At 44.5% G+C, this 61316-nt stretch overlaps 2 protein-coding genes across 6 annotated transcripts in view; one reads left to right on the plus strand and one right to left on the minus strand.

Moving 5' to 3' along the window:
* The window catches only part of RNF214 (ring finger protein 214), a 48170-nt gene extending 38394 nt beyond the window's left edge, over nucleotides 1-9776 (plus strand). For both annotated transcript variants that reach the window (XM_006890814.1, XM_006890815.1), the window contains 9 exons: nucleotides 3824-3920; nucleotides 4078-4166; nucleotides 5761-5851; nucleotides 6021-6119; nucleotides 6308-6684; nucleotides 6820-6952; nucleotides 7145-7249; nucleotides 8258-8353; nucleotides 9182-9776. In XM_006890814.1, the coding sequence (XP_006890876.1) occupies nucleotides 3824-3920; nucleotides 4078-4166; nucleotides 5761-5851; nucleotides 6021-6119; nucleotides 6308-6684; nucleotides 6820-6952; nucleotides 7145-7249; nucleotides 8258-8353; nucleotides 9182-9247 (1153 nt within the window). In that variant the 3' untranslated portion in view covers nucleotides 9248-9776. The remainder of the gene's footprint in view (nucleotides 1-3823; nucleotides 3921-4077; nucleotides 4167-5760; nucleotides 5852-6020; nucleotides 6120-6307; nucleotides 6685-6819; nucleotides 6953-7144; nucleotides 7250-8257; nucleotides 8354-9181) is intronic.
* A 3256-nt stretch (nucleotides 9777-13032) lies between these two features.
* BACE1 (beta-site APP-cleaving enzyme 1) lies at nucleotides 13033-49097 on the minus strand. 4 transcript variants are annotated; one of them, XM_006890816.1, is made up of 9 exons: nucleotides 48373-49097; nucleotides 19572-19660; nucleotides 17935-18151; nucleotides 17333-17470; nucleotides 16576-16710; nucleotides 15449-15550; nucleotides 14812-14961; nucleotides 14389-14560; nucleotides 13033-13805 (listed from the first exon to the last, which is right to left on the minus strand). In XM_006890816.1, the coding sequence occupies exons 1-9, from the start codon at nucleotides 48631-48633 to the stop codon at nucleotides 13564-13566; spliced, it is 1506 nt and encodes a 501-aa protein (XP_006890878.1). In that variant the 5' UTR covers nucleotides 48634-49097; the 3' UTR covers nucleotides 13033-13563. The 4 variants fall into 4 exon arrangements, with proteins under 4 accessions (XP_006890878.1, XP_006890881.1, XP_006890880.1 ...); XM_006890819.1 differs by having other exon boundaries at nucleotides 13535-13805; nucleotides 17333-17395; nucleotides 18067-18151; nucleotides 48373-48636; XM_006890818.1 differs by having other exon boundaries at nucleotides 13535-13805; nucleotides 18067-18151; nucleotides 48373-48636.
* Nucleotides 49098-61316: the final 12219 nt, after the last annotated feature.

Below are 61316 nucleotides of genomic sequence, written 5' to 3' on the forward strand. Positions count from 1 at the left end.
CATTTTGAATAATATTGCATGAGTTCCTTGGTTTTCAATATAGCGTATTATTCCATTTTGTAAATATATCACAGCTTCTCTATCCATTCATTTGTTGATCGGAACTTAGGTTGTTTCCAACTCTTTGCTATTGTGAAAAAAGCCACAGTAAACGTGGGTGTGCATATGTCTGCTTGAGTGGTGGTTATGGTTTCTTCGGGGTATATTCCCAGTAGTGGAATTGCTGGGTCAAATGGTATTTCTATTTGCAACTTTTTGATAAAGTACCATACTGCCTTCCATAGAGGTTGCACCAAATTATTAATTTTAATGAAAGTTTACAGGGGCTTTGGATTTCCATTCATTCATTATTCCACTTTTCACCCTTTCCCACCTTGGCCCCCTCCCCCGCTCCAGTTCGCTCTTCTCTTTGAAAAAGAAAAATTCTTTCATTTTATAAAATCCCTCCCCTCAAGTCCACTCCACTATGCAGCCTTTGTTTTGAAAAGTAAAAGAAAAATTCTTTCATTGTTATACAGTCCCTCCTCCTAGGTCAATTCCACTTATGCAGCCTTCATTCTGGACTCCTGTCATGACAATAATACCTAATCATGTATCCCTTTTAAACAGTTCTCTCCCTCATCTCTTTCAGTGCAGTATACATAATTTATCCCATCTTTCTCAGTCTCCCCCAACCCCGATGTCAGTCCCATTTTACAACAGTGGCACTATGCCGTATTTGTCCTTTTGTGACTGAGATATTTCACTCAGCATAATGTCCTCCAAGGTCACCCATTTTGAATAATGCATGAGTTCCTTGTTTTTCAATGCAGCATAGTATTCCATTTTGTGAATATACCACAGCTTCTCTATCCATTTGTTGATGGACACTTATGTTTCCAGCTCCTTCCTATGGTGAACAAAGCCATGATAAACATGGGTGTGCATATATCTGCTTGGGTGGCAGTTTTGGTCTCTTTGGGGTGTATTTCCAATAGTGGAATTGCTGGATCAAATGGTATTTCTATTTGCAACTTTTTGAGAAAGTGCCACACCACCTTCCAAAGTGGTGGTTTTACACTTCCACCAGCAGTGAATAAGGGTTCCAGTTTCTCCACAACCTCGCCAGCATTTGTTGCTTGCTGTTCTGTTAAATTTTGCTGTTCTTACTGGAGTGAGATGATAGAGTTTCAATTTGTATCTTTCTTAGAGCTAGGAATTTCGAATGTTCTTCATGTGTTTGTTTGCCATCTGAATGCCTTCTTTGGTGAAGTGTCTGTTCATATTCTGTGCCCATTTTTCCAATTAGGTTGATTACCTTTATCTTGTTGTGGTACTCGAGTATTCTGTAAATTCTAGATATAAGTCTCTTGTCTGACATATCATTGCCAAATATTTTCTCCCAGTCTGTGGCATCCCGTTTTACCCCGTTGGAGAAGTTTTTGGCTGTGCATAGGGATTTGATTCTTAGAAGGTCCCATTCATCTATTTTATCCTCTCCTGGTTATTGATTTTTTCAGCATTCTTGGAAGACTGTTTGTGTTGTGGATTAGGATTTCTAGAGTTCTTCCAAGCTTTTGTTTAATGAAGTTTATAGTCCTTGATTTTAGTCCTAGGTCCATGATCCACTTTGCCTTGGTTTTGTTTATGGAGTAGGGGTGGATCTTGCTTGAGTTTTCTGCAGATAGTTTTCCAATTTTGCCAGCACCATTTGTTAAAAAGGCTGTCGTTTCCCCACTTAACTGATTTCATCTCCTTGTCAAAAATCAGTTGACCATAGGTAGATAGGCTGGTTTCTGGATTCTCAGTTCTGTTCCATTGATCTATATGTCTGTCATTGTACCAGTACCACTGCCAGGGACTGATTGTGTGTGTGTGTGTGTGTGTGTGTGTAACGATTGGAGGGAGAGTCACATTTTGAAGAATATTTCATGATATGGAAAAATTAAAATTAGTGAATATTAAAAAACTAAAACAAAAATTTCTATTTTTGTTTGAAAAGCTTTTGCAGTATAGTCACACAGGGACAGTCATGTGCACCAGAACATCCATTTAAGCAATGTCTGACCACATATACATCCGTGGTCCCATAAGGCTGTAGAAAAATACAGTTCACACCACAGCAAGGTAAAAGTAAACAATCCAATTGAAAAATGGGCACAGAATATGAACAGACACTTCACCATAGAAGACATTAGGATGGCCAACAAGCACATGAAGAGATGTTCAAAATCCCTAGCTCTAAGAGAGATGCACATCAAAATAACTATAAGATACCACCTCACCCCAGTAAGAATAGCAGTATTTAACAGAACAGCCTGCAACAAATGCTGGCGAGGTTGTGGAGAAACTGGAACCCTTATTCACTGTTGATGGAAGTATAAAACCACCACTTTGGAAGGCGATGTGGCGCATTCTCAAAAAGTTGCATGTAGAAATTCCATTTGATCCAGTAATTCCACTACTGGAAATATACCCCAAAGAGACCATAACTGCCACCCAAGCAGATATATGCATACCCATGTTTATCACGGCTTTGTTCATGATAGCAAGGAGCTGGAAACAACCTAAGTGCCCATCAACAAATGAATGGATAGAGAAGCTGTAGTACATTCACAAAATGGAATACCATGCTGCATTGAAAAACAAGGAACTCATGCAATATTATGCTGAATGAAATATCTCAGTCACAAAAGGACAAATACAGCATAGTGCCACTGTTGTAAAACGGGACTGACATTGGGGAGGGGGGCTGAGAAAGATGGCATACATTATATATATATGCATTGAAACAGATGAGGGAGAAAACTGTTTAAAAGGGATATATGATTAGATGTTCTTGTCATGACAGGAGTCCAGAATGAAGGCTGCATAGTCTAGTGGACCTAGGAGGAGGGGTTGTATAACAGTGAAAGAATTTTTCTTTTACTTTTCAAAGAGAAGAGTGTACTGGAGGGAGGGGTGGGCAGGAAGAAAAGGGCAACAGTGAATGAATGGAAATCCAAAGTCTCTGTAAATTTTCATTAAAATTAATAAAAAAATGATTATTTAAAAAAATAGAAATAGAGTTCAGAACGACCGATTGCAGAATATGGAACTTAATGAATGCATACCTGTGTTTTGTCATGACTTGTATGTAAAGTGATTGTGCTACCAGTTGTTTAATAGCACAGTACATACGTAACTGTAATATATGTCTTGATAGTCCAGCACACACCTGTGTTGTTGGCTTATGTATGTACTGTGCTGTACTTGGCTAGCTCTGGTGGCACAATGGTTAAAATATTTCAATGCTAATAAAAATATAGCGTGTCATGTGACAGACTGCTAACTGAAAGTTTGGCAGTTTGAATCCATGAGCCATTCTGCTGGAGAAGGATGTGCAGTCTCCTCCTGTAAAGCTTCACAGCATTGGAAACCTGATGGAGGGTTTTTCTGAGTTGACATTGACTCAACAGCAGTGGGCATTGGGGCAGTAGAGATGAGTGTTGGATGGACTCTGCATTCTTCAGTAATAAGAGATAAGGTAGAAGAGAGAGGGGTGCCATAATGATTCTGAGCTCTGTTTAACATTGAAGGACATTTTCCTCTCAGTAGAGGCCTTTGCATGGAAAGTAAACTCTTGTTCTTGCTAATCATATTTTAGCAAAGGAAGATGTGAATATTCTTACTTTCAACTGCAGGCCGTTTATGCAGTGTTTAAATATTATTAACTTTTAGTTAATATTTAAAAGTAAGGCTTACTGTAAAACGTCTGTAAGATCAGTTTTAGTTTTACTTTTGAGTTGGTGTTCCCACGCAAGCCTAATAATTCTGATCTATCTTCTTGGCTTTTAACTTACAGGGAGGTATGGGAAATGGAACTGGATAGACTCAAGAACCAAGATGGTGAAATAAATCGGAACATTATGGAAGAGACAGAACGGGCCTGGAAGGCAGAGGTGTGCACAAGAGCTGATATATTAAAACCTTAGTTTCAGACTTGGGGTGGATATCGTTTTGATAGAGTATTACAAGAGCACTACCATTTAACTATTGCAGAGTAGCTTTGTGTATATAAGTCAATAAAATGTGTCTGTGTGTGTTTGGTTTCTTTAGATCTTATCACTAGAGAGCAGGAAAGAGTTGCTAGTGTTGAAACTAGAAGAAGCAGAAAAAGAGGCAGAACTCCACCTTACTTACGTCAAGTAAGTATATTCCCATTCAAGGATTTTGGTGATCTCATGTGATTGAATTTTTGGTTTTGGTAGATCAGTAAGCCTGTGTCTACTGTCTTTGGGAAGACCGTCTCTGTTTAGTACTAACTCTTTTCTCTACCTGTGGTCTAAACTACCTTATTCCCTAGCTCATCTTACCTATAATTTTATAGTTCTGTAATTTTGACTGTAGTTGATTCGATGGCATATTAGCAATGCATAAATTTGGATAAATGGTTATCCTAGCTGTCAGTACATAGATATTTCCCTCTTATATACAGGTAGATACAGCATCTTATCTTGCTACATGCAGTATTACAGTGCATGATTTGCTGGTGTTAGCATCCTCATACAAGTTCCCAAAGATGAAGATTATCAAATTATTTGTTGTTGTTGTTATGTGCCGTTGAGTCGCTTGCAACTCATAGCAACCCTATGTACAACAGCCCTAAACTCCACTCTGTCCTGTTCCAATTGCACTGTCTCTGACACTCCCATCCCAATTATCCCAGTCACTGAATCAGTCCACCTCATAGAGGGCCTTCCCCTCCTGCGCCATCCCTCCACCCTCCCAAGCATGATGTCCCTCTCTAAGGACCAGTCTTTCCTCACAACATGTCCAAAGTATGTTAGACGGAGCCTCAGAATCCTTGCCTCCAAGGAGCCACCTGGTTTAACCCTTTCCAGGACAAATCTGTTTGTTTTCCTAGCAGTTCATGGTATTCTCAGTACTCTTCTCCAGCACCACAGCTCAAAGGCATCGGTTCTCCTATCCTCCTTGGTCATTGTCCAACTCTCTGATGCATAACAGGTGATTGCGAAGACTATGGCCTGTATCAGATGCATCTCCAGAGAGACACCATTGCTCTTTAGTACTTTGGAGAGGTCCCTAACAGCAGACTTTCCCATGGCAATGCGCCTTTTAATTTCCTGGCTGCTGGTGCCAAGACTGTTGACTATGGAGCCAAGCAAACTAAAGCTGTGTACAATCTCAATCTCTTCACCATCCATCCTGATGCTGCCAATTGGTCCAGTGATTATCGAATTACTGATAATGAAAACCATTAATTCCAAAAAGGAAAATGAAGTATTTTAATTATGGCAGAACTGACTCAACAGAGTCCTGAGGACAGAGTCCTGTCATAAACCAAGGATTATCCACAGTCCTTTCTCACCTTGGAATTTGGAGGGTGCCTGTGCCATCTTCAGGCAGATGAAAGCCCTCTCTTTGTGGATCCTCTTTATTGAGTACTTGGCTTAAAAGATAATAAAGTGAGGTATAAGTCTTAGAATCTTGGCCTAGTGGTAAGGAGCTGCAACTACAATCCCAGAGGCGCACGGTTCGAATCCATCAGATGCTCTGCCGGGGAAGGAGGGACAATCTCCTCCTGTACCAATCAGATCTGATTTGACGGTACACTCACACAAAAACAATAAAAATTTAAAAAAAAAAGACTTAGAATCTTAGAATTCTGGTGCATCTGCTTATACGTTTTCTCTTAAAGCTTATTAGCCAATTATTACCTCAGAGAATTAAGGATAAAGCTTTCTTTAATTCTGTAAATTCCTGTTGGTTTCTTGGAAGGTCAACTCCCCCAACACTGGAGACAATTCGTTCCAAACAGGAGTGGGAGACAAGACTGAATGGAGTTCGGATAATGAAAAAGAATGTTCGGGTAAATATAATAATGGGTGATTATGTAGTCAATGTAATTCTGTAATTAAGTGCTTCCTGTGACAGGGAACAAACCTCTTGCATTGTGAATCTTACCATTCCCTTTATTTACCTGATACATGGTAAATTGTATCTTTTTCTAAAGAGGCTTTGTATTTTCTATTTTCTAGGACCAGTTTAATAGTCATATCCAGTTAGTGAAGAATGGAGCCAAACTGAGCAGCCTTCCCCAAATCCCTACTCCTACCTTGCCTCCACCCCCATCTGAGGTAAGACCTGGCTTTAGCGAGTCTGTCTGTCTTTGTTGGTGGCAGAGCCAGTCTTCACCTACTCTCCTTATAAAGATATCGGGGTCTTTCTTATTTAGCGCAAGAGTTGCTCGTTGATTTCTGCTCCAGTTTCTTAAACTTTCTTTTTCGTCCTTTCTCTCTTGTCTTCTACTTCTTCCCCTCTGCAGACAGACTTCATGCTTCAGATGTTTCAGCCCAGTCCCTCTCTGCCTCCTCGGATACCCTTCTCCATTGGGCAGGTCACCATGCCCATGGTCATGCCCAGTGCAGACCCTCGCTCCTTATCTTTCCCAATCCTGAGCCCTGCCCTTTCCCAACCCAACCAGCCTTCTCCACCCCTTCCCAGCTCCCATGGGAGAAACAGCCCTGGCTTAGGGTCTCTTGTTGGCCCCCATGGTGCACACATGCCCCCTGCTGCCTCCATCCCGCCTCCCCCAGGCTTGGGCGGTGTTAAGGCTTCTACTGAAACTCCCCGGCCCCAGCCAGTAGACAAACTGGAGAAAATCCTGGACAAGCTGCTCACTCGGTTCCCACAGTGCAATAAGTAAGTATCTTTCAAGATTCATTTTAAGAATTTTTGTCAGAGAAATATTTATGGGTTAAAATAAGGAGTTAGAACATGGCTGTGTCACATGGGTATAGTATAGAATCTCTCTGTCTCAACAATTTTCTTCCTTAGAGCCCAAATGACCAACATTCTTCAGCAAATCAAGACAGCACGTACCACCATGGCGGGCCTGACCATGGAGGAGCTCATCCAGTTGGTAGCTGCACGGCTGGCAGAACATGAGCGGGTGGCAGCAAGTACTCAGGTAGGAGCAGCTACTCACAAGAGAGCTCAGTCTTGCTAAGACGGTAGGGGAGAGGCCATTTTCAGAAAAATTTGGGCTCGGAAGAAGCACTGCAACCAAGAGTATCTCATCTGCTCCCTTCCTCTATGACCAGACTTTTTGCCATGTGCTTAGTTAAGACTTTATTCACTTTGATAATGTTTCTGCCTACAGCCACTTGGTCGGATCCGAGCCTTGTTTCCTGCTCCATTGGCCCAAATTGGTACCCCAGTGTTTTTGCCTTCTGCTCAAGTTTCCTATCCCGGAAGGTCTTCACATGTAAGACTGTTTTTCTCTCAAAACTGGGGTGTGGAGAAGCTGGGAATGAAGGGGAGAATAGGGTAACAGGGGAAGTGCAGAAAGAAACTGTCATCCTATCAGCTGAGTTGTTTGATGCTCCAGCTGGGAAATTGCAGATAATTTTGGTAAGAATATACAGATGAACTGTTACTTCTTTTGGTGTCAAGTTTAGGTTTTTTGGTTTTGTGGGTGTTTTAGAAGACTATGGCTAGTTTTTGTAACTATTTTGAATTGTGTAGCTGAGTGACAGAATTCTGTTCCACATGCTGTGGAACGATTATCATTCACTATGATTACAGAACACGTCTGCTTTCAGGGTCCCCCATTCCCTCCTCTCCATAGCTCCTGGGAACTCTTGCCTCTACACGTTTGTCTGTTTTACATGTTTCATATATGTGGGCTCATACAGTGTTTGTCCTTCATTTTTTACTTACTTCACTCAGAAGAAACATTTTCAAGGTTCATCTATATCATAGCATGTGTCAGATTCTATCTTTATAGCTGAATATTACAGCCATAAACCATTGTATGCCTGTACCACATTTTGTTTATCCACTTATATGTTGATGTGTTTACCAGTACTTTTTGGCTGTCAGGCATTAATGCTGCATGAATATTCATATACATATATTTGAGTTGAGTTCCTGTTTTCAAGTCTTTGGGGTATATATTTAGTAGTAGAATTACTAGTTTATATGGTAATTCTGTTCAACTCTTTGAAGAATCACGAGGCTGCTTTCTACAGCAGTTGTACCGTTTTTCATCCCTACCAGCAAGGTATCAGGGCTCTACTTTCTCTACATCTTCGCCAATACATCTTTCTGGTTTTCTGATAATAGCCATTCTGGTGACTAAAAGGGGATATTGTTGTTTGATGGCATAAAATCTTTTTGCTGAACAGAAGTAGCAGATGGAATTGTGAGCATAACAGAAGACAAGGTGACGCAGAGGTTACTTCTTCTTTGGACCATTCCTCCTGTTTTGCAGGCTCCAGCCACCTGTAAGCTGTGTCTAATGTGCCAGAAGCTTGTCCAGCCCAGTGACTTACATCCGATGGCATGTACCCACGTGTTACACAAGGAGGTAGGCACTACACTACCTTCCTCTTTTTCCACTCTGTCAGCTGAGAATTATTCTTGGGCAGTCTACTCTGTTGCTGCTTATCATTAATATCCAGATGTATGGTTTGTGCTGAATTGTGGCTTAAACATAAACAGACTCCATAATATAAGTAGGATCTCCCACCTTCCTTTTTCCCATTCCCTTTAGGGAATGGAACAAGCAGTTTATTCTAGAGCATAGATAGGTCTTTTCCTTGAAAAATGCACATTAAGATAAAATCCCACTTATCTAATCCTTATTTAGCATTATAAAGATAATTTTCTTATATTAAAGAAAATGGGATATTAGAATCTGAATCCAAGATTAGTAACTCCAGTAACAGAGTAACTTCAAAGTCTGCTTACTACAGATTATCTTTACAACCTGACAAGTTATTCCTATTTCTTATTATATCACTAGGCAGAATTAAGTCTCTTAGCAGCAGGGGTAATTCCTTCTTTACTATTTTCTTTCATTTTGTTTTTCTAAGAGGTAAAAACTGAATTTAAACCCTAATTCTTGGTAAGAGAAAATCCTAAATAAGATTAGAAGTATTAGGTGTTTGGTATTGGGAAATGGAAGCTCACCTCGCCTAAATGGGAACAAGTTACACTAATATTCAACAGAAGCACCTTCACACTCTTATTAGCACATTGTTAATGCTCCCTGTAAGAAAAGGGCAGGTTTGTATATTTTAATGATTCTTTGGAGGGGAATGAAATAGCCCTTTAACTTAGTGTATGTTCCTTTTCCCCTTTATTATTTCCAGTTTTTCATATAAACATGAGGAATGTTTTTCCTTCTTTTCAGTGTATCAAATTCTGGGCCCAGACCAACACAAATGACACTTGTCCCTTTTGTCCAACCCTTAAATGATGGCTTTGACTGAGAAGGAAGAAGAGAAACTGATGTGAACAGGAAGCAGCGGGTCAACATTTCTAAAACTCTATATTTATACAGTGACATATACTCAGCCCTGTCCGTTTTTATTATGTAGGTAATACATGTATAGAAAGTCTGTTTTCAAATGTTCATAAATGGAAGTATGTATATAATGCAGAATTGATCTGTTCTCCCTCACCCTGCCACTCTTTTGGGGGATGCAGATTGAATGGAAGATGATGTTGAGTTTGACTTTGAAATTATGATATTCCTGCCTAGGACTGTTTTAAAATACACTATAAAAACCATCTAGGAAGCTGCTGTTGTTGTAAAGCCATCCTGCTTTGATTTGGCTCGGCCTCCAGTCCATTCTCTTAAGGCTCTGATGTGCAGGTTTGAACCCTGGTGCTCACCCGCTGTCCACCCAGATGCCTTGCTTACCGAAAGCCTCAGGAAGCCTCTGCATTTTTCTAGCCACTCTATTGTATTCTATTATTATAAAATAAGACTGAGGGGGGAAAAATGTAACTCTAATGAGTTGACTTTTCATTGAATATTTTACTGTTACCGCTCATTATTTGTACATAGACATTAGATTTACAGAATATTCTGTTTCACATCCGCAAAATTCACAATCCAAGAATAACAACATAACCAGGTCCCATTTCCCCCACACACTCCCACAATCTCCTCTCCACCCTACTTCCTGGAAATAGTCATCGATTAGAAACTGGCACAACCCACAGGTTTTTCCTGGGCCATGCCATCCTTTGCTGCCACTGACTTGGTTTCTACTCAAGCTCTGACAGACCACCTGCCCTTGTGAAGTCCTCACCTCTACCCTCTCATTTCTGGTCTCCTGGTCTACCTAGCCCTCCCCCCGCCCCCTCCCCTGCAAAGGTTAAGGCAGTTGGTTCACAACCAAGTTGTTTGGTGACCTTGGGTGAGCTCTAGACAGGCACTGGCGTGAGGAGATGTCTGTGCAAAATTACTTGCAAAATGATCTTAGAATGTTGGGTTTTAACTTTAGAAACAAGAAAACTATGGGGGACATGTTTCCTATGCTGGGAAAAATGGAGACCAGAATGATAGGAAGAAGGGAGGCTGGATTTCAAGTGTTTGCATCCTTACTCTGTGGATAGCTTCCAAGAACGAGACCACTTTTTCACCAATGTTTACTGAGCCCTTTTGAATTTCAGGTTTGTACCTGGGAAAGCTGGGACTCCGTTACAACTCTGAATCTTTCCTTGTCCTTTTTTAGCTTTACCCCTACCAGAAAAGGCTTCAGCTCTCTTATCTCTGGGAATTAACCAAGTAAAAACCAATTTTTTTTTTTTAAAAAAAGCAAAGAAAAGTGTTCTGGAGAAAGGACATTATATTACTAAAGCTGACTTTCCATTTTGGGGACCTGGAAATGCTTATTGCTCAGGGTAGCAAAGACTTCAAGTCCAACTAAATTCTCTTCTTTCTGCCCTTTTTCTGGCTTTGATCCTTGCTTGTCCATTCATGGACATATTCTTCCTTCTCTGGCCCAGATTTACATCAATTTAATCTAGACTTTTCCAGGTCCTCCTTGGCATTTTACAGAGTGACATGGCCTGAGTGCTTGCTTCACTGCTTTGAAGGCCAGAAACCCCAATTTCAGTGGTTAATGAATATTAGTGTCTCCAGTTTGGTGGCCATCATGAACAAGAAATGGGGCAATATGGAGAGCAATGCCTTTGTTATTTATGTTTGGGGAATTTATTTTTTATACAGTAGTCTAATATTCTTTCCCCTCTCAACTTCACAGATTCTTTAAGCCACTTACAGTATTTTTTAATTATCCTCTGAAAACTTAGAAATTAGAGATGGGTATGAAGAATATTCCATTTCTTTTCCCAAACTCTCTGAAGCCACAGGAATAGACAGAAAAGAAAGTAGGAGGTGCATAGGGTCTTTAGATCCTTCAGAGTAAGTGTCTGGAAAGCCAGCTGTTGTGGGGGACCAGCATTGTAAAGGGTTGTGCATGGGAGCTGGGACCTCATTGTTGCTGTTTTCTTTCTTGTTTAGGAATGATTAGGAAGCAACACTTCAGTTTTGGTTACTCTTACCCTTTTCCCTTTCTCCACTGGCCAGCAATTGTAAAAACTATACAGGCCAGTGGGAAAGGCTTCAAACAAGATGAGGGGAGATGGGACAGACATTTTTGTCAGGACTTGAATTTAAAAATAGAGATATATAATACATATTTTTACAAGCAAGAAGCCATTGTCAGATTTTTCTTTTTTAAATAGCTAGAGCTCACTGTTTCAGGGCAGAAGGGAATAACTAAAAAGATAAATACAAGTTATTTTCTCTTAAAACCAAAACAGGACAGTGGGATTGAAAATGAGTTCTATGCCCTGGAAAAGGCTGGGGAAAAGCCAGTTTTCCCCAACATAGGCAGAAATTATAAAGCAGGACATGGCATTTTTGTTTCATGGTAGCAATTCTGGAAGTTTATTTACACCGTTAAGTTCCAAGCTGGAAATGGACAGTCTCATTTTCCTGTTAGTTTTTGTGGTTATGGGGTGTTCCCAGTCAGCCCACAGCAGCACCAAGTGCAGAGGGAATGAAGAGAACCCAGATAAAAAGCTGTGACTCAGTATTTGTGTTTTATTGGTTTATGGCTTGTGGGCAGCTGGCTGAGGCCAGGGACCCGAGAGGGTCCTTCTTGTGTTTCCCTCTCCCTCATCAGGTACTCCCACATTCACAGGCTTCTTATCTGGAAGCAGCATGTTGGCCACATCGGATGCAGTGGGTATGTCAGAAATATTCAGCTCTTCCCACAAACACTGGTATTGGTCCTACTCTGTTAGAACTAATAGGAAATGAACTTTGCCCCACTGTCTAGCCCAAGAACCAGCCTGGGTACCCAAGTACTAACTGGAGTGAGGAGTAGAGAGAAGGGCAGAGGGAAAGGATGAGGGGATCTTACAGTGAAGGAAATTAGGAAGCCCTGTGGTGGCCATCCCCGTCCAGGCAGCCTTGATACCGAGGATGTTGCTAGAGCCAGAAAACCCTGTTTCTTGCACTCTTGGTATAATACTAGTGCCAGCGTGAAATGCCTTGACCAAATAAGAAGAAGGGACATCAAGATTAGAAGGCAATGAAACAGAGCTGTACTATGTAAAGATCTTACCATTTACAGCTAAAAAGGAATAAATCCAGGTGTAGGGCATCGGTCATCCCTAGACCTGTTGAATGACTTTTCAGGATTCTGCTTTCACAGATTAGGTGGGCTCCAATCTCTTCCTCTTAGCACCTTGACTGCAAAGCTTTAGAAAAATCGGGACTTGAGGGTTAAACCATCCCTCAATATCCCAATCCCTACTATATTCCAATTGGTTTCCCATGGGGCACCTGGGGACTAGGGGCTGGGATATTTTGGTGCTATATATTGTATATAGAATAAAGGGTTTAGGAAAAGACAAGTAGAATTAATACGGTAGAATTCATTCGTTAGATGAAACTTCTTAGTGAGTACTTTTCATTTACGAGCTACAAAGTGCTCTTTGGCCAGATCAACCTTCCTTCCAGCTCCATTTTGGTCAGGTTATAACCACAGAAAAACCCTAACACGCAGTATTCATCTTAGGAGATGAGAGTCTATCTGAGATAAAAATCTAAATCTGGAACCGCCAAGTGGTTGGTTCTGCCTTTTCTCCTGTTGATCCAGCTAGTCCTTGTCTTTGCAATCCCTTGCTTTCTGCTATTCCCAACCTCCCAGTTTGGACAAATAATCTGATTATTTTCTCTTTAATTTAAGAGGCAATCCTTGCACCAATGTTATGCTTATGTATGCAGACTCTAAAGCAAACAGCAAACTGTGTGTTCTCCCCTACTGACTTTGGCCAGCAGAGAAACAAGATTGGCCCTTTCTCTGCCAAAATACACAGAGACACACGCTGGGGTAACCTGGATATGATGCCAGGACCTGGAACTAAGAAAAGAATACTTTGGGCTGGAAACTCTACAGGGATGGTGGGCAAAGATTGAGGGATGACGTTTCAAGCAGCAGAATGTCCCAACTCGCGTTTGAGTGACCAAGAGTATTCTCACCACCAGAGCACGTCTTTCTCCCCTCTCCTGTGTCACCGGTGCAAAGCCTGTAACCCACATCGCCGGCTTTCCCTTTTCCTTTTCTGTCAAGGAAGAGGCGTCTGTTAGGTGGATGAGGGTCCTGAGCTGCCCTGGCCACGGGTGCCAGCAGTGCCTCCCACTTGTGACCAGAGCAAACCACCCAGATGTGGTCCAGTTGAATGTCCATCTTCTGCCCATGGACCCCTTCACTTCAGCAGAGAGATGTCATCAGCAAAGTCATCATGCTGATGGCGCAGGCAGCGGAGGCAGCGCCACTGACATACCATGAGGCACAGTGGCAGCATGAAGAGGGCGCAGATGGCAGCCATAACATAGGCTATGGTCATGAGGGTGGACTCATCTGTCTGTGGAATGTTGTAGCCACAGTCTTCCATATCTGGCGTGACAAAAGGGCCTTCTACTGCAGCTGTCCTGAACTCGTCGTGCACTGGGGAAAGAGCAAAGGTGAAAGACCACTGTTACTGTCAGCAGTTAGGATTAGACAACAGGAAGAATTTCTAGATAATGAGACCTTGGAAGTAGCACCTGAGGAGGTTGTATAATCTTCCTGGGGGATGTTTATGAGTAGGACAGAAAGTCTATGCCATGGAGAGGGTTGGCTCTCCTCCCAGGTCACTGGGAACGGCAGTCGTTCCCTGTATACCTTTATAGTAAAAACGGTACCTAAAAGGCAGTAATTCTGAAGTGACCACATAAAACTCTTCCACCTGTTCATTTTCAGAGTACTCAGCCTTGTCACAGAGCAACTGGCAGGGTCACCAGAGGCTCAGGCTGCTGCCCTTGGGTCTGTGCTCCCAGGGCACATAGGCCTTGGTTTTTCAGCACAGGTAGGCAGGGATCACCGTACCATGAAGCTTGGGACAAAGGCACTGACTAGCTTTTGCGTAACATGTTGACTTCTGCAGGCAATTGTTACTGCCTCCCAAACTGACAAGAGCCCCAGTTGTCCTAACTGCTGGACAGGGAGAACGGGGCTAGGCCAGCCCCACACCCTCTTCCCTAGTTCTTACCATGGCAGGCACTGACAGCAAAGCCAATCCGCTTTCGAGCCCGATCAAAGACGACGTAGAAGCCCTCCATGATGACTGCTCCCATAACAGTGCCCGTGGACGACTGTGAGATGGCAAACTTGTAACAGTCGTCTTGGGATGTGGCCACATCTTCCACTGGCCGCAGGTATTGCTAGGAGTGAGCAGTCACAGGTGAAAGTATGTCTTCCTCATTCTATCCTTTATCCCATGTCTGCCTTTTAGGTACTTGTTTTGCCCTGAGGAGCTCTTCCCCTAAGTTCTGTGGGGTTGAGTTTTTCAACATCCTTTGGACTGCTAGTTTTGGGAAGCCATGCAGCTCACTGTCTCCCCCCCTGCCCCCCACCCCCCGATGTCCTACTTTTGGTCTTCCTGGGTTGACACTGACCCGAGATGGGGACATACCTGGGGAAGGATGGTGATGCGGAAGGACTGATTGGTGGCCTCCCCCATTAGGTAGAGAGAGATGACTGGGAAAATGTTCCAGGGGGTGGTGCCTGCTTGCCAGCACACCAGCTGCTCCCCAAGCCAGAAACCGTCCGGGAACTTCTCTGTCTGTGTTGGCAAGAAAGGCTAACAGTGAGGAAAGAGCCTCTTTCACCATCTCTCATTTCCAGATAACTGACTAGACCCTTGGATTGCTCTTCCAGTGGAATAAGCAACCTGGAGAAAGACTGTAAGCCAAGGATGACAGTAAGATCAGGAGACTGAAGTAAAAAAAATGTACACCAGAGATTAATGCAGTAAATAAACTGAGGCCCCCCAAAGGATGAGCCTGCTGCCGCCGAGTCAGTTTTGACTCGGAGTGACTCTGTCAGGCTTCTGAAGCTGTAAATCTTGATCTTTCTCCTGCAGAGCGGCTGGTCAGTTGGAATAGCTGACCTTTCAGTTTGCGGTCCAACATACGGAGTGCTCTAGAGAGGGGACAGAACAGCCTCTGAGGGGAGGTAACTGCCTCTCGCTGAGAAATGGGACTTCACTGATTTAATTTGATGTTCCCTCTCTGTGTCATCCCTTGAACCCCAGCCTTAGCCCCACTGACCGAGGAGGCTGCCTTGATGGATTTTACTGCAGCTTCAAACACTTTCTTGGGCAGGCGAAGGTTGGTGGTGCCGCTGTCCACGATGCTCTTGTCGTAGTTGTACTAGGAGGAGAAGGGAGGGTTGGAAGAGTCAGAGCTCTGTTTGCAAGCTCTGGCTAAGTTGGAAAGTAGGTCTAGCTCTTTGTTGTCCTAATCTCCATGCCTCAGTTGTTTTGTTTTTTGTTTGTTTGGGTTGTTGTTGTTTTTTGTGTTTTTTTTTTCAGTGGGATTAGTTACAATACCTACTTCAAATTATTGTAAAGATTAAATAATGTGTTGAAGGCACTTAAAAATAGCACCTTGCACATTAGAAGCACTTGGTAAATGTTAATTCCTACTGTCCTGCATCGGAAGACAGTCTCCAAATCCTAAAAATGCTTGAGAGTGTTTTTAACTCTTCATAGCTGACCCTCCAGTGGGCTTTTAGAAGCTGTAAATGGCACAGGAAGAGACTGCCTATCTTTCTCCTGTGGAGTAAGCTAGTGGACTTAAACTGTGTGCCTTTGGGTTAACAGTGCAACTCCTTATCACTGCTAGGCCATCAGGGCTTCCCTTCTTACTCTTCATAGGACTTTTGTATGTATTGTAATTTGACACAGAAGAAAGCAAGGAAAATCCAAACGATTTCCCTACTATTGATTAGGTATCCGTTGTGTTTCAGACAGTGGAATAGACACTTTAAAAATTATCTCTGATCTTTATCATCTTTGGGAAAATTGTTTTTACCTGTTTGGTAAGTAAAAAAGACAACAGAAGCACAGATTAGTAACTTGCCTAAGGGTATATAGCTAATAAACGGCAGTGCTAGACTTAAACCCAGGTCTTTCTGATCCCAAGCCCTTATCACATGGCCTCACAAGTGACTTACCCAACTTCATAAAACAAGATAATGGCTAGAATCAAGAAACTGGAACTCGTTCCTACCATGGTTTTTGTCTTCATTAAACCATAAGCCACTTGGTCTCTGTGTTAAGTGCTTAACCTCAAACCCTTCTGAAGGTCTTGCTCCGTGGCTTCATTCTTCCACTTTTATAACCCAGGGACTTGACTGCCACCCCTCCCTCTTGGGGCACCCCTGGTTGTGGTACCTCCTTGCAGTCCATTTTCAGGTCTTGTCCATTGATTTCCACCTTCACAATGATCACCTCATAATACCACTCCCGCCGGATGGGTGTGTACCAGAGACTGCCGGTGTACAGAGAGTGGTCGATACCTCCAATGATCTAGGGAGGAGAAGCAAAGCGAGCACTAGGCCTGGTGACTGTTAGGATGACAAGGCTCCACAGCCACCTTTCTCATCTTTCTCTTTTCAGTCAAATCATGTCCACAGCGATGGAGTATTTCATGAGTGTGTTCAAGGGAAAAGGCTTTCCAGGACCTTTGTTTAAGAGAATCACACACCTCTTCATATAAAGATATTTAAACCTACCCTGATACAATAAATGTTGAATGAATGGTTATTTGCTTCCGTCATAAATTATTTTTTCTACTTGTTGGAGATGGAGAACCAGTCACCGTTGTTCTAATTAATAAAGACTAAGCCTCCTTATATCTCAGCCTTTTGATTACTAGACTGAAAATCTTAATTTGACTGTGCTGGGGTTCTTTGGGTTTTTTTTTTTCCATTTCCTTTGAATCATCTCTGATACTTTACAACTTAATTGTAGATTCTAAGATCCTTTCTGGAATAATGAAAACGAGAAAAGTGGGGATAGCCAAGATAAAAGAGTTTTCTCTTGACAGTAAATAGTGGGGCTCAAACTGCTGCAGCCACAGAGGGGATGTGATGGTGCCCAATGCCTGATCCCCACTGCCATATTACCTGTCTTCTGAGGACCCACTCACCATGCTCCCTCCAACCGAGGCCAGCGCCTCTGACTGGTTGAGGGGGAAGCCAGCACCACAGAGCTGCAAGGAGAAGAGGTTGGGAACGTGCGTCTGCTTAACCAGGGAGTCAAAGAAGGGCTCCAGGGAGTCATCGGGCTGTGCCAGAAAGAGAGAGTGAATCCTTACACAGGGCCCTAGTGGGAGGGTAGCTTCCTACCTAAACTGGAAGGCAAAACAAAAACTTGGGGGGTGGTCTTTGGGTAAGACTGTCTTACAGTACTGAGACTTGGTAGAGAGAGGGTTAGTAAGAGACATTGGCCATGTAAACAAAGTACTGATGGGTATAGCTCTCTAGGATCTTGATCCCCACAGACCTAACCAGTTTCTGATTTATGGTGCCTCTCAAAGTTCTTAATAGGAACCATATGCAATTCCTGTCCCATCTCCATTTCTCTCACCACAGAGCCCTCTCTACAGATGAAATTCAGACCCTATCTTCCTGTTAAACTTTCTTAAAACTGATTTGTTCCTTTCCTTTAGTTGCTCCCCTTTTTGTCCCCCACTCTTTCCTTGTCACATGCATTGAGGGCATGTGTAGAGTCAGAATTTGTCCCTCTCACCCTGGCAATCTCCGCATAGGCCAGCCCCAGAATGCCTTCCCAGTTGGAACCATTGATGAAGAACTTGTCTGATTCCGTGATGGCAGCAATGTTGGCACGCACGGTGACGTTGGGGCCGTGGGGGATGCTCACCAGGTCGGTGCCCAGTTCCCCTTCCCACTTGCCCTGGGTGTAGGGCACATACACGCCCTTCCGTAGATCTCGGTATGTACTGGATCTGTGGAGAGGAAACATCTGAGGGTGCAACTGATACCAGGATTCAGCATCAACTCAACTTCCAAATACCTAACTTGATCTCACTGGCTGCCTAGACTAATCTGTTCAACAAAACTCTTAAACAAGTCCCCTAGATCAGAATAGTAAAGTGACCTTGCAACACAGATGAGGGGAGCTCTTATTCCCTGCTCTTGAGCTCAGTCCCCGTGAGGAACAAGCGTAGGCTTTGTGTATTGTGCCTGTTGCTGCAGAAGGGACAGCTACCAGGCGTCTCCCCCACTTCCCAGTCCAGTACAATCATACTCCCAGAGAAAAGGAGCTATTGACTCTCTTGCTGCCTTGGGACCTGGTGGTACCATCTTGAGTGCTAGAGAAGTACCAGGCAGGGAATGGAGAACCTCCACAGGAAGTTCTTGCACAAGAGATTTGCATAAGCAGCTTGGCTGAGCAGACAGGTACTGCATACACACGACCTGCATGAAACATGGTCATAAAGGCAATTCACTACCTGTGTTTAATCTGCCACCAGCCAGATGTGTGGGTGGGGGTGGGGGGCAGTGAGGAGCAGAGGAACTCAGATGAACTCCTTTCACTGATCCCAACCATGCCTCACTCCCAGCTGCTTTTCTTCAGATCAGGAAGTGAAAGGGGGGAGGGACCAAAAAAAGAATAAGAAGTAAGGTGGCTTCTGTACCTATTTAGAAGTCCAAGAGTGGAATTTAAGGTTTGACTCACATGTTTCCAAACACAGAAAGGTCTCAGACATTAGAAATCTTGGCCACTTTATCTTCCTGCTTTTATGCTAAAGGGCTCCCAGGTGCTTCACTAACTTTCAAAACTTCAACCCTTGCCTCCACCAGTAAGCGGAATCCAGCTGATGGGACTCAGAGAGGTGCAGAGAGGAGCTGTAGTAGTGTGGGGCTACTGGGAGGTTCTTTACTACCTTCAACTGTACAAAGCCAGTAAGAGAGGCCCCCAGGTGAGGCCCTGGGGGTGAGAAGGGAGTGGAAATTGCAGCCCATTAAGCGAGGATGCCTTCAGTATTGCCATGAACAGTAGGGAGGGGCTTGGGAGGTATTCACCTCCCCCCCTCATCAGTCCCCATTCACCCAGAGGGACTGCAGATGGGGACAGACTGTGAACCTGCTCCGTGAGCTATGAACTGGCCTTTCTCCCTCTTCACCTCCCAAAGGAAGCAGCGCTGGCTTAGTACTGCGGTGCTCCCTCCCTGGCTGCCTCCCAACTGACCCTTTTCTCTCTCCTAAGATGCGCTCTCCTCTTTCCCCCTTCCCCTTCCCTTGTGAGAGGAAAGCATCTGAGACTCCAGTGTTTCTCCTTAAACCTCTCCTTCTACCTTTTTCAGCCCTAGATTCCCCAGAAGGGTTTGCCCCCTACCCTAGGCAGGTTACCCCAGAACTCACAGATGTCTCTGGTAGTAGCGATGCAGGAAAGGGTGGGGGGCAGCCCCCACTGCAAAGTTACTGCTGCCTGTGTCCACCAGGATGTTGAGCTGTTGGAGGAAGGGGAGAGAAAAGGCATTACAGGCAGGCAGCTTTATCACCCTTGCAGCCACATTCTCCCTTTGGACTGTCCAAGGGGAAGCTTCGGTGTGCAGGACTGGACACCTGCTAGTACCATGACCACAGTCAGAACCCAAGGACATATGGTCTACGCAGCACAGCCTCGCCCGTTTCTGTAGAATCAGTCCTGTGTGTGTGTGTGTGTGTGTGTATCTTGTCTCCATCCCTGTTCCTCTCTACCCTCAGCTAGCTCTCTGCTCATTTTGTACACCTGACGGATTCTGTTTCAGAGCTCTCCCCTGCCCTCCTGCCCTGCTCCCCCAGGAAGCATATCACCCAGCAGGCAGCCTGGCTCACCTCCCTCCGCAAAGAGCTATTCTAGGAGCTGGCACCAGTGAGGGAGCGGTGGGGACCAGGATGACATGGCTGTGCCCACATGGATTTCTGACCCTGTTTGCCAAAACGTGGCTCCCCACAGAGGCTCTCCTTCTGTCTCCGACATGATGCAGATGAATGACTCCTACTGCCAGACGTAGTGGGGAGCCAACAGCTGCATACGAGGTCCTGGTGGGAACCTACCCAGTGAGGGCCCTTGTTGTTGGCTGGGGGAGCACAGGCAGGTGTCATCTTCGTGTTTCCCACCCTGCAGCTCCTCCTTCCTGGTGTCCCCTGCCTTGTCATTCCTCCTTTGCTGGCCTGACCTCTCCCGCAGTCAGTCCTGAGCTGTGTGTCGAATACCAGCTATATCCTCACAGGCAAAAAGGAGCAAAAGCCTGTCTTAAGGAGAATGTTCCTTTGTGAACTGAGGGAGCTCTGGTGGCCTAGTGTAAGAAGCTGTGCTGCAGCTATGAAATGAGTCCCCTCTAGCCATGTCCACACCCTCCGCTTCTCCCTGACCTGCTTTACATTTGCTGTTGAGTTGACTATAACTCATAGTGACCCTGCGCCCTATCCTTAATCTTGTTGTTATTGTTGTGTGTGGTTGAGTTGGAACCGAGTCATAACTGACCCTCCAGAGGGTTTTCAGAAGCAGAAAACCGCACGAGATCTCCCAGTCTTCTCCTGTGGAGCAGCTGGTGGGTTTGAACTGTGTGCCTTTGGGCATGCCTTGATCTTCAGGTCCTTCATTTCTGGGTTCGCTTTCTTCAGTGCAGTGAGAGCTGTCTGGAGTTTCAGTTCACGCGCTGCCCTTGAGCAGGTCTTCAGTTTCCTGCCAGACTTTCCATGGCTCCTTTGGGGTCTCGGTGGTGCCTCTGTGGCTTTGACGGCTGCATCCCCCTCCCCAGGATGCCCCTCCCCAAGTCTTCAAATACTCCTCTCCACTATCTTCCCAGCCCCCTGCTCCTGGCTTGCTTCCCATTTTCCACCCTTCCCTCCCCCCTTCTACCCTCTGCTCCCTCTCTGGTGGCTGAGCTCCCAGCTCCAGATGCTGTGCTTTCAGAGAAAATCAATAGAGCTGGGAGGCTCAGCAGTTCAGATTTCAATCGAGTAGGTTAATGATTAAAAAGAAGGTTCCTCCACCCACCTATGATCTAAGGTCCCCTCCCCAGCTTCTTCACGTCCAGCTCCCAGCTCTGGCCTGTCCCGGTAGTTAGTTACAGAATCTTTGCTAGCACTGGGCCCCAAAGAAGGAGGATCTCTTCCACAGCACTGGTCCCTGTGGCCTGTGTGGGGAATGCATGTGCTCTAGGAAGACATGCAGCTTGAACCTGGGGCTCCTCTGTCCCGGCGCTTCCAGGAACCAACTTCCTCTCTCCTTTCCTGCAGGGTTGGGTGGTTCTCTCAGCTCTAGTTGCCTTTTCAGTCCCACCTTTTCTCTTCATCTAAAAGAAGTCTTCCCACTCCACCCGAAAGGCAGCCTAGCCCATGAAGCAATGGTCCTTCCACTTCCATTCCCCTTACACCACCCTCCATAGCAAGGATTCTGGCCACCACTGCTTTCTGCCTCCCACTGGATGCCCCTCCACAAAAAAAAAAAAGGAAACAGTGGAGATGCCTTCTTGAACAAGCATCATGTTGTCTGCCCTTTGCAGTTTTGACTCTACTTCTAAGAGAAGTTGTTTCCAGCACTGTTCCCCCCACAATTCTAATCCAAACCCTTTTCTATACAGGGTATCTGGACTGGACAGCCTCCGGCCCCCTCTCTCCTTCTTGCTTCTCCTGAGGGGAGGGGCCCTACGCAAAATGAACTGAGTCACTGCATTTATTCTGAAGTAGTTCAGGGCAGCCCTGAAGCAGGAGCCAAATGGTGAAAGCATTGCTCTTGTTAGCTACCATCACGTTAGAACAACCCATAGCTAACTACACAGTGGGTTTTCCGAGGCAGTAATCCCATGGGAGGAGATGGCCTATCTTCCTCCGGTGAAGCAGCTGGTCTGGTGGGTTTGAACTGTGTGCCCCTGGGTTGGCAGCACAGCTCCTCACTACTAAGCTACTACAATCCAAAACCTCAGAAGACAATGCTCTGCTTATTTAAGAGAGAAATCGGAAGTCATGAGGTGGGACTTCCATAACCAGTCACTGCAATGCCTCTGGCTGCACCAGTCCATCATTCCTCTCGGCTTCCTCCTGACACAGGTATAAACTCTCACCTAACCTGTGGGGTCTATCCCCCCATCCTATTAACCTTGTTAATGATACCCTTTCCCTTCAAGTAGATTCAACCACACCACCTGTCCTTCCAGTCTGGATGTTCCCCTCTTGGCATTGACAGATGCTTGAGAGTGTCTTCTTCAAAAGCAAAACCAGCATCTCCCTCAATCTCCCATTAGCCTCAGCTACCCTCAGCTTGTAGAGAGGTGCTCACTCCTCCCCCTTCACAACCAAAGTTCCCTGCCAAGCTGCCTTCATTTCTTACATCCCACTCACTCCTCAGCCTGTCCTAAAACTGGGTTCCGCCTCGTCCTTCCACTATGAAATACCCCTTACTACAGTTACCAATGATTTTATGTCACCAAAGACAATTTCCAAGTGAGCCCTCACCCTGCTTGACTTCCCAGGCACATCAGTGCTTGTGACCTCTCCTGCCCTGAAACCCCTTCCTATGTCACCACCCCGTGTGCTTCCCTCGCTGACCAGATCCTCTCTGGTGGCTTTGCAGGTGGACTTCTCAAGGTGTGGACGTGGCCTTCTTCTGCGCCCCTGATGTACCCAAAGCACTCTCCCCCACTCTGTGCCTGCATGGACCACATACATCCCGATAACACCTGAGCTTATGTTGTTGCTGGTTTTCACTGAAGAGCCTCAACTCATAGCAAACTCAGGTACAACCAGACAAAGCATTGACCAGTCCTGTGACAGTGACTGCAGCCACAGATCTGAGCGGGTTGGAGGCTGTGAGGCCAACCACAGACTGGAGCAGGTTGGAGAACATGAGGCCAGCACAGGATACCACACAGTTCAGATCTGTTTATGTTGCTATGAGTTGAGGTGACTCGAGAGCACCTGACAACAAGGTGCTAATCTTTACACTAGTTGCTATGCTCCAGGCCATGGTTGTGACCACTGTATATTTTGAGGACCTTGGCCTTGTAATAAGGAGTTGTGCTGCTGACCCAAAGGCACATGGTTGGAATCCACTAGCTGCTCTGCGGGAGAAGAATGGGCACTCTCCTGTTGTGTATTCACAGCCTCTGAGAGACTGCTGGAGGGTCAGCTATGCATTGGTTCTAACAATACACAACAACAAATGTCCTGGGGGCAGGGGGCCTCATTTTCCGGCACTATACTGGACAGCATTGTGTTGTGATCTGTAGTTTGCATCGGCTGAGTTTTAGATACAGACAGCCAGACCTTCCTTCCTAGTTCGTCTCAGTCTGTAAGCTCTGCTGAAGTCCCTTCTGTAAGCTGAAGCCTGTCTATCATGGGTAACTCTGCTGTTGCTCTAAATACCAGCATAGCTCCCAATACCAGAGGCTGCCACTGTCACAAACTCACAGGTAGGCTGTGGCCTAAGCATCCATCTCTGAGACATCCTTCCCTTTGAGCTCCAAGTATCCTATGTGCAAAGCTGGCGTGCTGTCATCTGCCCCCATCCAGCCTGGTCTTCCAACAAGGCCCTTCATGGTTCCGCTCTGCTAATAGATCCAGCCAAAGCCCACTAGCTATGCTGGCCTCAGCTCAGCTCCTCAAACCAGCCATGGTGCCTCCTTCCAAAGGCTGTTGCAACATGTGCCATTCGTTCTGCTCATACGACCTTCCTTGCTACTTGCACTTTTACAGACTTCTCTCCTACTTGGCCTGTGAACTCTCAGAGAGGAATGTCTGTCTTTTTTTCTTCTTTTTAAAAATAAACCCCCACAGTGAATGTCACAGTGCATGCAATAAGTATTTTTTGAATGAATGAAAAGGAATAAAACCCCTAATATGCTTTCCTTTTCTTAAAAAAAATAGCAGGTGACAGAAGACACCCGTTTCTAGCCCATAGGAGCGGCCCTCTCAGGCCCCCTAATTTGACATTGGATTCTACTATGCACGTCTCCATGCAGCCTGCACTACTGAAAGCCATCTTTCTTCTTCTATCCCTCGTTGGCCAGGTGACCCAAGAGTCCCCTTAGCTATTGACTATAGCTGCCCAGAGGGCTGCAGACTGAGGTCATGGCTAGGTCACTGCCAATCACTTAACAAACAAATGTCTCCCTGGCTGCCTCTGAGGAGAAGTGCTAACAAGCCCCCGAGGGACAGGCACACCTGCTCAGGGTTCTCTCCCCACGGCTTACAGGAGCAGCTCTTGGATGATGAGCGAGCTGTGGAGCTGGTGAACTTGGGCTGAGCCCTTTGTCCTCACAGCACATCTGTCTTGGTCCCAGCTCTCTCTCACCAGGGACATCCCAGATTGTGGAGGACAAGAGTCTTTGGAAGTCATGGCTATTCTTGATGCCTCACACGATGGGGGCTCTTTCCAGTTCTGACACATCTCTAGTTATTAAGAACCCGTGACCTTTCTTGGTATTCCATCCCAATGTCTTAGCACTCTTATAAACTTCTAGAGGATTCTGAAGCCCCTTACTGGTGTAAATGCTTTGCATTTGACAATTAACCAAGAGGCTGGTGGCTGAGATCCACCCAGTGGCACATTTAACACAGACCTGGCAATCCTTTTCCATAAGAACACTGCCATGAAACATCATAGGGACCTGTCTACCTTCAAACACTGGAGCGCTCGATGATTCTGAAGGGGCAGAGTGGCAATGGCTTTGGTTGGGGAGGTGTCTAAAGGCCATGTCCATTCTCTGCACTGGCCTCACCGTTAATGGAGAAGGGTCTACTCATTCTTTTACAATGAACTTTCTGGACAAAACTGAGATTAGTCTTTCTTCCATTTCACAGAAGAGGAAACTGAGGCCAAGTATGAGCTAGCAACTCTATCCGAAGCTCAAAGAAGGACCCATTCATTCTGACTAGCTTCCCCAAGTCGGTCTCGCCTCCTGTGCTATAGTGGATTATGTATGGGATGTAGCTTTTCTAGTCAGTCTTTGTGCCTCTCACCAATGAATGAGTTATTCATGATCTGAATAACGACATCTCTTCAACTAGATTGTCTTACTGTAGTGGTTTACATGTTGCAGTGATGCTGGAAGCTATGTTGTTGATATTTCAAAAATCACCAGGGTCACCCATGGTGAACAAGTTCCAGGACAGCTTCCAGACCAAGGTGGACGAAGGGGAAGGGTGTGGCAGTCTTCTGGGGAAAAGAGAGACCAGTGGAAACCCTGTGACTAGCGGCAGGTTGTTGTCTGACATAGTGCCAGAAGATGACTCCTTGGGTTGGAAGCCATTCAAGACACAAGCGAGGAAAAGCTACCTCGTCAAGGTAGAGCTGGCCCTGGTGATGGGGATAGAGCAGGACCTGTGTCCGCTGATACAGCACTACCCAAACTGGGAACAGTTGTGAACACCCATGAATAACTACAACATGGAATAGACAAAACGTGAATCTAGAAAAATTAGAAGGTGTGTAAAAGGCAGTGGAACGACTAAAGAGCAGTATTCCAGGCATGAGTGTGCTAAAATGGAGTAGTTTTCACAATCTGTAATTGGAAAATCATGTGGTTTAAAATCAGGAAAGGAGGGTGTCAGGGTTGTATCATTTTACAGAAATTAATCACTAAAAAAAAAGAGTAAGTGAGAGAAAGTCAATTAGGTCTTTTCCCTTTTCCATTCATGAAAAAGAAAAACAAAACAAACAAAAAAAACCCCACCCCAAAACCAAACTTATTGCCAAGCCCTGATCAAATAATTGGAGCTGGGTTATATGAAGTCTGTGGCACTAATATTAGAAGAAGACTCATTAGCAACATACAACATGCAGATGAAAGTGAAGAATTCTTGAAGCACTTACTGATCAAGATTAAAGGGGCCAGCCTATGATATGGATGACACTTCAGCACAAAGTAGTAAAAAATTCTTCACAACTAGACCAATAAGCAACATCATGATAAACAGAGAAAAGATTAGAGTTGTCAAAGCCATCATTTTACTTGGGTCCATAATCAACGCCAATGGAAGTAGCAGTCAAGAAATCATATGAAATAGTACCCCAGACAAACCTGCTGTAAAAATCTCTCTAAAGGGTTAAGAAGCAGAGATGTTACCTTGAGGTTAAAGATGCCCCTGATTCAAGCCAAGGTATTTTCAATTGCCCTATATGCATACAAAAGCTGGGTAATGAGTAAGAAAGATGAAAGAATTGATACCTTTGAATTACGACTTTGGCACAGTATACTAAATATCCTATGGACTCCCAGAAAAACATGTCTCAGCAGAAGTACAGTCAGAAATACTCCTTGGAAGCAAGGATAAGAGACTCCATCTTACATACTTTGTGTTGTTACCAAGGGGGTCCAGGCCCTGAAAGAGGGCATCATGCTCAGTTAAGAAGAGTCAGTGATTAATTTGGTGATTAATTTTATAAAACAATGTATAGGAATGATAATGTGAAACACAGTGGGAATGGAGGAATTTCACATGAAACACAATGTATATAAACAAAACAATATATATGACTTTTGTATGTAAACCAATATAATATTTTTTAAGTAAAATAAAGAAAAAGGAGCAGTAGGCAGGAAGATCATCAAGGTGGGCTGATGCAGTGGCTTCAATAATGGACCCAAGCACAGTGACAATTGTGAAGACAGCGCAGGACTAAGGCAGTGCTTCACCTATTGTACATAGGGATGTATTCTTCGTATGTGTGGGAACTGACTGACAACTAACAGCATGCTGATGGTTACTGTTTCGCTGACACTGAGTTAGCCATTATGCAAACAAGACAGGCGTAGGGTGGGATGTATCTTGAATCTCTGCCTTCTAGAGGGTACGACTCAAGTTACCATTCTCACCCCAGTCACCACCTTTAGTCATATTCAAGTCACACTGCTGTACTTCCTTGCTTAAGTAAGGAGAGCTTCCTTGATGCTTATCGTCATCTGATCTCTGGCTCTTGAGCCAGGCACCTACCACCTGACTCGACAATTCCATCTAACTTGATAATTTGGGTTTGTCAGCCCTTGTAAATACATTAGTCATGAGAAGTTTTTAGCCTGTTGCCAAGTCCACAGATCTGGGAATTGTCAGAGACTAAGGTGCACCGGATCCAGGCCCTGGTCTTTGCAATTAACTTGCTATTCATCTGAGAGCTGGACGATGACCAAAGATGAAACAAGAAGAATTGATACCTTTGAGTTGTGGTGCTGGAGAAGAGTACTGAACATATCATGGACTGCCAAGAAAACAAACAGGTCTGTTCTGGAGAGGATCAAACCAACTTGCTCTCTGGAGGAAAGGAATTTGAAGCTCCATCTCACATAATTTGGGCATGTTGCCAGGAGGGATTGATATTTGGAGAAAGACATTACACTTGGGAGGGTGGAGAGATAGCATAGGGAAGCAACACCCAGGATGAGATTGATTGACTCGGGGACTGGAGAAATGGGATTTGGTCTGTCTGGGACAATGAAAATGGCTCAGGATAGGACAGGGCTCAGAGCCAAAGTACAAAGAGTCTCTATAAGTCACAGGTGACTCAATGGCACATAACAATAACATACTGTGCTGGGAATGAAAAACAGAAGAAGAATGGTGTTGCATTCATAGCAAAAGAGTCAATTTCAAGTTCTATCCTGAAGTACAATGTTGTGATAGGATATTATCTTTACAGATACAAGCAAGACCCATTAATATCACTATTATGCAAATATGCGCTTCTACATCTAGAGCCAAAGTGGAAGAAATTAAAAATTTTTACCAAATTTTGCAGTCCACAATTGTTTGAACATGCAATCAAGATGCATTAATGATGATTGGTTACTGGAATGCTAAAGTTGGAAACAGTGAAGAAAGAATTGTTCTTAGGTGCCGTCCAATCATAGACAACTCATAGTGACCCTGTGAATGAAAGGCCTGAGCACTGTTCGTACATAGAGTTTCCAGAGGCAAGCCAGTTCAGAAGTGGATGCCACTCCTGCTTCCAGGCTTGCTTTACTCGGGAAGCTCCAGCAAACACTGTCCACCATGGGTAACCATTACCCCCTTTTGCACATAAGTGTCACAGTGTTCAGCATCACAGCAACCACAAGTTACCTCTGTACAGCAATGCACAGACCAGTGCTATACCACCTAGAAGAATGTTTGACAGCAAAACAATCTGAACCTGGCCCGAGGGCCGCAGGCCCAAGGGCAAAGAAGGAATAGTAGTTGGAAATATGGGCTTGATGATAGAAATGAAGCTGTAAATAGAGTGATCATATTTTGTATTTTCATTGATTTATTCATTACAAAACCTTTTTAAAAAGACACAAATGGCAACTTTACACATGGACCTCACCTGATGGGCTGCACAGGAATCAGGTAGAGTACATCTGTGGAAGGCACTGTTGGAGAAGCTCACTATCAGCTGTCAAAACTAGACCAGGGCAGACTGTGCGTCAGACTATCAATTACTCATGTTCACGTTCAAACTGAGGCTGAAGAAAATGAAAATAAGTCCATGAAAACTAAGATTTGATCTTGAATCTATTCCATCTGAATTTCAAGATCCTCTTAAGATCACTTTTGAAGAATTAAACACCAGTGATCAAAGACCAGATGAATTATGGTATGATATAAAGGATGTCATCCATGAAGAAAGCAAAAGGTCATTATAAACACAGAGGAGAAAGAAAGAACCAAAATGGACATCAGAAGAGACTCTGAAAAATGCATTAGAGTATTGAGAAGCCAAAACAAAGGGAAAATATGCCAAAATAAAAGAGCTGAACAGCTGCTTAAGACAACAAAGCAAGTATTAGAATAGAATGTGTAGAGAGCTGGAATTGAGAATAAAAAGGAAAGAACTTGCTCTGTATTTCTCAAGCTGAGAGAATGGAAAACCAAATTTAAGCCTTGAGTCACAATACTGAAAGATGCTATGGGCAAAATATTGAATGACCTAGAAAACATCAAAAGAAGAAGGAGGGAATATGCAGAATTACTGTACTAAATAGAACTGACTGAAATAGAAAAATTTGAGCACATGAGCAGGAGCCAATGGTAATGAAGGAGGAAGCTGAAGCTTCATTGAAGGCATTGGCAAACAACAAGGTCCCAGGAATAGATGGGATAACAATTGACTTGTTTCAATTAAAAGATGCAGCCCTGGATGTGCTCACCAGTCTATGCTAGGAAATTTGGAGGTCAGCTGTCTGGCCAATGGACTGGACATGGTCCATACTTGTTGCCATTCCCAAGAAAGGTGATTCAACAGAGTGTGGAAACTATTGAACAATATCACTACTATCACATGCAAGCAAAATACTGCTGAAGATCACTCAAAAATGGCTCGAATAGTACATAGACTGGCACTGTCAGAAGTTTAAGCAGGATTTAGAAGAGGTTGTGGCACTAGGGATTTCACTGCTGATATCAGATGCATTCTGGGTCAACATAAATACCAGAAGAATATCTGTTTTGTTGATTATACAAAGGCTTTTGACTGTGTGGATCATAACAAGTTGTGACTAACATTCAGAAGAATGGGAATCCTAGAGCATTTAATTGTGCTGATGCGAAACTTATACCTGGACCAGGAGTTGAACAGAGAAAGGGTACACTACATAATTTAAAATTAAGAAGGAAGTATGTCAGAGTTATATTCTCTCTCCAAACCTATTCAATCTGTATGCTGAGCAAATTTATTAGAGAAGCTGAACTCATATATGAAGAAGAGTTTGGTATCAGAATCGGAGAGAGATTCATTGTTATGCACACCTTACAACTTTGCTTGCTGAAGGTGAGAAGGACTTCAAGCATTTGCTGTAGAAGATTAAAGAATACAGTTCAAGATCAAAGCCTTCAATATGGATTGCATCTCAATGTCAAGAAAACAAAGATTCTTACCACTGGACCAATAGTGATAGATAGAGAAGAGACTGAAACTGTCAAGAATGTCATTTTACTTGGATCCACAATTAACACCCTATGTAAAGATATTTGATTGTATGGATCATAGAAAACTATGGATTACATTGAGAAGAATGAGAATTCTTCTTAGAGAAGACCCACTTGTGTTCATAAGAAACCCACATCTAGACAAAAAAAAGGCAGTTAAAAAAAGAACAATGGGGTAGGTACTGTATGGTTTAAAATTAAGAAAAATATGCATCGAGATTGTATCCTTTCACATTTTCAATATATGTACTGAGCTATAATCCAAGAAGTTGGACTATATGAAGAAGTGGAATTAGCATTGGAGGAAGATTTAATCAGCAACCTATATTATGTACAAGGTATATCTTTGCTGAAAATGACAAAAACTTGGCACACTTACCAAATAAGATCAAAGACTATAGCTTTAACTTATGGATTATCTCACAACAGAAAGAAAACAAAAATCCTTACAACTGGACCAACAAGCAATGTCATTATAAACAGAGAAAATATTTCAATTGTCAACTAGTATATTTTACTTAAATCCACAATCAATACTCAATGGAAGCAGCAACTGAGAAACCCAAACACGTGCTGTTTTGGGCAAATCTTCTGTTAAGGGCCTCTTCAAAGTGCTAATGAGCAAGAATGTTAAAGACTGAAGTGTATATGACCTACGTCATAGTATTTTCAATTGCTTCCTAGACAATGAATAAGAAATACTGAAGAAAAAGAATGGATGCCTTTGAATTGTGGCACTTGCAAAGAATATGAAGTATACCATGGCTTCCAAGGGAGCTCTGGGGGCCTAGCGGTAAGAAGCTGCACTGCAATCGCAAAGATACAGGGTCTGAATTCACCAGCTTGCTCTGCAGGAGAAGGTGAGGCAATCTCCTCTTATGCGATTTTACTGTCCCTGAAAACCCGCTGGAGGGTCTGCTATGAGTTGGTTCTGACTCTATGGAGCACAACAACCACAACTAGCTGCTAAGTTGTTGTTTGTTGTTAGGGGGCATCAAGTTGATTACAACCAATAGCATCTCAATGAATAACAGAACTGAACCCTGTCCTATCGTGTGCCATCCTCCTCTTCTCTGACACACTCGAGCCCATTGCTGAAGACACTGTGTCATTCCATGTGGTTGAGGGTTTTCCTCTCTTTCCCCTCCTCTCCACTTTTCCAAGTATGATGTCCTTTTCCCATGAAATAGCCTCTTCTAGCTACATGTCCAAATTATGTAAGACAAATCTTTATCATCTTTGCCTCCAAGGAATTCTCTGGCTGCACCTTGTCCAAGACATATTTGTTTGTTCTTTTGGCCATCTGTGGCTGCCAAGAGACAAACAAATCCTTCTTGTAAGAAGTGTAGCCAGAGTCTGTGTCCCACTGGCACCATGCCACTCACGCCATGCCTCCCACTAAGACCGCGCCAAAATGCCATCTCAAATGGAACATGTCCTGGGAATGATGATGCCCGTGTTTCCCTAATCTGATGTCATGGAAACTATGATGTTCACGTTTTACAAATTTGCTGAAGATAAATGATACCTACAAGGAAGACCCTAGAGTACTCATGGAAAAGGAGTCCCTTGGACATTTGGAAAACCAAGAAGACCCTCTAGCTGTGGGCAATATCATGAAGGATTTTGCCAATATGGCAAAGTGGGGTTTCCAAGCTTCCTTTCACTGATTGCTGGACTGACCACCCCATGCAGTGACTATTCTCTCGGACGTATGAAGCAGTAGGGGCGGAAGCAGACTAAGTAGGTAGCATTCTGACAACACTCCCACCCTGTCCACAGTGATCCTAGAATGGCTTAAGGAATCTGCCCCACAACTTCACCCTGTTCAAGGATTTCATGAATGAGCAGATTGGGACCCTTGGAATATGTACAAATAATATCAGACCCCCATTTGACAAGCTGAGAAAGAAAAAGTCAGGGAAATGCCACGGACACTTCTGGTTTTTAAGCTGTTTTCATCCTCTTGTCCTCAATAAATACATTCCTTTTTTAATACCTGTTGTTGTTGTTGTTATGTGCCGTCGAGTCGTTTCCGACTCATAGCGACCCTATGCACAACAGCCCTAAACCCTGCTCTATCCTGCGCCAACCGCACTGCCTCTGACACACCCATCCCGATTACCCTAGTCACCGAATCAATCCATCTCATAGAGGGTCTTCCCCTCCTGTGCTGTCCCTCCACCCTCCCAAGCATGATGTCCCTCTCCAAGGACCCGTCCCTCCTGGCAACATGTCCAAAGTATGTCAGACGAAGCCCCAGAATCCTTGCCTCCAAGGAGTAGTTTGGTTTAATCCTCTCCAAGATGAATCTGTTTGTTTTCCTGGTAGTCCACGGTACATTCAGTACTCTTCTCCAGCACCACAGCTCAAAAGCATCCACTCTCCTTCTGTCCTCCCTAGTCATTGTCCAACTCTCTGATGCATAACAAGCGACTGCAAAGACCATGGCCTGTATCAGGCGCATCTTAGTCTCCAGAGAGACACTGTTGCTCCTGAGTACTTTAGAGAGGTCCCTAACAGCAGACTTTCCCATTGCAATACGCTTTTTGATTTCCTGACTGCTGGTGCCAAGAGTGTTGACTGTGGAGCCGAGCAAACTGAAGCTGTGGACAATGTCAATCTTTTCGCCATCCATCCTGACACTGCCAATTGGTCCAGTGATGAGAATCTTTGTCTTCTTGACATTGAGCCTCAGCCCATACTGAAGGCTGCAGTCCTTAACCCTTCGCAGCAAGTGCATGAGGTCCTCCTCATTTTCAGCAAGCAGGATTGTGTCATCTGCATAACGCAGATTGTTAATAGATCTTCCACCAATCCTGATGCCACAATTCTCTTCATAGAGCCCAGCCTCTCGGATAATCTGTGTGGCTAGAGAGATCCTTAGAAGTAAAGATTGTGAGACTTTGTCTTATATACTTTAGGTGTGTTGTCTGTCAGGAGGGGCCAGTCCTTGGAGAAGACATCATGCTTGAGCAAGTAAAGGGTCAGAAAAGGAGTGGAAGACCCTCAATGAGATGGACTGAGGCAGTGACTGCAACAATGGGCTTAAGAACAGAGATTGTGAGGACAGCGTAGGATCTGGCGAGGTTTCTGGCTATTGTGCATAAGGTCACAGTGTGAGTGGGAGTTGACTTGAAGGCACCTGTTGTTATGTATGTACAGTCGAATCACTTGCAACTCATAATGACCCTATGTACAATAGGCCTACACACTGCTCTATCCTGAGCCAGTTTTATTGTCTCCGATAAACCTATCCCCATTATCCTAGTCATTGAATCAATCCATCTCATCAGGGTCTTCCTCTCCTGTGCTGTCCTTCCACCCTCCCAATACCCCTCCATCCTCCCAAACATGATGTCCCATCTCCAGGAACCACTCCTTCCTTGCAAGATGCCCAAAGTATGTCAGACATAGTTTCAGAATTCTTGCCTCCAAGGAGCAGCCTGGCTTTACCCTCTCTAGGATGAACTTGTTTGTTCTCCTAACAGTCCATAGTATATTCAATACTCTTCTCCAGCACCACAGCTCAAAGGCATCAATTCTCCTTCTATCATCCCTAGTCATTCATTGTCTAGCTCTCTGATGCATAGCAAGTAACTGCAAAGACTATGGCCTGGATCAGGTGCACCTTAGTCTCCAGACTGACATGGTTGTTCTTCAGTACTTTGGAAAGGTCTCTGACAGCAGACTTTCCCAATGCAATTAATCTTTTAATTGCCTGGCTGTGTTGATTGTGGAGCCAAGCAAACTAAAACTGTTAACAATCTCAATCTCTTCACCATCTGTTATAATGCTCTCAATTGGCCCAGTAGTGAGAATCTTTGTTTTCTTGATGTTAAGCTTTAATCTGTATTGAAGGCTGCAGTCCTTGACCTTCTGCAGCAAGCATTTCAGGTTCTCCTCAGTTTCAGTAAGAGTTGTGCCATCTGCATAACACAGATTGTCGATGAGTCTTCCTCCAACCCTGATACCACACGTCTCCTCATAGAGCCCAGTCTCCTGAATAATCTGTTCTGCATATAGATTGAAAGGTATGGAGATAGGACATATATGTGGCATACACCTTTCCCAATTTTGAACCATGCAGTGTTTCCTTGCTCTGTTCTGACGACTGCCTCCTGGTCCACATATAAGTTTCACATAAGCATGATCCAGTGTTCTGGGATTCCCATATTTCTCAGAGTTAGCCACAATTTTTTGTAATCCACACAGTTAAATGCCTTTGCAGAGTCAATGAAACACAGATCGACATTCCTTTGGTACTCCCTGCTTTCAGCTAACATCCATCTAACATTAGTTATAATATCCCTAGTACCATGGCCTCTTCTAAACCCAGCCTGCATTTTGCAGCTGTCGATGTGCTGTTTCAGTTGTTTTCGGATAATTTTTAGCAGACTCTTGCTTGCATGTGATATGAATGATAGTGTTTGATAATTTCCACACTCTGTCGAGTCACCTATCTTTGAAATGGAAACAAATATAGATCTCTTCTAATCATTTGGCCAGGTGGTTGTCCTCCAGATTTCTTGGCACCACTTGGTGAGCACATCCAGGGCAGCATCTGTTTGTTGAAATATGTCAACTGGTATGTCATCAATTCCCACGGACTTGTTTTATGCCAATCCTTTCCTAGAAGCTTGAACTTAATCATCACAGGCTCTTCTTGCTCATACGTTGTTTCACGAAATTCTTCTGTATCTGCCAATTCCTTTTGGTATAATGACTCTATAGACTCTTTCCATCTTCTTTTAATATTTCCTGGATCATTTAATATTCTGCCCCAAACCACCCTGTGAGCCATTTCCTCAACAATTTGTGAGTTCTGTGAGCTATTACAGCAAATTACAGAACCAGATGGGGAGAGAGCACTGATGGGAGGAGTCATTAATATCAGAGATGTTAGTTTTGCAGTTTGAAGAAAGCTGGACATTTAGCTGATCTTTAACATGAGCTCACAGGAGTCAGCTCTGTGCTGATCATTCAAATCAAAAGAAATTATTCATCTACCTCTCCCTGACCAGTTGTTACATGAATGCATCTCACTTCCTTGTATCCATTCTGTTGTGTGACTCCATCCAGCACTGACTCTGTGCTGAGTCCTCTGACTTGCTTGGACCAATGGTATAGCAGGAAACTTGAGGGATGGAAAGGTTTTAAGAAAAGTTGTACACTCTGGACTGCAGCCCTGAAATCCTCAGTGAAGCAACTCAGTCTTGCCTCTCCGATGATGAAAAATTTAGAGCGGGCATGCAAGTTCTGCTTGGTTCCGTATGAGCCCAGATAAGACCTGCGGAAGTACTGCAAGCCAATTTATGGATTCTTGAGAAAGATAATGATTCTTGGTTTAAGCCTCAATGTTTAGGAATACAAATTTGTTACACAGCGACAGGTAACTTGTATAAAGTATCTGAATTAAACAGCTATTGTTACATAACAATAGACAGCTGATACAAAGTATCTGGATTAAATTCTGGGACCCTTGGCTTTGTAGATAATAAGGAGGCCATCAAACCTCTCTTGTCACTTTTCTCCTTCAATAAATCTCTCACCTCTGAACCTCTGTAAGTACCATTTCCTGTCTGCAATGTTCTCCCTTCATTTTGTCCAACTTCTATTCAGCTTTTAAGTGACATCTCTTTTAAAGTTTAAACATATTTCCATCCTCCCCAAAGGTCTTGCCTTGATGCCCCTGGCTAAGGTTAAACTCTCTTCTTGTGAGTCGTCAACAGCATCTGTGCTTCTTTCTGTGATACTCATCATTTATTTAAAGTCTGTCAGATATAAACATCACAAGAGTAGGCACCATATTTGTGTCATTAGCCACTTATTATCTTGCCTTGAGTTGTTTTTAGTGGCACTGAATCAACTGCTACTCCTGGTAACCCCATGTCCAACATAAACCTGCCTTGAGAAGGTAGTCCATGATTTTTTTTAAAACTGACAGCATTGCCTGATTTCCTGCAGTTTCCTGTACCCAATAAACCCCTGCTATTAATGTTCAACCCCAGGGCCCTGGCAAAGGTGACTTTAATCCCATTATTGTACATGGGCACTGTCCAGTTGCAGCTGATACCTGCCATACCTACGTACATTGGCTAAATGTCCACTCAAGGTCCTCTGGCTCTCAGATCAGTTGTAGGGACTCCAGGGATCTTTGTTCCCAGACTCTTCTGAGTCAGCACCATCTGCTTTTCCACGTGGACAGACATCCCCAGACCTGAGCTTGCTCAAGGCTAAGAAAAGGACGAGGAAGGGCACAGGGAGTCTGCTGTCAGCAGCTGGGACTAACTGAGGGCTGGGGGAGTACACAGCTCCTGCTTCAAATCTGAGTGTAGCACCTGAGTCCTGGCCAGGGTTCTCCTGCCTTGAACTAGTCAACTGACCCCTACACAAATGAACTGTTTTCACCAGGCATATCCTCAGCCTTCCATTTCACTTTCAGTCCCTGGGTACAAGCCTACCTCCTGGGACCACTTACCCATCTCTACTGTTTAAGGAATCTCAAGGTGGTTGGAACACCTGAGACCTATCTAGTACCTTTTTCCTCCTTTAGACCAGAACCACAGCCCACCAGCACTGAGTCAATTCCAGCCCTTGGCAACCCTCCACTTGATTTCTGAGCCTGCAAATCTCAACAGGAGCAGACTGTCTCATCTTTCCCGCACGGAATCAATGGTGGAACAGAACAGTGGACCTTTTAGTCGAAAGCTCAATGCAGAATGCACTGTGTCACCAGGAGTCCTTAGAGCATAAAGGTTGTGGCATCATCTTTAGCCAGGATACTTTATTTCTCCTCTGCCTGGAACCCAGTTCAACTAACATGCATCAATACTTCCTATTCAAAAGAAGATTAAGAGTTGCAAAGCTGTAAATGGTCAATAAACTTAGGAACCTCTTCTTCAAAAAACAGACTAAAGGTCAAAGTTTACAACTTGTTTGTATTTAAAGCAGCAGTTTCCCTTTCTAATCTTATACACAGTCCTAGTATAAAACACAAACAAAAAGATGTTGGGTTTTAAGGAGGGGTTTTACTTCCTCTGCCTCCCTCCCTTCCCTAAGGTGACTCCTGAGGTACAGTAACCTGTATAACATATAATAACAGCTATTAGCTACCTGCTTTTCATTGTCAGACAGGAAGGCCTTCCTGTTGTCTAACCTTGTCCCACCCACAGGTTCAAGCAGCTTTAATTTTCTCTTGGTCTGTTCTTCGGTGACAATGAAGCTCTCCTCTGACATCAGTCTCCCACCACATGATATTATGGTCGTGGCCAGATCACAGGTTTGTTTACTCAACCAAATGGAGATGTCAGGATATATTCCTTGCGTTGTTTGAGGGGATTCATTGAGCCCGAGTGCCAGTCAAGAAGGCATCACATTGAATGGTTTTCAACCTTTTCAGCATCAGCAGGACACAGTGGGGCTCTAGGGGCAGAAGAGAGGACAGCCACAGGCAGGCCAAGAGATCTGTGGAGTAAGGCCAGGCTGAGTAGGAGAAGCTGCGGCTTCGTCAGTCTTCGAGCAAGAAAACCTGGACTGCTGGATCCCTCATGTCAGCTGATCTATCTTTTTTTTTGGGGGGGGGGGGCTGTCTATGATCAGATCTTTTAATTGCACATGTGTCTCAGGTCCTCTGTAGGGTGGAAAATGCCCTCCTCACTTGAGTCCCTGATAGATGGTTACAATCTGGCATTGTGGTCTGTTGTCAAGGAGAGGGTGGACAGCCAAGGTATGCAGCCTCCTCAGGGCAGGGTGCTCAGATCATGGTTGTATTTGCAGTGCTTCAGTGCCTCACTGAAACCCTTACCCAAGGACAGGTCACTCTGCGTGGTTGAGCAGTCAAGGAACTGCCTGATCTCATAGGCACAAGGCCCCAGCTATAGGGGCTGTACGGTGCAATGTGTTGGGACCTGCTGGGTGGTAGGCTGAGCAGGGTCCGAGCTTCCTCCACTGAAGGCTCTAGTCAAGGCACTGCCCACCACCTGGGCCATGAGAACTGTCTGACCTGAAGCCACAAGGGCTGGGGCTGGGGCCAGGGCCAAGGTCTGTGCAGGTGTGGGTGGCTGGCTGGCCAGGCAGCAGGCTGTGTCTTCCCCAGGGCATCTTGGCGCAGGCAGGGGTGGAGGGGTGAACAGGTGAACTCAGAGGCACTTCTCTGACCTACCACTTTCTTCAGAGGGCCTCACATCCCCTCTAAAGAATCCTGTGGGTCCTCTACCTGAGATGTGGCAGAAGAACCCCATCAGTGAATATATCCCATTCCTGGAGGACTTTTCCACCAGGGGAATGAATCTCAAGGAACTCGGGAGGATGTTGTCTCTTTCCTAGAACCCTGCACTGTTTAGACCCTCCAGAGAGATGGCTCCCAGCAGAGAGAAGAGTTAGTTGCCAGGTCCAGGGACTTCCTTGGGAAACATGGCTCTTCCTGCATTTGCAACTAGTTTAATATTTAACGCTTTATTGTAAATGCCTATGGATTCCCATTCTTCTGTCTTGGTGACAGTCTTTTTCAATGCTCCTCTCCTTTCTTTACTGTTCTGGGGAGACAGAATGGAGAGTAGACCTGAGATGGACCCTGGCAAAGGCCTGATGCCACTTGAGAGCCCACAGCAGAGCCACTGTGGTCACTATAGGCAACTTACGGAATGGGGATTTTGCTGGCTTTGTCTAATTCAAGGGTGGTCCTTTGAGTTTAATGGTTTTCACCGTGAGTGTGTGTGTGTGTGTGTGTGTGTGTGTGTGTGTGTGCGGTGTCCCCATGTCTTAGAAGTCAAATATGTAGAAACAATGACAGCTGGGCTCTTCTGGAAGGGTTGTGAGATCTGGGGGGACAGCAGAGTTGGAAAAAGCTGGACATAGACAAGGGGCTTTTCTCCCAACTTTCTTCTTCATCTTGAGGTCTCTTAATGTTGTTATTGTTGTTGTTGTTAGGTGCTGTCAGGTTGAATATGACTCCGAGTGATACTATGAATAACATATCTGAAACGTGTCTTACCCTGCACCATCCTCACAGTTTCTGGCACACTCGAGCCCATTGCAGCAGTCACTGTGTCAATGCTCGTGCTTCAGGGTTTGCTTCTCCTTCGCTGTCCCCCCCTCCATGATGTCCCTCTCCAAGGAATAGCCTCTCCTAGAAACATGCTATGTATGTTTGTGAGATAAAGCTTTATCATCTTTGCCTCCAAGGGGCATTCCAGTTGCACCTTTTCCAAGACATATTGGGTTTTTAAAAAAAAATTTATTAATTTTAATGAGTATTTACAGAGATTTTGGTCATATTGGTCTTTTTACAGTCCATGGGATATTCAGAATGCTTCTCCAACACTACAGTTCAAAGACATCAATTCTTCTGTCATCTTTTTTCATTTTCCAGCTCTCAAGTGCACAGCAAGTTATTGAAAAGACCATGTCCTGAATAAGGTGCACCTTAGTCTTCAAACTGATATCACTGCTCCTCAATAATTTGCAGAGATCCCTGACTGCAGACTTTCCCAGTGCAATACATTTTCTATTCTCCTGACTGCTGGTAACAAGTGTACTGATTGTGGATCCAAGTAAGATGAAGTAATTAACAGTTTCAATCTCTTTTCCATGTTGTTATGTGCCATCGAGTCGCTTGCGACTCATAGCGACGCTTTGTATAACAGGCCTGAAACCTGCTCTATCTTGTGCCAACTTTATTGTCTCTGGCACACCTACCCTCATTACCCCAGTCGCTGTATCAATCCATCTCATCGATGGTCTCCCTCTCTTTCTCCATCCCTCCACTCTTCCAAACATGATGTCCCTCTTCAAGGACTGGTCCCTCCTTGCAACATGTCCAAAGTACGTCAGACAAAGCCTCAGAATCCTTGCCTCTATAGAGCAGGCCAGCTTCACCCTCTCTAGGATGAACCTGTTTGTTCTCCTAGCAGTCCATGGTATAGTCAACACTCTTCTTCAGCACTAGAGCTCAAAGGCATCAATTCTCTTTCTATCATCACTAGTCATTGTCCAGCTCTCTGACACATAGCAAGCAACTGTGAAGATTATGGCCTGGATCAGGTGTACCTTAGTCTCCAGACTGACTTTGTTGCTCTACGATACTCTGGAGAGGTTCCAGACAGCTGACTTTCCTAGTGCAATTCATTTCTTCATTTCCTGGCTGCTGGTATCAAGAGTGTTGATTCTGGAGCCAAGCAAAAACTAAAGCTGTGATCTATCGTGATTTTTATTCATCTATCTCCATCTATCATTGTCTGTAGGTACAGGGATAAGAATTTTCCTTTTCTTGATACTGATATGTAATTCATATTGATGGTTGTAGTCACTGATCTGTTGTAAGCCACTTCAAGTCCTTCTCACTTTGAGCAAGCAAGGTTGTGTCATCTGCATAATTAAGGTTATTGGTGAATCTTCCTCCAATCCTGATGTCACATTCCTCTTCATAGAGTCCAGCTTCTTGAATAATTTGCTGAGCATATAAAAAAAGTAGGTTATGAGAAAATAGTGCAACAATGAATGAATGGAAACCCAAAATCTCTGTAAATGTTCATTAAAATTAATAAAATAAATTTAAAAGAAAAAAAAGAGTAGGTATGGAGAAAGGATACAACCCTGATGCATACCTTTCTTAATTTTAAACCACATAGGGTTCCCTTGCCCTGATTGCAAAATGGACTCTTGGTCTAAGTATAGGTTTCACATGAGCATAATTAAGTGTTCTGGGATTCTCATTCTTCTCAATGTTAGCTGTCATTTGTTATGTCAAATGCCTATGCATAGTCAATAAAGCACAGACAGACATTCTTCTGGTATTCTTTGCTTTCAGCCAGGATCCATCTGACATCAGTAATGATCTCCCTGGTGCCATTGCCTCTTCTAAATCCAGCTTGTACATCTGGCAGTGCTCTATGTACTGTTCTAGCCATTTTTGAATGATCTTCAACAGTATTTTGCTATGTGCATTAATGATATTGCTTGATAATTTCCATGTTCTGTTGGAGTGCTTTTCTTGGGAATGGGAACAAATGCAGACCTCTTCCAGCCAGTGGGCCAGGTAGCTCTATAGAGGTCCCTTTATGGAACCTTGCAAAACACAGTTTGAAAACCAGTTGGTGGCAGCAGTGAAGTGCGGGAAGAGTTTAAAACCATTTAACCCTCCCTGGTTTTCTATGTCTCTGATCATATTTCCTTTCTCCATTGTTCTCTAAATCAAATAGAGTCTCTCTCTCTCTCTCTCTTTCCCTTCCTCCCTCCCTCCCTCTTCCTTTCTCTCCTGCTCTCTCCCCTCTCTTCTTCTCCCCTCTCTCCCTCCCTCTCCCCTCTCAAAAAGCAAGTTCATTTTCTAAATGTGACTTCACCAACTCCATCTCTGGAGGTAACACACAAGTTTCCATATCTATTTCTTTCTTTTTTCCTTTTTTTTTTTTTGGTGTACTGTTGAATCAGATCCAACTGGTACAGGAGGAGATTGCCCCTCCTTCTCCAGAGGAGCATCTGGTGGACTCGAACCACATGCCTTCAGAATTGTGGCACAACTTCTTGCCACTAGGCCACCAGAGCTCCCTCACATCTATTTCTGATGTCTCTCCTGGTTTCTAGATGCCATTCTCAGCTGGTTGCTGTATATATTCACAAACCATGTCAGAGTCAACCAATATATTAAAGAATACAGGATACTGGAGAGAGCCCAGTATTTAGATTTAGAATCCAGAGACCTGAAACTTTCAGGGAACTTCTTACTTTCTCTGAATCTCAGCTTCTTCATTTCCAAAACTGAAAGAATATGGGCAGGGCAAACAAAGATCAACGAAAAAGAGCAAGATCCTCAACAATCTGCATCGACACAGTGACTAACAATGAGCTCAAGTACATCAGAGATGGGGATAGAAGAAGATAGAGCAAGGTTCAGAGATGTTGTTCACACAGTTGCTATGACCTGTAGTTGACTTGATGGCACCTAACAACAACAATAAAACAGAATAAGAACTTTGGAGCTTGGATAAATGATATTGCTCTATACACTACAATTGTTCTAAGTTTCCTCCTGTTGCTGTGTTCCTCTCCTAAATAAAGGCAGATATTAGAAGGAGGCAAATCATCTCTTTTCTATCACCCTTCACATCTGGTCAAGCTGTCCTTGACTCTGTCAGGCTAGACTGAGCCAGCATTCCACCCTCACTGCTACCACCTTCCTCCCGACCTTTGTATTTTTACAGGTGTCTCTGTGTCAGGCTCTAGTCTCCCGAAGCCATCATGCACACTGACATTCTTCTCCTAGAGCCAAGACCAGCTTCTTCTCATAGAGCGGGGACTCCTTACTCTACTCAGGGGAAAATCCAGACTCCACTCAGCCTCCTCGCATCCCTACCTTAAGGCCCAGCTTCTAACCATAACTCACACTTTCCAGGAAATGCTTCTCCCCGTCACTCTACACACAGCCAAGTTTTCTCATCTTTCAAGACTACACTCAAATACTACTTTTTCCACCAAAGCTTTCCTAATGCTGTTACAATTAATCTCTTCTTTATCAGTGCTTCCAGGATAGAATGTTTATCTCTTTACACCAAATGCATTGGCTGTTCTGTGATACTTAGATGTTTACATAAAGGTACCTCATACTAAATTGTAAGTTCTCTAAAGGCACTTGTGTTTCAGTGGTGGAATGCTCTCCTTCCATGCCAATTCCTGGGGAGCTTTGGGGGTCTGGTGCACAGGGAGTGGAGCTACCAATTCAAAGGCCAGCAGTTCAAATCTACTAGCTGCTTTGTGGGAGAAAGATGGGCAGACTCCTCTCATGTGAGTTACAGCCTCTGAAAACGCTCTTGGAGGTCAACTCTGAGTTGGTTCCAGCTCTATGGCACAGAACAGCAACAACAAAATACCAATTCCCAGCCAGGGAGCCTCAGACAGCCATCTCGTCTGTCAGGGGGAGCTTGTGTGCTTCGATGATACAGGCTAGGTTTCCGCAGAACTTCCAAACTAGCATGGGCCAGGCAAAAAGACTTGGTATTTTACATCTGAAAACCAGCCAGTGAAAACCCTATGACATCACCAAGTCCTGCTCTGTAACTGACCATGGATGACAAGGGACTGGAGGTGGTGTTTCATTCCATTGCTCAACAGGTCACCATAAGTTAGGGCCAAATGAACTGGTTTACAGCTATCAACAACAGGACTAAGACATCATTTGTCTCTTCTGCACATAGGAGGTGTTCATTATATATTTGCTCAACTATCACCAGACTTCAATCTTAACAGCTAGCCTGTCCTGATGACCTTGTCAGTGAAGCTCATCCTATTATACTTCGTCCAAGCAATCTTGTTATGATCAGAACTGGCTCACAGCTGACCCTGTAATGGGTTTTCAAGAGGCAGTAATTTGCACAAGGGGAGACCGCCTCTTTTTCTCCCAGGAAGCAGTTGGTGGATTTGAACAACTTGCTGTTGACTCTGTACCCACAAGGCAACTGGAGCTCCCTGTATTTGTAACTGTCCACAGTGATCTGTCGAGATGTGTGACAGTCTGTTTCTCTACTCAATCAACATGTTTTTAGGTTCATGCGCTGAGTTTGGCACTGTGATAGTTATTAGAATACAAAGAGAAATAAGACACTGTAGAAAAAAAAATAAAAGCAGTATGCTTTCAAGAGCTTGAAGCTATGAGGGAATAAACACAAAAACAGACAGTTATGATACATTCTGTGAAGTGTAGCAGGAAAGCCATGAGTAGGTGTTCTGGGAGAATGGAAGACACACACAGTGATAAAATCTTCCTTCTCTCTCCAAACAAGGATACAAACAGCAGTGTGGTGAGTAGGAAGGCCAAGGTTGAGGTGGGGCTCTGCTTACTGGATGCCCAACCATCTGCTTGTTTAACCTTCTATATTCCATTTCTTCTGCTAGAAGCTACGGATGATATACATACATATGTGTATGTATGTGTTTGCATGATATATACAAACATTGTTGTTGATTGCTGTGGAGTCAAGCACAACTCATAGCGCCCCATGAACAAAAGGGCTGAAACCTTTCTATAACTATTATCATTTATCAAAGTTCACAGTTTCTAGAGGCATGCTGTTTAGGAAGTGGGTGCCACTCCTGCTTATAAAAAATTGTTGTTGTTATGTGCCATCGAGTTGCTTGAGACTCATAGCAACACTATATACAATAGCCCTGAAACCTGTTCTATCCCATGCCAACCTTATTGTCTCTGACACACTTAACCTCATTACCCCAGTCACTGAATCCATCTCATCGAGAGTTTTCTTCTATTGCGTAGTCCCTCCACCCTTCCAGGCATGATGTCCCTCTCTAAGGACTCGTCGGTCCCTCCTTGCAACATGTCCAAAGCATGTCAGGTGAGACCTCAGAATCCCTGCCTCCAAGGAGCAGCCTGGTTTCACCATCTCCAGGATGAACCTGTTTGTTCTCCTTGAAGAGTATATTCACTACTCTTCTCCAGCACCACAGCTTAAAGGCATCAATTCTCTTTCAAAAATTGTAGGAAAGAAAAAAAAAATTGTAGGAAAGAACAAAATATGTAGAATGTATGAAAACTATTTGTAAATGGAATAAATGCACACATACACTTGTATGCTGGTACTACTAAACCATTCCCTCCTGCTGACTTTTCTCTTCTCACCAAGGACTTTGTCATCCTTCAGTTCACTCAGGATCAGAATCTCAAAGTTGTCATTGCATGTCTTCTCCCTCAGCTTCACTCGTGTCGCTGAGCCCTGTCCCGCTACCTTGCACCATCCTCTGCACCCTCCTCTTCTGTCCCATCTGATCATGGTCTCATGCCGTCCTCGTCACAGGACTCACACTAGGACCATCAAATGCGACAGAGCCTTCAGCTGTTCGGAGCTCTCAGCTCCACTCTCTAAAATTCAGATGTTCCCGAAAGATTATGTTCTTTATGTCATTTCCCTCCACCAATAAACTCAATTTTCTCCTCTGCAGACTGAAGTCCAATCCTTGCAGCTTGACATTTAAGGCTTGTGGCGATTTGCCTCTATCTTATTTACACACACTCATCTGGTCTTAGCACAAACCGGCAGCATTAACAGAACTGGTTTTCTCACTGCTCCCTGTACAAACATGCATAAGCCCAAGTGTACACAACTCACCTCCCTCTCTCACTCACTGCAGCCCCTCCTAATCTAATGGGGACAGGTGGGAAGGAGTGAACATACAAGCCAAGGCAATGCCAGTGCAGTGGGATAGTGGGTGCACATCCCCACTGAGAATGACGTCTCCTGGCCTCTCCATCCCTCATGACCACCCTCAGGCCGAATGTCCTGCATGAGGCCTTCCCCTATTTTCCCAGTCTTCTGAGGACTTAGAGCCCTCAGTCCTACCACAGATCAGAGGCGTCAAACTTGAACTACAGAGCAGCACTCTCAAGCTTGATCCAGGCAGATGGCTGCCCCCTTACCTGCAGCATTCTGGTTCGGGAGGCTCGGGATGGGGGAGAATTTACAATTCTGAGATGCCCTGACCAGGTTCTTGCAGAGCTTACTCTGAGCACCACTGCCATGGATTGGCCTGCATAAGATTAGGACTTCTATCTCCTGCTAGTGCTTATATTATTTGCACTTTCAGGCTGTCTCTGGTCTAAGTTTTTGAACAACAGAACTGTGTCTTCTATGTCCTTCAGAACCAGCTTCTATCCCTTGGCACAAAGAAAAACAACAGAGGCTACAGCAACAACTTTCATTCCTTGTGACCCTATGAGGGTCACAGTAGAAATGAGCTCTGAAGGGCTTTTGAAGGCTGAATTTTCAGAGATAGCCAGGCCTTTCTTCTGAGGTACCTCTGCTTGACTTGAACCATCAACCTTGCAGTTATCATTGGAGTGTATTAATCATTTACATCCCTCAGAGACTCCAGCCCATAGACAGAGTTCCCGAACTTCACTCTTCCTTGATCACAGCATTCTGCTATTATATTCTCAGCTGATTATACAGCAGCCCCATCAGGCAGGGAGAGAATCAAAGTTCTCACTGAGCAGAGATTCTAGATAGTGCTGCCTACTTAGGATCCCTGCTCACTGTGGCCTCTCTGGTGCCTGCTACTGGTTGGTGGTGAACTTTGGCTCCACTTTTCTCTCCTAGGAAGGAGGAAGAAAGTGATGGCATGCACTGAGCAGTTACTCTGCTGAGTCCTGGGCTGGGCAATGTCCACACGATCTCAGGGGACCAAGGGCATACAGCAATCTGTCCCCCTATTCCATATGGAAAACACAGAGGCCTAGAACAGTCTGTTTTTGTGCCTCATTGCACAGCACGGGAGAGGCAGAGGTGAGCAGACACATCAAGGAGAAGTGACTTTGTATTTATTAAAAGTCCATTTATGTGTCAGGCATGTTGTTTCTCATGTTTTCGCCTACATCCTCCTCATCACAGAACTGACTGACTCAGTGGCCCTAAAAGACAGAGAACTGCCCCATTAGGTTCCCAAGGCCTAATAGGCGGCCCCATCTTTCTACTGCAGAGCGGAAGGTGGGTTGGAATCACCAACTTTTTTTGTTAGCATCCAAGTGCTTAAGAACTGTACCACTAGGGTGGATAGGAAGAAGATATCCTCATGGCAACCTTGCCAAGGACATCTCATTTCACCCATTTTAAAGATAAGGAAACAGCCTCAGACAGGTTATATAATTTCTCAAGGCCATACAGCTACCAGAAGGAAAAGCCGTGGGTGGCAGAAATTAATCTCCTGGTCTGTCTGACCTTAAAGCCCTTGTTGGTTCCGCAGCCCAATGCTCCATCCAGGCCACAGAGCTTGTAGACCATTTGCACAACACATCAGTAATAGCAGAAATAGGAGTCTCTCAGAGCACTTCATTCTTCTGTTCCCCGATGAAACCTGGCTCAGCTTCTAAAGCCATGGATTCAGGCTCTTGTCCTGGCTCTAAACTAATTAGAAACTATTTCTTTGGGAACCACAGTGCACAGCAAAATGGGGACTGGTGGTGTAAGTGGGAGACCAGAGCCTTGGATCAGCGAGATGTAGGCCTGACTAAGGCTGTGGACTTAGGAAGGTTCACTCTCATCAGGCAATTGGGAGGAAGAGGTTTCTGTTTCTCCCAGATCAAGCATAAGAGCTGCCTGAGAAGTTCAGGGAAGTGCGGCTTTTCTCCCAACATACAAACATACTCCCACCTTCACAGACCCTCCCAAGGACAGGCTTCCCAGACACTGATCCCCAGGAGGGGGTGGTTAGCTCACAGGGATGTGCAGGCTCAGATTCAAGGTGACACACACCAGCCACAGAAGCACACCGCCACCCTGCACAGCCTTACCCACAGAGAGGCGGCAAATACAGGAAGAGACCAGACAAGGCATCCCCCACAAGGCCCCTTGAAGCCGCCCACAGAGACTCAGAGGACACAGTCTCCACCAGCCACCTTAGGAGGACTGTCAGGAAGGATGGGGAGAACTGGCTGGATTCTTTCCACAGCTTTCACCCCTCCTCCCAACACGCAGCACCTATCAGCCTGCAGGAGGAGTCCCATTCAGGGAAAGGGGCCTGGCTCATTCCCTGCACTTTGCTCTTCCTCAAAGCTCAGTTCAGTTTCCTCTGTGCTCAGAGGCATGGGATGGGGGAAGGAAAGAGGCAGGAGGGACAGGACTAGGAAGATAGGTGTATGTCTAGGGCTCCTGAGTTCAGCGGAGGTCAAGGGAGACTCTCTGCCACCTGATTTACTGTCCCTGTGGGGCAGCCCAGACAGCAGAAGAAAGGGGCTGGTCCATCCACCACGTGCCAGGATTCCTTAGTCCCCAAGGTACTGGGAATGACTGTAAGGATCTCAGACCAACCTGAGGAACACAGGAGGGAGAGGGAGAGGGTGGAATATGCAAGATTCCCAGAGGAGGAATTTGGAAAGCTGACAATTAGTTGGCCAGCACCAGGACACAAGTGACACTTGTTCATAGTGTCCATACCTCCTTTGGCATGGACCCTCGATTTAGGTCAAATTCCCACCCCTGGAGTATCTTTCTTTCCCCAGAACAGAGTGGGAAAGTGTGTAAGCCGAGGTGTGAAGAGAGGGCAGCTGGAATGGGAGTGGGAAGCCAGTGAGGGGTAAGAAGTGGGAAAGGTGCGCTTTGGGGATGACTTCTGTTGATTCGACACAGAGGAATGGCTGGGGGCTGAGGACTGGCGTCTCTCAGGTCTAAAGTTACCTCCTTCACCTTCTGACCCTTTTAAATGGGGGTCTCGCAAGCAGCATCCCCACCCGGTCCCCCTCTCTCCCGTGGGGAGGGCCAGCTGGCCTCCTTACCGTCTGCGGGGGGCTGCCCACCGTCATCTCCACGTAGTAGCCCTGGCCCGACTTGCCCCTTAGGTTGTCCACCATCTCCACAAAGCTGCCCCTCTGGCTGGGCTCCTCCAGCTCCTCATCGGTGCCCCGGGGCAGCCGGAGCCCCAGGGGGGAGCCCCCTAGTCCGCTCCGCAGAGGCAGCCGAATGCCATGTGGGGTGCAGTGGGTGGGCAGCACTCCCGAGCCCACCCACAGCAGGAGCCAGGGCAGGGCCGGAGCCATGGTGGCCTGGCCTGCAGGCCCGCTGGGCTGTCGCTCCGGCCCACGTCGGTCCCAGCTGCTGCCTACCCCCCAACTCCGGGCGCTGGTAGCGGCGGCCCCTCAGAAAAGTGAGCTCCGAGGCATCCAGACTCCAGAGCCTGCGGGCCCCTCCGCCGGTCCCGGGGTCCCGGCTGCGGCGAGCGCGCGGCAGGAATCCGCAGGAGACGGAGGGAAGGCGGCGAGCCGGCGCCCCGCGCCGCTACATGGAGGCAGCGGCGTCCGGGCTCAGCAGTCACCCGGGCGCGCGCGGCTAGGGCCCCCGGCGGGGCTGGGAGGGGCGGGCATGGCAGGTGGGCGGCGGCGGCTCTCCGCGTCCTCGGGGGGCTCCACGCGGGGAAGGGTCCGGGGGCTCTCGCGGCTGCGTTCGGGGCTCAGGCCGCCCTAACCCGGCTCGCTGCGCCCAGGCAGCCCCGGGGAGGCGCAAAGACTTGTGGCGGCGGCTGTCAAAGCCGAAGGGTTTTGGCTTTTCCCTGGGATCGCTGGGAAGTGTAGTCTTCCCACCGCGGGCAGCGCGGCTTCCGGGCTGGAGAGGGGTCTCGGATGCCCTCTGCTGTGCAGTCCTCCCCGCAGAACCCCGGCCAGGCGAAGGCAGTCAGGGCAAAGAGGGGTAGCCGACTCGTTGTCCTGTCTCTGCTTCATTGAGCATCTATTACCACCCACTCTATGCTAGACACTATGTCAAGCACCAGGGCTACAAAAGCATTCTCAAAACTCATTGCAGTGGGGTGAAACTGACTCGTAGCTGAACCTCCAGTAGAGACTGTAAATTGCACGGGAGGAGATTGCTCATCTTTCCCCCTTGGAGGGGCTGGTGGATTAGAACCAATAGAGGAGACGTGACCTTTGGGTTAGCAGCCTAACTCCCGACCCACTAAGCCACCTCAAACAGTTGTTGTTATGTGCCACCAAGTTGCCTGTGACTCATAGTGGCCCAATGTATAACAGCTTTGAAGCCTGCCCTATTCCGAGCCTTTCTCACTGACTCTGACACACTTACCCACAGTGCCCCAGTTACTGTATCACTCTATCTCATCCGGGTCTTCCTCTCCTGCGCTGTCCCTCCACCCTTCCAAGCATCATGTCCTTCTGTAAGGATCGTCCCTCCTGTCCACATGCCTAAAGTATGTGAGACAGAGCTTAAAATCCTTACCTCCAATCACCCTCTCCAAGACGGACCTATTTGTTTTCTTGGCAGTCCATGGTATGTTCAAGACTCCTCCAACACCACAACTCAAAGGCATTGATTCTTCTGTCATCCTTAGTCATTGTCTAGCTCTCTGATGCATAGCAAGTAATTGCATAGACCATGGCCTAGATCAGGTGCACCTTAGTCTCTAGACTGATACCATTGCTTCTCTATACTCTGGGGAGGTCCCTAACAGCAGATTTTCACAGTGCAATTTGTCCTTTTATTTCCTTATTACTGGTGCTAAGAGTGTTGATTGTGGAGCCGAGAAAGCTGTAATTGTTAACAACCTCAATCTCTTCTTCATCTATCATGGTGCTGCCAATTAGCCCAAGTAGTGAGAATCTTTGTCTTCTTGATGTTAAGCTTCAATTCATATTGAAAACTACAAGCTTTGACCTTCTGCAGCAAGTGTTTCAGGTCCTCCTCAGTTTCAGCAAGCAAGGTTGTGTATAACTCAGGCTGTTGATGAGTCTTCCTCCAATCCTGATGCCACATTCCTCCCCATAAAGCCCAACCTCCCAAACGATCTGTTCTGTGTATACATGGAAAAAGTGAAAGAGAGGATGCATCCCTGACACACTCTGTTCCTAATTTTGAGCCATGCAGTGTTTCCTTGCTCTGTTCTGAGGACTGCTTCCTGGTCTGATTATAGGTTTCGCATGAGCACTATCAAGTGCTCTGGGATTCCCATTTTCCTCAAGGCTGCCACAGTGTCCCTCTTACAAAATAGTATGGTTTGTAAGAGGAGTAGGGATTTAGGCATAGGGATGGGACTGAAGGATCTGGAAAGATTCACAGAGGAGGTAATATTTAAAGTGAGCCTTAAAGAATGAATAGAATTTCTACTAACAGCTATTGGCCATACAAGAACAATGAGAGGGGGTATTCAAGGCAACACAGTCAAAGAGGAAAGTGCAGATGTGGTCTGTTTTAACTTGAGTCTGCAATCTGTGGTTGGTTATGAGTAAGGGTTCCGACTGGTTCATTTTGACTCCACCCCTGCAAAGAATTCAAATTTCCAACCAAGACATGTACTAAATAAGAACCTAAATTTAAAAAGGGATCTATAAGAATCACTTGAGAATCTTGTTAAAATGTAGATTCTGGAGAGAAAAGTAAAATTCTCAGCAGCAGGTTGAACTGGAAAGAACCTTTGGATTCTGTCTAGTGTGAATCTGTTTGAGCTTTCACAGCCCTTTTTACCCTTTACCCAGATGCTATGAATCCCCACACCCCTCCTCAGGTTAAAGACTGTTGCCAGCTTTAAAGTGTTAGCTCTCCAAACAGTATCTGCATATAGTTAATAAGAGTTTAAATACAATCTTAGAGCTCTAATAGCTTAAAGACAAAAGGCCATCCCAGTCACAAAAGGACAAATATTACATGATGCCACTGTTGTAGAATGGGACTGTCCTTGGGGTTGGGGAGAGAATGAGTAAGATGGGTTCAATAATGTATACTGCACTGAAACAGAGGAGGGAGAGAACCGTCTAAAAGAGAGATGTAACTGGGTATTTCTGTCATCACAGGAGACTAGAGCGAGGGCTGCATGGTGGAGGGGACCTGGGGGAGTGTTTGTAAAACAATGAAAGAATCTTTTCTTTTACTTTTCCATAATTTTTGGACTCATGTACTTATAACTTGTTAGTCAAATTTGTGTCTTCTAGGTTGCAACACCCCCATGATACATCTTCAAGGATATGTACATGTACAGCCAAGCACAATCAATAAGAGTGCATCTGAATTCCAAAATCAATCTCCATAATAGTCTACGTGTTTCCTACTGCCAAAGGGGCCCTTTAGAGTAGTGAGAGAAGATCTTCACCCTGAAACCCACAGCGTCCCTTTTCAGCAGGAAGTAGCTAAGAGAATACGCCGTCCCCTTTTCCTTATGACTCAGGGTGAAGTCTCTCTCAGGGAGGAGTGATAGGGAATGGCAAAGGATACACTGACAAAGAAGATTAATCAGAACTGGCTTTGACAAGCACTGTGGCATTTGGACAAGAACAAACTGGGAGGAGGGTAGAGAGAATAGTGCAACAATGAATGAGTGGAAGCCCAAAATCTCTGTAAATGTTTATGAAAATTAATAAAATATAATTATAGGAAAAAAATTAAAAAAAAGGCCATGTATGTCAACATAGTTATCAGTTGTGGAATGCCATTGATAAAATTTAGTAATCATTATCATAAAAATGAAGGGGGAAAATGTCTTAACCAAAATAACAGAAAATCCAGAAACCATGATAGTAAACAAGTTAATGTCCCATTCAATAAAGTCAGGTTTAGGAATGTGAAGGTCATTGTCACAATTCCTATCACATAATTGAAGTAAATTTCCTTCACTCAATAAGATAACAAATAGAATAAGTACTGTAAGTATTGGAAGGCAAGTAAATAATAATTTGCAGTCTTATAATGTAAACTATAAAATCTGAACAAGAACATAATTAGCCATAAGTTACAAACAAAAAAAAATAATAGATCCATGTATGTATGTAAATTTTATTATGTAGTAAGAGTGGCTCAATATGGCACTCAAAGTTGTGCCTTAGATGCCATTGAGTCATTCTGACTTACAGTAACCCTATTACAATAGAACAAACTATGGCTAATATTAAAAAGAACGGGAATTCCAGAACACTTAATTATGCTTATGTGAAATCTATACCTAGACCAAGAAGAAGCTGTTGTCCAAACAGAGCAAGGGAACACTGCATGGTATCAAATCAAGAAAGGAGATTGCCCATCCTTCTTCCATGGAGCAGCTGATAGATTCAACTGAGTGTTTTAGGATTGCAGGGCAGCTTCTCGCCACTAGGTCACTAAGGCTTACTATAGTATGTAGAGGTCTTATACAAATAAAATAAAAACTAAACATGAAAAAACATGAACAAAGTATATGAACAGGTCAGTTTTGAAGAAATTAAAATGACCAATAAACTTATCTCTTAAAAGGGCAATTTCATTAATATTGAGAATGCAAATTGAAACAATATTAGGTACCTTTTTTTTTCTTTTTTGCATCTCAGATTGGTAAAGTGGAAAAGATAGTAATGTCTGGTGTTAGAGAATATATTAGTGGAACTGAAAATTGTTCAACTTTGGGGAGGTAACTGGAGAAGGTTGGTGCCTTTGAAATGTGGTGGTGGAGAAAAAAATTGAACATACCTTGGACTGCCCAATATACAGACAAGTCTGTCTTAGAGAAAGTACAACCAGGGTGCTTTGTAGAGGCAAAGATGCTGAAACTTTGTCTCACATACTTTTGACATGTTGTCAGGAGGGGCCAGTCCTTGGAAAAACACACCCTACTGGAAAAGGTGAGGGTCAGAGAAAGAACGAAAGACTCTTAATAAAATGGATTGACACTGACTGGAAGATATCGGAAATGTCTGGATGGCGCAAGACAGATTAAGGTTCAGATTCCTTGTTCATAGGGTCGCTGTAAGTCATAGTCAACTTGAAGGCAAGTAATGACAACAATAACATTAACATGAGAAAAAAGGCCAACTCTTTGAGCAATGTCACTTCTAGATGTGATCCAACAAAGGCATTCAGTGCTGTGAATCATAATAAATTTGAATTCCAGAATACTCGTAATTGTGCTCACAGAAACTAGAAGGAGCAGCAGTCATTCCAACAGAACAAGGACATATCGCGTGGTTTAAAATCAGAGTTGTATCCTTTTACCATAGATATTTAATCTGTATGCTAGACAAGTAATACAAGAAGCAGACCTGTGTGAAGAAGAATTAAACATCAAGATTGGAGGAAGACTCAGTAATGAGCTATTATATGCACTTGATACAACTTGTGTGCTGAAAATGAAGAAGGCTCGGAGCATTTACTGATGAAGATCATAGACTACATGCTCCCTTATGGATTACACCTTAACATAAAGTAAACACAATCCTCATAACTGGAGCAATGGATAAAATGATAACTGGAGAAAATATTGAAATGATCAAAGATTTCATTTCACTTGGCTCCACAATAATTACCTATGAGAGCAGCATCAAGAAATCAAGACATTGCATTGGACAAACCTGCAGCAGAGGACCTCTTTAAAGAGTAAAGATGCATCTAACATAGCCATGGTATTGTCAGTGGTATTCAAAGACACATTTAAAAGTTGGGCAGTAAAGCAGAAAGATTTAAAAAGAATGGATGCCTATGAATTATAATCTTTATGAAAAATATTGAATACACTATAGACTATTGTTATTCTTCTGGGTGGTATAGCATTGGTCTGTGCGTTGCTGTACAGAGGTAACTCGTGGTTGCTGTGATGCTGAAGCCTGTGACAGTGATGTGCCAATCATGGTAATGGGCACCCATGGTGGACAGTGTTGGGTGGAGCTTCCCGACTAAATCAAGCCTGGAAGCAGGAGCGGCATCCACTTCCAAAATGGCTTGCCTCTGGAAACTCTATGTACGAACAGTGCTATTAGTCGTCTACGACTCGACGGCATTAAACAACAACAATAGACTATTGTTGTTGTTGTTAGGTGCCATTGAGTTGGTTATGATTCACAGCAACCCTATGAACAAAAGATGTGAACCCTGTTTTATCCTGTACCATCTTCACACTTCCTGACACACAAGCGCCCATTGCAGTAGTCACTGTGTCAATCCAGTTGAAGGTCTTCCTCTCCTTTGCCAACCCTCCAGCTTTCCCAGCCTCATGTCCTTCTCCAAGGAATAGCACCTCCTAGCAATATGGCCAAAGTATGTGAGGCAAAGCTTTATCATTCTTTCCCCCAAAAAGCATTCTGACGGCACCTTCTTGAAGACACATCTGTTTGTTCTCTTGGCTGTCCATGAGATATTCAGTGCTCTTCTCCAACACACAGCTCAAAGGCATCACTTCTTTTCCTGTCACCCTTATTCATTGTACAGCTCTCAGATACATAGTAAGTAATAAAAAAGACTATGACCTGAATCAGATATACCTTAGTCCTCACACTGAAATCATTACTGCTCAATAATTTGGAGAGGTCCTTTACTGCAGATTTTCCCAGTGCAATGTGTCTCCTTTCCTGATTGCTGGTATCAAAGGTGTTAATTGTGGATCCAATCAAGATAAAACTGTTGATAGTTTCAGTCTTCTATCTATTGTGACACTGATATGATGGACTAGTTCTTACAAAATCTATACCCAGATAAAGAAGCTGTTATCCAAACAGCTCAAGGGAACACTATATGGTTTAAAATCAGGAAAGATGTATGTCAGAGTTGTATCCTTTCTCCATGTCTATTCAATCTGTATGCTGAGCAAATAATTCATGAAGCTGGACTCTATGAAGAAGAATGAGGCATCAGGATCAGAGGAAAACTCAACAACCTGAGTTGTGCAGATGACATAAACTTGCTTGCTAAAAACTGAGAACTTGAAATGCTTGCTGCAGAAGATGGACTATATCCTCCAAATGGATTATATCTCAACCTCAAGAAAACAAAGGTCCTCACCACTGGGCCAATGAACAATGTCATGATAGATGGAGAAAGGATTGAAATTGCCAGTGATTTAATCTTACTTAGATCAACCCTCAACACATTTGATACCAACAGTCAGGAGATTAGTAGATGTATTGCACTGGGCAAATCAGTGGTCAGGGACCTCTCCAAAATACTGAAGAGCAATGATGTCAGTTTGAAGACTAAGATGTGCCTGAGTAAGGCCATGGTCTTTTCAATCACATGCTAAGTATCTGATAGCTGGACTATGAATAAGGATGATAGACAAAGAATCTATGCATTTGACTTGTGTGTTGGAGAAGAGTACTGAATATCCCATGGACTGTCAGAAGAACAAATCAATATCTTGGAAAAAGTGCAGCCAGAGTGCTCCTTAGAAGCAATGATGGCATAGCTTTATCTCACATACATTGGGCATGTTGCTAGGAGAGGCTATTCCTTGGAGAGGGACATGATACTTAGAAAGATAGAGGGTCAGTGAAAGAGAGAGGGATCTTCAATGAGATGGATTGACATAGTGACTTGCAGCAATGGGCTCAAGTGTGTCAGGATGACATAGGGTAGGAGAGGGTTCAGATCTGATGTCCCTAAGGTCGCTATGAGTTGTACTTGACTTGGTGACACCTAATAACAACAAACCAGAAAGGAAGGGAGCTCTGGTGGCTTAGAGGCAAGGAGTTGTACTGTGAAACTGAATGTACATATTTTTAATCCACCAGGTGCTCTGTGGGAGAAAGATGGGCAATCTCCTTCCTCCAGTGCTGTTCAGTGCCTCTTAAAACCCACTGGAGCGACAGCTATGGATCATTTCTGACACGATGGTACACCACCACCACAACAACAAGCAGAAAAACAAACATCTGCTTTCTAAGTGGTGAAGTCAGGATGCTTCAAAACGAGCATGGTCAAACTTTATCTCACATACTTTGGATATGTTATCAAGGGAAGCCAGTCCCTGGAAAAGGACATCATTCTTGGTAGAGAGTAAGTGAAGAGAAGAAGTGGATTGATACAGAGGCTACAATAGTGGGCTCAAACACAGCACTGACTGTGAGAATTGCACAGAATCAAGCCACCTTTCGTTTCATTATCCATAGGATTGCTGTGAGTCAGAACTGATTCAAGAGAACTAATGAAAACAACAATCGAGAAAAACCAACAGTATTTCAGCATGGTGTGTAATACTAAAACTTCAGGGAAAAGCAAAACCAATAGAGGAATGTGGCATCTATTTAATGGAATCCTATGTAACTAGGGAGCCCTGATGGCCTAGTAAGAAGCTGCACAGCAATCCTGATGGCACACTGTTTGAATTCACCAGTTGCTCCACAGGAGAAAGACGGGCTATCTGCTCTTCTGCAATTAACTGCTTCTGAGAACTCGCTGGAGGGTCAGCTGTGGGTCAGTTCCTACTCAATGGTACACAACAACAACGAAACAACAACATGTAAATATTAAAAAGAATATATGGTAGCTTCCTAAAAACTGATCTTAAAAAAATTTTAAGGTATGTTAAATTGAAAAAAACCCCAAAACCCCACATTGCAGTACAATATGCACATTATTATCTTATTTTTATAAATCATAAAAAGCATTCACGTGCATGTATGCACATACATTTGCATTTACATGTTGTTGTTGTGTGCTGCCAAGTCAGAACCAAATCATAGCTGACCCTCCAGCAGATTTTCAGAGTCAGTAAATCACAAAGGAGGAGACTGCCCATCCTTCTTCTGCAGAGCAGCTAGGATTTGAACTGCATGTCTTTGGGACTGCAGTACCGCTCCAAATTGCATGCCACCCACCAGAGCTCCCTTGTACGCACATTTGTTGCTATTAGGTGCCATGGAGTCTGGTATGACCTACAGTGACCCTATGAACAACAGAATTCTCCTTCAAAGCAGAGATGGTAAGGCTTTGTCTCACATACTTTGTCAGGCATGTTATCAAGAGGGGCCAATCCCTGGATAAAGATATCGTTCTTGGTAAGCAGAGGGTCAGTGAAAAAGAGGAAGAGCTCTAACAAGATACATTAATATAGTGGCTCTGACAATGGGTTTAAAAACATCAGAGATGTTGAGGATGGAATAGAATCAGGCAGTGATTTGTTCTGTTGTACATGGGTCACCATTAACTCTAGCTGACTTAATAGCACCTAACAACAATGGCTAGGAGCACCAAAAAAAAAAAAATCAAGGCACCTGACTGAAGCCTCTAGCTGAAGTATATGTCACAGCTCATGTTGCTATGTTGACTATTACTCTGAGTTTCTCTTCATTTTGCCAGTTCTCAGAAAACATGCTTGCAGGGGTCAGAAATAGACAACAAAAATCAAGAGATGGCTGTGGGCCTCAAGATATACTATCAGGATTATTGTTGTTGTTGTTATGTGCCATCAAGTCGCCTGTGACTCATAGCGACCCTATGTACAAAAGCTCTGAACCCTGCTCTATTTGGAGCCAACCTACTTCTCTAACACAACCACCCCCATTACCCCAGTTATTTTATTCCTGGAATCTTTCGAATAGCCAAAAATCTATGTTCTACAATTTCCCTCTGGTGGCCTTGTGGCAAGAAGTTGCGCTGCAATCCCGAAATCACGTGATTTTATTGGAGGCCATCAGCTGCTCTGTGGGAGAAGGAAGGGCAATCTCGCATGCGATTAACTACCTCTGAAAACCACGACAATTTTCCTCTGCATTTTATTTCCAGTTACCAATGAGAATGCCTTGTTTGTTGTTATGAATCATCGAGTCACTTGCAACTCATAGCGATCCTACATACAACAGCCCTGAAATCTGCTCTATCTTGTGCCAACTTTATTGTCTCTGACACACCTATCCTCATTACCCCAATCACTGTATTAATCCATCTCATCGATCGTCTCCCTCTCTTTCCCTGTCCCTCTACCCTTCCAAGCATGATGTCCCTCTCCAAGGACTGGTCCCTCCTTGCAACATGTCCAAAGTGTGTCAGACAAAGCTTCAGAATCCTTGCCTCCAAGGAACAGGCCAGCTTCACCCTCTCTAGGATGAACCTGTTTGTTCTCCTAGCAGTCCGTGGTCTATTCAACACTCTTCTCCAGTACCACACTCAAAGGCATCAATTTTCTTTCTATCATCCCTAGTCATTGTCCAGCTCTCAGACACATTGAACACAATTGGAAAAACTATGACCTGGATCAGGTGTACCTTAGTCTCCAGACTGACTTCGTTGCTTTTCAGTACTCTGGAGAGATCCTGACATCTGACTTTCCCAATGATTCCTCTCTTGATTTCCTGGCTGCTGGTGCCGAGAGCTGACTGTGGAGCCAAGCAAACTAAAGCTGTTAACAATCGCAATCTCTTCACCATCTGTCATAATGCTGCCCATTGGTCCAGTGGTGAGAATCTTTGTTTTCTTGATGTTGAGCTTCAATCCATATTGAGAATGCCTCATAATCCATTTTATTTAACCACCAACCAGTCATGACAGCTTTCAATCTGTCCTTCATATTTGTGGGGTTTGGCCCAAACCGAAACTCACCCTTATGAGTTGAATCTAAGACAAAGTAGAACTCCCAGGACAGAGTAGTAGAACTGTACCGATACTGTAAAACTTTATGGAAGCGGACATCTTTCAGTGGAGGCTACATTCCAATCACACACCTTTTGTTTCGCAGTTAAGCGCTTTAACCAGAGCGCCAAGACGGCTTCTCCTTATCTTTATCAATCTCAATGAATGAATCATTGTGTGGGAGCATCCAGAGACTTTACTTTGTGTTTCCCCCCAATAAAAGCTGTGCTTTATTTCTACAATAAACTTTCCTTCAGTTTTTGTTTTTCCAGCGAATACTTCCTCCTCAACCTGCCAGTGAACCATCTTTAACACTATATACTTTAAATGGTCTGTTCCTGATCCGGAAGAAATTTCTCTCCTCCTGTCTCAACCCAAGACTTTGAACTTAACCCCTTATAAACCTTCTATTAGCTATCTTGAACTACAACTCCCATATTGCAATGGGAAACGTAAATAACTCTTGCGGGACCAGACGGGTCCGCTAACCAATCCAATACCACAGCTCTTATTCAGCCACCTATTGGCTTTGGGCGGAGGCGGGATTCTCAGTTGCTAGGTTGGTACTCTTTCCGGAAGTGCTTGTTGGCCGCTGCAGGGCAACACCCCGGCGTCCCTGGAAGCGGGGAGCCGGGGTGGTGCTGGGGAAGCTGCGCCGAGGCCGGAGTCGTCGCCCAGAAACTCTTTGAGTAGGTAGCAGGTGAGGAACTCCTTGAGGGAGGGGTTCGATGGAGAGAAAGGGGGGAAGCAGGAGAGTTAAGGGCACATTTGTGCCAACACGTAGGATGCACAGGAGTGTGGGCGGGAAGTTGGTAAAGAAGTGAAAAAGGAGCGACCAGATGAGTGTGCATCTATTCAAAATCTCTCTTCCAGCTCTTTGTCTGGAAGGACCCCCCTGGGCTTGAAGTGCTGGCGAGTGAGTCTGGGGAAGTGACAGAGGGCCTTGGGCAGCGTGTGTGGACTTCCTGGAGGCGATCGTTTACTTGCCCCCAGACACGGGGTGTAAGGCCTGGCCTTCTGAACCTTACTTCTCTATGGGAAAGTTACCTGTACCCAAATCCAAAACTAACTCAACTTTAAACAATTTTTTCTTTCATTGACTCGAAATCCTACCTCCTCAGGAAACACTTTCCCCATTTGACTTCCATGTCCACCTCTCCTAATTTCTCCATGATTCTAATTTACCCCTTCTCGGTGCTCTTTACAAGCTGCTCATTTCCACTCATCACACTCCATCTCTGAATGACTTTCACCTAGCGGGACCTCTGTCCTCAGCCCAGACCTACTTCCTCATCATTTTAAACTAAATGCTTCCTCAGCTTTCTCTGGCCTCTCCAGTCGCATCTTTTAGATTTTTTTATCTTAGTGAAAGACTTCACCATTCACTTGGCCAAGCAAGTCCACACCTAGAAATCATTTATCTCCTGCATCATTTGCAAGAGCTCGGCTGGCCTAGTGGGTAGAGAATTTCTCTAATCACCTAACAGTGTTACTCCTCTCTGGTGCTCCAGTGGCTCCGAGGGAGAAAGGTGGACAATCTCATCTCTATGAGCTTGTAAAAGTGTGATTGTAAATATAAACGTGTGACTTACAACTTCTGAAAACCCACTGGAGGGTCAGCTATGAGTTGGTTGAGGGAATTACTATAACATTTAGGGTGCTCTGGTGGTGCTGTCTGTAGGGAATTGCTTTGCTAACTTACAGGTGACCTCTTTATGACATTTTGAATCCACTAGCCACTCTTCATAAAAAAGATGGACAGTCTTCTCTCATTCATTTTACAGCCTCCTGAAGACTTGTTGGAGGTCAGCTGTGAGTCAGTTCAGACTCAGCTAATGAGTGCGTAACTGTAACATTAGTCGAGTATGTCATATATGTTAACTTTAGATGGGTGTCCAGTTGGGCAAGGGATAGAAGCAAGCATGGTCACGATATACTTAGTGTTCTGATTTTCATCCTCCACCTCCCTTATCTGCTACATCTCTTACCCGTTGCTGTAGAGTCAGAAGTGATGCATAGTTGACTGACCTTCCAGTGGGTTTTTCAGAGCCTGTAAATTGCCCAGGAGAAGTGCTCCTCTTTATCCTGAGAAGCAGCTAATAGATTCAAACTGCTGGCCTTTTAAGTTGGCAGCGTGACTCCTTACCTACTTGGCCACCAGAGCTCCCTATTTGCCACTTGGTCCTGCTATCCTGCCTCTTAGAATCTCACTCTTCCTTATAGTTCTCACAACCATAATTTAGTTCATTATTTCTAGCTCATGCTTTCCTGACAGCTTCTTAAGTGGTGGTTTGTGTTTTTTTTTAACTTAAAAAAAAGTAACTTATTTATTTTTAAACCTTGCTAAACCTCAGGCTCTTTATTTGAAAAAGGATGATAATGTCTATAGTGTGATTGAGAGGTTGAGGTGAAATTTTAT

Source organism: Elephantulus edwardii, unplaced genomic scaffold (genome assembly GCF_000299155.1).
Source record: "Elephantulus edwardii isolate Elephantulus edwardi_28Jun2011 unplaced genomic scaffold, EleEdw1.0 scaffold00093, whole genome shotgun sequence".
Lineage (NCBI taxonomy): Eukaryota > Metazoa > Chordata > Mammalia > Macroscelidea > Macroscelididae > Elephantulus > Elephantulus edwardii.

Bases quoted from the DNA above. Each gene is read 5' to 3' on its own strand.
- BACE1 (XM_006890816.1), bottom strand. From the start codon at position 48,633: ATGGCTCCGGCCCTGCCCTGGCTCCTGCTGTGGGTGGGCTCGGGAGTG. The intron at 15,551-16,575 runs GTACCACAACCA...TTCTCCTCCTAG, and splicing joins TGAAAATGGACTGCAAGGAG to TACAACTACGACAAGAGCAT. The intron at 13,806-14,388 runs GTAAGAACTAGG...CTCTTTCCCCAG, and splicing joins TGCTGTCAGTGCCTGCCATG to TGCACGACGAGTTCAGGACA.